Source organism: Corvus kubaryi, unplaced genomic scaffold (genome assembly GCF_017639235.1).
Source record: "Corvus kubaryi isolate FWS band 111438036 unplaced genomic scaffold, C.kubaryi_AGA036_p1.0 split3-73, whole genome shotgun sequence".
In the NCBI taxonomy this organism is placed as follows: domain Eukaryota; kingdom Metazoa; phylum Chordata; class Aves; order Passeriformes; family Corvidae; genus Corvus; species Corvus kubaryi.
The window spans coordinates 28,384,479-28,456,567 of NW_024582091.1; positions in this window are offsets into that span (position 1 = coordinate 28,384,479).

Consider the following 72,089-nt stretch of genomic DNA (forward strand, 5'->3'; position numbering starts at 1 on the left):
CTGCATATTTTCCATGCCCATTTTCTCTGAGGATTCTCTGGTTGTCAGAAAAGCACTAGAAAAACAGATTCTTCTTGGCAGGGTTCAATCCCTCATCTGTAGATTTCTAGTACATATTCTTAATATATCCCCTTATGCCCTTGTGTCCCGTAACTATGTCCAGTCTGGATGCTTTGGACGACGCAGGTGATCTAAAATTGCTCGGGCAAATGTGTGCTTAGACAATTGAATTCCACATTTGGTTGCCTGAAGAATGTAACGTCCTAAAATTAAAGAATATTCTGCTTTTGTTTAGCCATCTAATTTCTATTAGCATAGTCCAACATAGCATGGTATAAAAAGGAAATAAAGATTTTTATCCAGTATACCCAGCCTATATTCAGGAAGTTTCACATTCACTGAGGATGGAGAATTTGCACTAAATCATATGGTACATACATAATTTATTTGTGTTATTATGAACTTCCCCTTCTCTTGTCGGCACACCAGAAAAAAATGAGTAACAAGGAGTGTTTTAAAGGTTCAATGAGGATGTCATCTGCCCACACATGAAGGAGCAGTGCCAGATGGGGGCATGCAATGGCAGCAACCTTGCCACTGTCACAGTTTCACCAATGCCTAACAATATGAGTACCAATAACGTTTCTGCAAGAGAAGGGACAAGGGCAAAACAGATTGCAGAGGTTTGTCCTGATCACAGTAGCAGTGATGCATACCCTACAGCAAAAAATAGTACACCACCTAAAGTGATGTTAGTTAAAAGCAATTGTACATTCTTCACAGCTGAATAGAACTTATTACCTTATATCACGTTATTTTAGCTGAAATAGCTCTTGTGTTTTATATGCTTTCTTTCTAACCTGAAATTAGTCCCTTTCTTGTGTGGTTTCTTTACCTCTCCTATAATGATTCCTACACCTGTCTTAACCTGTCTAGAAGCTAGTTACTTACATTTAAGGTAATTGTCCTCAAGAACCACTTATCCTACTGCAGGTACTCATTCTGTACTAAAAAAAATTCTTTATCTCCATACCTGTCCCTCTTTATTTACTATATGTAAACTAAAAAGATTAGCGGACAGAGGGAAAACTTTTTGATGTGTAAAGATGGTGCATCACAGTGCAGTGTGGTTTGCTACTCAATGTAGAGTACATAAATCTTATACACTGGCCCTCCATCTTTCTTCTAGTGCTGGGAAATTCAGGTTCCCAAAATACATGTTCTTTAATACATGCATTTTAATAGACCAATTCTTTAAATGAACATAAAACACCGAAAGGCAAAATCAGAAAGGAGCTTGAGATCAAAAATGTCAAAACACAAAAAGTATAACCAACTTTTATTTTTGCTGAACTGCAAATCTCTGACATTGATGAAGTAAAAATATTTGCCAAAGAATTTCCATTAATGCTTTCTGTTTTTCCTTGTAAGCAGCTGATACTTAATCTTCAGTTGCCAAGGATATCTCATCTTGCCTTTGACGAGAATTATTTTTCTATATACTCAACAAGTAAGGAAGAAGTAAATTTCTGAAAGCATAATAAAAACTGCTATTCAGAAGAGGGCTGTTCAATATTTGTTAGATTTGACCTGCTTTGAAACATAAAGCTAAGCTTTAAGAATGTACTTTTCTAATACCTAAAAAAAGATGAAAAATTCATCCTTATTTCACACAGCAGTAAAAAGAGTACTTACAGCTAAGTATTTGCTTCAATTCACTGAAATAAACAAAAATTACTTTCCAACAATTCAGTAAATCCTCAAGCACTATGAAAGCTGATGGCTTTTCTTTGTTTGATTAATTTAATCAAGGAAAAGACACACGAAGCGTTGTGTTATTTTAATGGACTATAGTACATATGTCAATGTGTAATGAAAAACAAATGATACTACACAGCTTGCTAACGTGCCAGTGCAGTAGGATGCAGTGCAGTAGAGCTGCATTCCAGCAAAGCAGTGCTGGAGGCTATTCAGGCAGCCCTCGCTCAGACACACAGCTCTAGATCACAACCAGCGTCCAAGTGACCTTGTTTGGAGGAACTTTAGGCAGCTTGAAACAGAACCAATGCGAGCAGCAAAGAGTAGCTTTAAAAGGTGTGTTGCTCAGCAAAGGGTCCTCTGGTCTTTCTCTCATGTTTTAGAAAGAATTCCCAGCCACAGATGCTCTTTGGGAACAGCTCATTAAACTGATGAAAGAGTTGAACTACATTAACATGTCGTAATTCAGTAGCTTAATTTAAGGCACTCTAATCAACAAAGAGAAAATAACACATGATATGTACTTGAATATGACCTGTATTCAATCGTGTGTTTTTAACACAACCTTCAGAAAGCCTCAGAAACCTTCAGGAGAATCTTCCAGCTGTCAGCTCTGCCTCTGCACTTGTATGTCACAAGTTTCTGCAGATAGTTCTGCTTTTTTTTAGAGTCTAACCTCTTAGCACACCTATGGGATGAATCTCTGACAGATGGGTGTAATCCATTAATTAGATTATGGATCCTAGTTCTCCCAGGGGTAGTTTCAAATTCACATGGTACTCTTAATATTCTTCCATTTGGATGTGGATCTGTGATTTATTTGACTATTATACCAGCCAGGGAGGTTCATGTGCATTGTTTATTTCGCCAGCATACAGAAGAATGTACATTCCAAAAAATATGTTGCTCATTCACTCATTGGAGATCATGAGGTATGATTAATAGTTTAATTAATGATTAATTAATTCCATGTTTTGGAATATGTAATTATTCTTTACAAAAATTTTACCACAGGAGAAACAATCTGATCCCCAAGCAGAGACACAGATTTGCTTGGAAATGGCAGTCTCAGCAAGCATCTTCATTTTTGGACTCACAAGGTGAAGAGCACTTTAATCAACCAACTACCTATGACATGCTCAACTGTAAGGACACGAATAATAGCACTTGTGTCAGAGTAAGAGAGGAGATGAGGCCAACCCATTTGTGACCTAAAAACCTCAACATATCTGCAAAATCTGAGAAGACTAGGACATACGGATCTCAAAGGGAAAAAAAAAACCACAGTGTTTGAGAGGAAAATTTCTAAGAACTTGCTTCATATTGTGGTGTGCTTGGTTTTTCCACTGACCTGATCCATTATTGATTGAAAATCAATGAACAAGAAACAAAAGCTAATGTCCTCATTCTTTCCTAACCTTGTTAAAGGAAAAGTCAAAATTCTCAAAAAAGCAGGGTTAAGAAAAGTGTTAAGGTCTGCAACAGTGCATGTTTACATTCCTCACAAAAATGCTGAGGACTGCTAATTCTCAGATTGCACACAGCGCCAGAGATGCTGTCAGTAAAACTGCATTTAGCATTTGTGTTAGTCCAGAGGCAGAAGCAGAAATTAAAACGTCATCAAGGACAGTTAAATTTGCATGAACTAAACATTAAAGCAAGGAATGCATTCATAGGGATTTATTTTTATGTGCCTTTCTAGAAGGATGCCAGTGCACAGCAGTTTTTTTATTAAATTGCCAAAGCCATTCCAAGGATATTTTGCAACAGTTAAATCTAGAAATTAAGACTTTAGGACTTAGTTGGTTAAGTTGTGCTAGGAAAAAGAGTCAATAATTTTTATATTAGAGAAGTATTTTGGCTTCAGAAATTGGATTGCTTCAGAAATTGGATTGCATCAAAAATTCTGTAAGTATCTGTGTTTGTATGACCAAATTTGCTGGCATTTATGGAAACTGCAAATGTGTAATCAAAAAGGTAGTAAAGCCATTTTGTAAGAAAAGTAATCTCTAAATAAGTATTGAGGCTATCTTTCCAGTAAATACTTTTTGACAGGTTTTTGCGTGCTAGCTCAAGGAGAGGCCGGAGGTGTAGCCGCAACCCCACTGCACTAGGGCAGGCACAGCCACACACAGAAGCGCAGGCAGACGGGGCTGTGCTGCTCACCCGAGGGAGCCGTCCCTGAGCTGATGGGAAGGCACGCAGGCAGAGGCGAAGAAGGGAGAGAGGGGATGCTCCATAGAGGTCCCACACAGAAGGTTTATTGAGGCAAAACGATGGGGGAAGGAGATGGAAAGGCAAAGATCTGAGGGTGTCCAGGGATTTTATAGTGGGGATAGGAAACCCGGGGATAAGGGATACAGCCAATGGGATACTGGACAGGAGGTGGGGTTAAGGGCAAGGGGAAGGAACCAATGGGGTGTCGAGTACGACAGAACTTTCTAGAATTAATACATATTAACTTAGGGGAAATGAATATTAACAAACTTACACATAAAACAGGGAGGGGAAAACAGGAACCTATCACGTAAAAATATGTAAACTGCGGAACCAGGGGATTATGGTCTCTCACCCTAACCACAGAGTGAGGCGTGAAGCTTTGGTGCCTGACCACCACAGCTTGGTGTCTGTTGGATCTTCAGGGGTCAGGTGGCTGCAGCCAGTCGCACCACTACAACTTTTAGAACTTTTTAGCTATGCTATTACTGTTTGGTCTAATAGCACAGTCAACAGGAAACCATATGTGAAAATATGTGAAATGGGAGAATATGTAAAAGAGATAATTTTCTGTATTCACTTCTGGAAGAATTCCTAAGGTTTATTTAGCATTAGCTAAACATTAAGGTATCCATAATAAATTTTTTATTTTTAATATTTCTGATTAGAGAAACTGACCACAAAATGCATTACATACAATTTGAGATCTAGCTTTCAGGAATGAGCCTACAAAACATTTTATTTGAATGTTTATAGTTTAAGTTCCCAGAGAGCTCCTCACCCTAAGCCAATTTCAGGAAACCAAAACATATAGGTTAGATTTTTGTTTACTTAAGCATAACACAGAAGAGTGATTTATTTTGAAAACTGTTCCAGGATTCTCAAGGTCATTCACAAAAGGAACATAGTTTATTCTGTCTTTTGGTACTAAGAAGTATTTGAGCAAGGTAGGTTTTATTATTGTAAAAAGATAATTTGTCAGTGAGCTATTGGAGGTGTGTTTTGTTTTGAATTTACTCCATTAAAATACTGGTAAATACAATAAGAGTAGTTTGTATTACTTTCCTGATGTCCGAGGTACTTTCTGTCAGGTCTATTTTCCATCTGGTCTCCTCTTCCCCAGCAGATAAAGGTACGGCCAACCCTTCTGACAGCTGAGTGGGAGCAGGAGGGCTGTCATCTCCAACTTCACTTCAAGAGGCACTGAAAACTTCAGTGCCACAGGAGCGGTTATTTGAAAAACCCACCAGATGGGTATGAAACTTGCTTTACAGAAGGAAAAAGTAGGTAGACCTAACTCTTTAGCTTTGATGTAAGTTTCCCAACTTTGATTCTCTCCTGACTTTTCCTCCAGCTCAGAGAGTCTCAAGAGTTGGTTCTGTTAACCCAGCAAATGTAATTTGACTTGGGGCTAAGAAAGGCTTATAAAATGTGATGGTTTAGTGCAGTTTGCACAGTTTATGTACCTGGCCTGACTCTGGCGAAGCTTGGTAAGTTTATGTCTTCCCTGGTATTATCCTCTATCATTGAGGCTTTCAGGCATGCATAAAAACACAGGGGTTATTCATGGCAATTCCCTGCAGTTATTTCTTTCTGATTTTGCCAAAATCAAATATGTACCTGCAGACACACATAGAAAAATATCATTACCATTTCTCATGCTCTGCATTTATAGGGAACAGCCATCTTCACTGATAATTACAACACAGATCAAATGTATAACTGGTCAACAGTAGCATGCAAGCTCTCTTGGACAGTGTCCTGGCAACCACAGTATGAACTTCTGCTATGAGAGATGCAGTCAGCAGCATCTTTTAGCAATAGCACTACTTGACAATACTAATGGAATTTTTATTTATTAAATAAAATTTGTCAGTATTGGTGCTCAATACTATTATTTATTTATAATGGATTAATGTATTTCAAAGGTGAAGAAAATGTTTTTATATTTTAAGAAGTGTAATATTTAACTTTTACTTCTAAAATATTAAATTTCTTCAAATTAAAATATAAAATTGTATTATAAATTATTAGACAGGTTTTTTTAATAAGAATGGGTTTTCTTTTGCTACCAGTGGACTCTTTAAAGGAGTCCAATGTTATTCATCAGTGGCATGGTGAAAGTGTAACCAGGCATGTAATTTTACTAATGAGGAAAAGATGATGAAATGAGAGATAATCTGCACTTCATTTGTCTTTAACATGATGAAACATTGAATGCAGTTTTCATCACTTTTCAGGGACATTCTTAAAGAAGCTGCCAATGGTTTCACTACTGTTGATCAAATTAAGCTAACAACTTTTGACAGCACTTGAAAAATAATAACATTTAATTTACATATTGCTTGAAACTTACCTGTGAATTATGAGGCATTTTGAATTACATTCTGTTATTTCTTTATGTCTTCTCAAATTAATTTGGTAGAAATGCAAGGGAAAAAAAATAGAAGAATGACACTCCAAATGTTTACATGTGTGTACAACAAGATTTATGCACTCATGTCAATGTGTGGAAAATTGTTTCTGAAAAGAAAAAAGATGAGAGGATATATGGTGGACAGGTTTTGGTATTATTAATTATCTGAGCTATTGTTATTCACATAGATGTGAGTTACTTGCAAGGAAGAAAGTTTTTTTTTTTCCCCTGGCTGGTCAATTATTGGTCAAGGAAGGAACTGGGATGGAAGTTCAGACTGGTGTTAGCTGGAAACAGAAGTTTCCTGGAAAATCAAAGGATAGTGAGGAAAGAAAACAGTCAGGGAGACCAAGCAGTAAATATATAACAGATTAAAAGAGGTGTAAAAGGCCAGGTCTGAGAGACAAAAAGTGTGAGATTGTTGTTAGGATCACATAAGCCATGATCTGAGATTTATTGCATCACGGAATTGCTGGAATGAGAACAGTCCTGACAGACAAGAAACAGCAGTCAGTGAGAAGTGGAAGACAGTTGTTTCATTATTTCTCTTTCATTCATTCTCAATTTCCTCCAAATGATTGACTATCTAGCTCTCTTCAGGTAAAACTTGCTTGAGCCTTTGATATTGTAGTGGTTTGATGCTGGTTAGGCACCAAGCACATGAAATCTTATTTATTTCTGTTATAGCTGAGCAGAGAAGGGGAAATTTAAACTTCATTTTCATGAAGTGAAATAAGGATTATTGAGGAAAATGGAAAATTTCAAGGCAAAACAGGTCCACACTTAGACAGTTACATTATAAAGAAGATTTATTACTAACAGAATTAAAAGTAAAAAGAAATAATAAGAAATAAAGTAACTTTCAAACACCTTTCTCTCCCAGTACCTCCCTTTTTCTACCAACCTGTGCCAGGAAACAACATATGGGGTTTGGTCAGTGTTTCATTTTTTAAGAGTCTTTCTTTATGTTTAAGGAAAAGAGTTTCTTCTGCTGTGCCATGGGATTCTTCCCATAAGAGATAGGTCTCTATTAACTTCTTTAGCGTGCTTCAAACTTTCACAAAACAACAGTCTGCCCAGAAAATCTCCTGCAGTGAAAAAATATCCCTCCCATGAACTTTGCAGTCTTCCCACACTGCCAGTCATGGGCCATAACAGCCATGGGGTTTACTCTTTTAAGGATGAGCTACTCCAGCCTGAAAGCAAAGGCCCTCTTCTTCAATCTCGAAAAGCCTTTCACAACATCTATGATCTCTGGCATTGAGCACTTCTTCACGAGCTGCGTGTGGATTTCTGCATCCCCCCAGTGTACTTCAATGAATTACAGAGAAACAGTTCGTAATATTACAGTCCTCACCACGGCTTGCAAGGAGAATTTTCAGCTCTGGCGCTAAAAGCGCCTCCGCTCTATTTTCCCTTCCCTCACAACTGACCTTGGAGTCGCCATGCTAGCATTGTTTCACATGATCTCACTTTTCCTTTCTCTCTGACCTGGAAGAAAACTAGTATCCACAAGTTTTTGTCTGAAAAGTTGATCTTGTTCAGGGCTTACACTGGAGAAAGCCTCACCCTCCTTATGTTGCCGGCTGCATGGTGTTTTCCTTGGTTTGGCATGAGTTGTGCTGGCTGCAGGGAGGCCCTGCTGGCTCCTCGCGGGGCTGCAGCGGCTTTAGATGAAATCTTGGCCGCACGGTCCTGGCTCAGTGGGGATTTTCCGGCCACATGGTTACTCATGGCTCCTGGGGTGGCTTTCCTGGCGGCCTGGCTCACGCCACTGTGCCGGGACGGGGGCCGGGCTGACTCCGGGATGGGGCCCAGAGGCCTCCCCCCACCCATCCCTCGGCAGGAAGCAGGAACAAAAGGAAATTCCCATGCTTCCTCCTTTCTTTAAATATGTAGATCATGGAGGAGTTACCAGCTTATTTCATTGGTAGAGTAACCTGTCTATCAACTATTAGCTCTGTGCCAGTCACAGAAACTGAACAGCTGTTTCCCTTTCATCTCCCCTACAAACCAAGTTTTGCTAGACCACCACAGATATGCACTTTTTAGAAAAAGACACAGCTGAAAGCTCTGGCAGTCCTGTGGCCTCAGGAATACATGAGCAATGTTTACAACTTTTGTTGCTAGCAGAGCTGTGTATGTCTCTAAATATAAGCACACCCATAATCATGAAAGATGTAGCAATCAAATGGTATGGAAAATATATTTTTCTTTGAATGCAAAATATTTGTGGGGTTTTATTATGCTTTTTCCATATTTTTTTTCAAATTTGTGTTGTTTTGGGCTTTTTCATTATCTCTTTTGAAAAGAGATTTTTTAAAAATTAAGGGTGTGATCATAGCACAATTCAAAATAGATGTTTATAGATCCAAGAATAAATGGTCTGTGTTCAAGTTCTACCTCACTCAGACATGACTGAGAAGTCCTGTCCTGGACTGATCCACTAATCTTTGAACACGTTTTAGGACTCCCATGGTTTTACCACAGTCAGCACCATCACCACATAGCTGCTTGATTACTCCCTGTCCCAGCAGGACTGGGTGAAGAGAATTCACATGGTAAAAGTCATGAATTTAAGAATTTAAATACAATAAAATAATCATCATCAACAACAACAATAACAAATTGCAATGAAAAGAAAAATTAAAGCCTGAAAGAAATACAACCAGAGAAAGACAAGTGATGCAAATGTACAGTTTCTCAGCAACTGATTTATATCCAGATAGTCCCTGAGCAGTGGACTCACCCCCAACCTTGCCCCTAATTTTAGTGCTAAGCATGACCTCAAATTGCATGAAATATCCGTTTGTTCAGATAGGGGCAGCTGTCCTGGCTGTGCCTCTTCTCATTTCTTGTGGACCCAGACACTCACTGGTGGAGTGGTGTGAGGGGTGGAAAAGGCTCTGTGTAAGCACTGCTCAACAATGACGAAAATATTCCCTGAACTATCAAAGCTCTTTCCACCACAATCCCAAAACATAGCCCCATGCTACCTACTATAAAGAAAATTGACTCTACCTCAGCCAAAACTAGAACAATTTTTGTTGTGTTGTGCTATTTTTTTTCCTAAAACTGAGTGCAGACTCAGTTTACCTGGTCAGTGAGTGGCCCAGATTTGACTTCTTCAACTGCCTTTTTAAGAGCAGAAATCATCAAGAAGTAGGATAGAACTGCTTGACCATCCTGCTACTCAATTTACTCTATGACCAAAAAAACCTGAAAAACTTCCATTTTCCATTTTCTTTATTTTTAATTTTATTACAGCAGCAACATTTTGTGTTTTTAAAAATGAAGTTAGAATGTTCCCTAAGGAAACAAATCTCCAGCCATCATACTATTGCCTTGCACTGCTTTGTATACTCCACTGCCTGTGTGTATCTGGTTTTAAACCTGTTGGCAGATTTGACAGAGAAGTGTCAATTGAAACATTGCTGTCTACAGATTACTTGAGCACTGCTGTCAGGGTAGAGCAATGGATTTGCATCTTCTAGCCAGGGAAAGACTGCAGTGTGAGGGACCCAGCCACCTCGAATGTGAGATGGAGACCATGACGGTGACTAGGGGGCTCTGTCCATGGTGCTGCTCGAGCTGATCTTTGAACACCTTGCTCGGAAGCCAGAGTTGAAAGAAGCGGAAAATGAAACAATGATGCAATCTGCCACTTGGGCACAATAACATAAGCAGATTAAAAAAAATGTAATGGCAGACATTAGACAGAAAGATAGTCAATTAACCAGAAGTATTTACAGGAGACATATTTTCTTCTTTATTGACATATTTTTCCATTTCCATCTGTGTACATACAAAAGCAGAGCTATGAGAGATATTTTTTTTTCCTTTAACTATACTCATTCTGAATGCACCACATTCTTCTCAAGAAGACTGCAGATGAGCATAAATCACCTTTTAAAAGACAGTTTTAGCAGAATGAACTGGAATCATCTCAGAAATTGGCTGGCCCAAAAGCAGACAAGCCCGAACTTTATTTGATAATGAAAGACAGAAGAGGAGGGAAGCTGCAATCTCTAGGAGCAAAGAAAAAACCAACACAACAAAACCTCAGAACAATAAAGAAACAAAACCCCCAAGCAAACAAAAAAGCATCACTACCAACAGAAACTTTAAAGCATATTTTTTCAGACATGCTACTATTTTTCCACATACTACACCAATACCTTTTGATGAGATCTTTGGGCTGCTCAGGGAATCTCTGAAGGGTTTTGAATTTCCTTAGACATAAAGCACTTGTCATAAATTTCATTGAAATGCTGGGAAGTCTTGAAAACAAATACTCATAGTGAATTCATAAAAGCTCAGCCATTCTGATATTTCTCAGACTTAATTTAAATGCAAAATTTAGGAACTATACCAAAATATACAATCTTTATTTTTTACATGTTTTTTTTACTTCTTTCTTACTTTCTGTTTGATTTGGACTTAATTTCCTTTCCTTTTTTTTTTTTTTTTTTGCAAAAGAAAGGCTAAAAACTACTTCCAGACTTTCCATATGAGTAAACTGTGTGAAGTGTGTCATTAGAAAAAAAACTGTTTTGTTGAGGCATTTCTTAGTAGATTTAAAAATCTGGTCCAAAATTATATGGAAATTGGAAATATGCACCCTGATTTTTTCTGAATTTTAAGTAACTTAGAACCAACTCTACAAATGAAGACAAAATCAAAGCCATTTATTAATTTCTGAAGATGCCAAGCAATAAAATAAATAATCACATAATTTTGAGGCATAGAAATGAGTTCTTGAAGAAAGATCAGTCACTGAAGGAAAATGAATGATGGCTTTGTATCCGGTGAGGTTTTGGGTTGGGTCTTTCATTGGCTTGTTTGTTTTGTTTCTTTCTCCTGTATTGTTTTGTAGGTTAGTCCACTGGGAGGTCCACTGAGCAGTACAGACTTCCACATAGCCAAGCTCAGTAGTTCCAGGATTTTTCATTTTTAGATTTCTAAATATTTAGATGGTTCTCCATTAATGCAAACATGAGCTTGCTGGTATTGGACTCACTTCTCTGAGTTAGTTGCCTCTCATGTTGACTTTGTGGTACTAAAGAATGACACCTAGAGAAGGCTGCAGAGGTAAATAGGAAAAATGCATGTTTCTTTTCTCAGGAATTTCCATCCTTATGCAGTAGTTATCTGCTGCAGTGTCATTTCCTCTGACTCATTGCCACATCAATGATCACATTTTGACACGGGAAGGAAGGCTGCAGCTTGAAACACACAGACACATTTACTCTTTAATTTCAGCTTGCATAACCAAATTTTATAGTAAAAGTTAATCTTTTACATGTGGAAGCTGAGTTTGCAGGAACAAAGTGGGGTGAATGGCAAAAAGCAGAGTTATGTAATATATGTGTGAACCCAACAGATAAATAATGGCATTATTTAGGGGTGACATCCTTAACCAGGGGAGAAAAGGCAGAGTAATTTGTCTCTGTCTGTTTTCTCGTCGTTGCCATCCTTGAAGGGACTGTACCTGTCTTTTATACTTTTTGTTAACTCCTTTGTGTTTCCGTGACATAAAGGAAGATTTTTATATGCTGACTAAATTTTCTTTTTAGTCCTTCTTATGCATTAAAACCAGTTCTAGCCTGGACACCAGGTTGCATTCCTTCAGTAACCAATAACGAGCCTTTTCTGATTTGTGTTTATAACCCTGGTGCTAATATAGCCCTAATATGCTTGTATTTTCAAGGTGTATGTTGTCACAGTATAATATGAAGTACATAATAAACAACTGGGGTGGTCGGAAGGTGTGGGGTGTGGAGAGGTACCCAGACCAGAGCTTTCCAACCATGTTTTCATTTCTACTTTTGCTACCTTTAAACTCCATTGATTCTTACCTTCTTGGCTATACCATCGCCCCAAGAATCTCCATATCAGAGTAACAAGAGCAATCTTCTTGATCTGCAAGTCATGGATTCAAGCTTCTTCAGGCTCAGAAGAGGCTAGGAAATACCCTGTCTTCTCATGCGGATAAGTTAATTTCAGACATACGAAAGTTGGACATTGCTTCTTCTTGCAGAACTTTTGAGAAAAAGACATGCTATTGCTATACTTTATATGAGCTCAGTCCTCTTGGTTCTCCACATGGTCACATCCTGGAAAGTCTTAAAGAGAGGAATACTTGCACCAGTTCATTTTAATTCTCGAGTTCTCTAAAAAACGGTAGCAACTATAATATTTAGGTAATATATATCACTGAAGGTGTGTAAAGAAGATAACAAGTTGCATTTCCAAAATGAGTAATACAAGCCCATTATAAATGCCATAACTTTCAAAACACAGGAAAACATTCTTTCACTGATATTTTGAAAAATCTTCCCCTGAAATGTCAAACTTAGGAAGCATTACAAAGTTTTATAATGATTTATATGATTGGATGTGAAAATACCACCGTTTTATGTCACAGACTAAATTTTGAATGCTGAAATCATGTTTGTGGGTTCTCTTTTTTTTTTTCCCCCTAAATTACGATAGCTATAAAATGGAATAATACACTAAACTTACAAATTTAAAATAGGGAATTGAATAACAAGGATGAACATCTATGGACAGGGTTCATTAGGCTTGCTTCTAGCAGAAGATAATGATTCACCTGCATATTACACAATGATTCAGGTTCTGAAGCTAAAATTTAATCTTTTAAACATTGGTTAATATTATCAGCCACAAATCCTCTGGGACTTTTAATTGTCTTATTTAAATTAAATGCTTTTTTCCAGCTTTTGTTACCACACAATTAATTTTCAAAACCAATTAAGATAAAAATCACCTATAATAATATCATACTTATTATTAAACCTATATTTTTGCCAATCACATTTACCATTTTTGACCTACCCTTAATGGCTTCTGATTAGAAGGGGCATAGACTCCAGGAGCTGTGCCTGTGAGCTATTCATGCATTTGGAAAAGCATGCTTTCTTGCATTGGGTATTGGTTTTGCTAACTGAAGGAGTAAAAGAGTAGTTTAAAATGAATAATTCATTTGACACATGTAACTCATTTTTAGACTAACATGATATCTGCAAGTAGACCCCATTTTCCTAACAATACTAATTGAATGTGTGCAAAACACCTCCTTTTGTGTTGTAAGTTCTATTGGGAGGAATGGCCAGAGGTAAATGTAAAGATATTTACTGTTAGTTCCATTTTTTTTTTCTCTTTCTTGACTGAAAAATTGCACAAGAATATTTGCTGTTAATATTTGAAATCCAAAGGTTTCTTTGTGAGTATATGATGCTCTCATGCCAAGTCCTAGTGGAGACAGTGTAATTCATACCTACTTTCTGGAAATCTGCTTTTTGTAAGCTCTTGTAAGACTTCATAGAATTGTAGAATGGTATGGGTTGGAAGGGACATCAAAGATCATCTAGTTCCAACACCCCTGCCATGGGCAGCATATCACACACTAGATCAGGTTGCTCAGAACTCCACCCAACATGGCCTTGAACACTTCCAGGGACTGGGTATCCACAGCTTCTCTGTACAACCTGTTTCAATGTACACCATTCTCAATGTACAGAATTTGTTCCTAATATCTAATTTAGACCTACCCTCCTTCATTTTAAAGCCATTCCCCCTTGTTCTATCATGGCCCTGTAAAAAGTGCCTCTCCAGCTCTCTTGTAGGCCTCTTTTAAATACTGAAAGGCAGCTATAATGTCTCCCTGGAACCTTCTCTTCTCCAGGGTGAACAACCCTAACTCTCAGCCTGTCTTCATAGGAGAGGTGGTCCCACCATCTGATCATCTTTGTGACCGTCCTCTGGACTCACTCCAGTGAGTCCACATCCTTCTTATGTTAGGGATCCCAGAGCTGGACACAGCGCTCTGAGTGGGGTCTCATGAGAGCAGAGTAGATGGGCAGAATCCCCTCTCTCACCCTGCTGTCCACACTGCTTTTGATGCATCCCACAACACAGTTGGCCTTCTGGGCTGCATGTAGGTAGCCTGCACATTGCTGGGTCATGTCAGCATGTCATTCACCAACATCCCCAAGTCCTTCTACCCAGATCTGGTTCCAATCCATTCTCTGACCAGCTTGCACTTGTGCTTGGGATTGCCCTGACCCAGGTGCAGGATCTTGCACTCGGCCTTGTTGAACTTCACGAGGTTCGCACATTCCCACGTCTCAAGCCTGCCAAGGTCCCTCTGGATGACATCCCTTCTCTCCAGCATGTTGACTGTACCATGCAGCTTGGTGTTGTGGGCTAACTTGCTGAGGGTGGGCTCAAGCCCACTGTCCATGCCATTGACAAAGATGTTCAACAGTGCTGATCCCAATACCAAGCCCTAAGGAATGTCACTTGTCACTAGTCTACAGTTGGATATTGAGCCATCGAGCCACATTGAGCCACATTGAACCACAACTCTGTGAGATCATCCAGTCAATTCCTTATCTTTCAAGTGGTTCATCTATCAAACCAACATCTCTGCAGTTTATAGAGAAAGATGTCATGTGGGACAGTGTCAAATGCCTTGCACAAGGCCAGACAGGTGACACCAGTTACTCTTCCATCATCCACCACTGCTGTAACCCTGTCACAGAAGGTCACCAAATAATTTGGGCACTTTGCTCTTAGTGAAGCCATGTTGGCTGTCACCAAATCACTTCCTTGTTTTCCATGTATCTTAGCATAATTTCCAGGAGTATCTTCTTCATGATCTTGACAGGCACAAAGTGAGACTGACTGGCCTTTATTTACCCAGGTCTTTCTGGTTTTCCCATTTCAAAAATGAGTGTTATATTTCCCTTTTTCCAGTCAGTTGGAACTTCACTGGACTGCCATGACTTCTCAAATATAATGGATAGTGGCTTAGCCACTTCCTTCACCAGTTCCCTCATGACCCACAGATGCATTTCATCAGCCCCATGGACTTGTGCACCTTCAGGATCCTTAGACAGTCATATCTGATCTTCTCCCACGGTGGGTGGCAGTCCCTGCCTTTGCCTCCTATATCTTGGACAGTGTGGCTGAAGCACTTACTGGTGAAGACCAAGGCAAAAAAGTCATCAGATAGTTCTGCCTTCTCCACATCCCAGGTAAACAGGTTTCCCATTTTCTTCCAGAGAGGGCCCATATTTTCTCTAATCTACCTTTCATCATTAATGTACCTAGAGAAGGTTTTCTTGTTGTCCTTGAAATCCCTGGCCAGATTTAATTCTACCAGGCCTTTAGCCTTCTTAATATGATCCCTGGGTGCTCAGATAATCTCTCAGTATTTCTCCTTTTGAATGCTTGCAACCAGTGAACAGAAGTGAGGCTGCACGTAAGGATAAAATGGAACAATTGGAATATTGAACTAATACCCTGTGGAAATAATCCATATTCTTTCTCCAAGCCTAACTAGCTCCACTGTCTTAGTGTATTTCTGAGTTCTCTTGTGAGTACTCTATCATTGCTTTCCTTTATGATTAGACAGTCACATTTGTGTATGATACAACAACATTAGAAAACACAGAGTGAATTAGATCATCACTTTTTGTCAACACAGTTCATGTAAATACAGTTTAAAAGCTCTGCGTTTCAGAAAATGAAACCTTTTATTCTCAAAGGTCTGAAAGTCAGAATGCAGATAATTTGTCATGTTTTTCCATAATCCTTTTTTTCTCTGTTGGATCCTTTTTTTCCTCTCACTTATGTGTCCCCTTTTTCTGTAGTCACCAGCTAGTTGGAGGTATTTACCTATACCTGAAAATAGAACGTACCTGAATATATGTATTTAAGAAAATAATTTCTGTAAACCAGCAATCAGTCCTTAAGAGCAATCAGTAGCAAATCTGCATGTCAATTTTATTATACGTACCAATAATATAAATAAGCCCAAGAACCGAATGTATAATTTGTAAAACTAGTAGTTTTTCAATAGTGAATCTAGAAACTGTATCGAGAACCCTTGTTATTCTTACTGTAAAAATTTTATATGATAAATGCATGCATTTTTCAAAAATGTTTGTTGTTGACCAAACCACTGAGATTCAATAAGGATTTTTATTTGGATAAATGCAAAAATAAGCAAGTGGTAAAGCATGAATAAATATGAAACTTGAAGGATGTTGAATGAAGATAGGAAATATAGAAACAACTGAACCATTGCAAGAACCATTTGACTGTTTATTTCATATTGTTTTCTCCATGTAGAATATTTATTTTCTCCCTCTAAAATTGCCCTCACTGAATCACAGCATTTTCACCTTATGGAATCAGATGAAAAAAGTTAGCAACTTCCTAACTGGATCTATCTTGACTATGATCCATTTCTTCATTAAACTTAAAAATCTGCAGCCGGGCAGAATTAAGCCTTAAGAACTACAGAGGGGTCATCATTCAAGTAAATGAATGTTCTGCATGAATGTTGGAAGGAGTAAGAGTGAAAAGAGTGAGCCATCTGTTTTAGAACTGCCACAGGATTTAGAAGTCTATATCGCAGGTATAGATCATAAGTCAGACCTGGCACTTACATTTTTCTGTGAATATTACAGGGCCTTTCTGAAATGAAACTGAGCCAAAGGCCATACAATCCAAGCTGCCCAGAGATTAAATTAGACTAGTTGGGGAATGTGGTGAAATATCCTGGTTTATTTCCAGGAAAACTCTATTAATCTATTATTCAAGTAGAGTATAATATAAACTAATCATCAAAGCAAGTCCATATTCTCTATCGCACCAGCTGTTTATATGGGGGGAAAGAGAGTGAGAGAGAGCAAAACTGATAAAATTCTTCTAATCTAGAGAATGAGGAAGGAAATTTTTCGTATCATGATTTTGGAAAGGAGACCCAGGAATGTACATGGTAATAAGATTGTATGGGCCTATCCTGAGATAACTTCAGCCAAATTTTTGGAGCACTAAAAAAAAAGCCTCGATTTACTTGCTAGAGATGTTCAGTCCCCAGTGCTTTTAGATGTTTCATTCCAGATGGAAATAAACTACTGGTATACCTCAATGACAATAAGGAACATGAGATTTTAAACCCTGTTAGTTCATGTTTTGTCTATGTCTCATCTCATGAAGAATTTGTACAGCTAAGCTCATTTATAGAAAGAAGGGATTCAGTGAGAGATCGTACCCAAAGTGAAAGTTTGGTCCAGGAGTTTGTCCTAAGAAGCTCAATGACCTGACTAAGCTAATATCAATGGAACTTACTATTTATTTCATAGAGTTCTGGATTTTAGTTTAAATTATTAAACTTTAATGTCAATCTTCTCTACAGGGAAGCTAATACATCCTTCTGTGAGTTTACAGAAAGTATTTACTTGCAGTATAAACTGTAAGCACATCAGTCACCTTAACACAACAGTGCCAGCAGATCATACAATATTCCCTTCCCTTTAAATGGGCTCAACTGTAACTTTATCTTTTCCATAAATGGTCTGTACCACAAAGTACACCACTTGAAGTTAAGCTTATTAGGCATTACCCCAAGATGTAAGAGAACTGTACTGGCACCTCTAAGGCATTCTCAGGAGCTAAAATGCTTAGTGAAGATAGGTGAGGGTCACATCCACTTCATACCACTGACACTTCTAACAAATTAAAGATTATATGCAAAATATTATGCTGTGTATTGAAAAATCTGCTGCCTGACAGCAAAAAAATCTACGGTGTGACAGGAAATCTTTATGCCTCATTGCCTTCAACTTCAGAGCAGAAAGTTTTCTATTCCTCTTCTCTTTCCCATCACACCTACTTTCAGTGTATGTGGTGCATTTTCCACTATATTAAACTATCAAATTAGTCTCTCAGACTGTAGTCCTGGTGTATTTACTGTAATTAAGTAGTTTTTGTTCCACATCATAAGATAAATATAGCTTACCTTCTCAGTTAATATGACCATTTTGTGCAAGATATTTCATCAAGTGTCAGAACAATATTCTGCTATAACACTGAAAGTTCAGACTGATTCACAGTACTTCTTATTTCAGTCCCACTTCATATTACCTGGAGAATCAACTGATGTAAATTAGAACCTCTCTGGCCATTTTTCACTTCATACATTATCCTATTACTTTTCAGAAAGATAAGGTACACACTGGTGTGGGTGTCATCAGAATATGTAAGGACAATTCTTTGCATTTTTATCTAAAAATATGTTGCATTTTCATTTGTGTATATGCAAACACTCAGTAAATTATAAGAAACATAATCAAGTGAAAGCAAAATATTTGGTGAAAGAGCTGGTGTTTCATTTATAAGTTCTTATTAACCAAGTAATAATTACCCTATATTCCTTCATTTGTTGACTCCTTATTTTAAACATTACATTTTTTAAAAACATCCCTAAATATTTTGCTATAGCTCATATAAAATCACTAGCAATATTATTTACAAACTGTGTGTTTTTAAAACTAGCCATATTTTCCTGTAATAGAATGATGGGGCTTTTTTTGATTTTTTAACTTTTCGTTATAAAAGTGGACTTGCTCCTGGTAGCTCTTTACTGATCCCTTCTATTCATATTTAAGTCAGTGAGTCTACATGAATAAAAAGGAGAACACATGCATGAGATATGCAAAACTAGACCCTCTAATATTAAAGTAGTGAAATGAAATAGCAAATCCTTAACTGCTGGTGTTCCACAGAGGCTACTGAGTCTGCAGTGTGTAAGAGGTTTCAATCTTTTCCATTAAAATTTTTGTCCCTTTTTCCCTGTGTGAAAGACTGAAGCAAATTTTAAAGGATATTCAGCAGGGAAGACTGTATTCTTTTATTTTTAACAGTGAAATAGAGTGAAAGGAGTCAGTTTGCTAACATTGTAAGCTGTCCCCAAAAACTAAATCATAGCTTGATATTAAGAAATGTAAGACATTATGAGAAATTCAGGTATTATTTCTTTACATAAAGGTTATTGGAAATATAAAACTAATTGTCTAAATTACTGGACCAGAAAGGAGAAGCATAAGTCAATCAAATGAAAATAAGTTAAATCAGTCAATCAAATGAAAAGCAGAACAAGAATTTTATAACATGAGTAACCAAAATCTTGAATCACTGCCAATATTACTACGGACAGACTGGTATCAGGCTGCTTCATCTGATTTAGCTTTTGTACATAAACATCCCCCCAGCAGACAGGGCATGAAATCCCAAAGTCACAAGCTGCAGAACCAATTATGTGTTTTTCTGCTAGTTCATTGTATACTCTTATAGGATGAAAATTCAGTGTGAAACAGCTGAATTAATGTAATCAGACATCTTTTACCTGGTAAACAAGTATACTCTACATATGAATTTGAATTATGAGATGGGATCTTAGATTTATACTCATACTTAGAAAAGGTCTCTTGCTATGTATTTACCTGTTCATTATTTGTGTGAATGTTTTTCCATGTCTATATAATTATATGGAAGGACAGAAAAAAGTCAGTGTCACCAAAATCATTTTAGCTTTATTGCTTACTTCTATTCCTTTTTTCATTTCTACATCTTCTTTTCATAGCCCACAAATTCAGTACTTCTGAAAGCTTTTTTTCCATTCTTTTGGTCATTCATATAATAGAATTAAACATGAATTTCTGGGCTTAGCTTATTGTGGATGAGGCTTTGAGAAAAACTAATGAAGACTAACAGTAAGCAGTGGTTTACCTCACTAGTTTCAGATATTTTCACAGGAAATTGTCACAGAGTTCTTGCTCCTCCTACACCCTTGGGTGGCCAAAGCTGTCTTCCAAATACATTTTCTCACTGGTTGTGTGATGCACTCACACCCTTCTGTTTCAGTGTACCCTAATCACTACCAATCCCAAAACACCCTTTCAATAATATGCAGTGCTTGTGTTAGGACAAACAGTGAACAGGTTTTATGCCAGTTCCATGTCCTGAGCTCTGCTGTTTTTTAAAAAAGACTCAGAAGATGTAAGTCTTCTGTTCTGGAAGGGCTTAATATTTAAATTAGAAACAAAACTACATGAGTCGAAATTGCATATTAATGTGATCAGATATTGACAGTATTTTCTCCAGAACTACTAGAATGGAATTTTTTTAGAAATTAGGGCTGAAGATGTGACATTGTGAACTTTACTGTAAATGTAGAGCAATTACTTGGAGAAGTTATCAATAAAAGGCAAGTAATCCTTCTCAAGAACTTCCCCAAACAAAAAAAAATTCACCCAAACTCATCCCTGAACTCTGTTTCCTTGATGATAGAGCTCATCATACAATTTACACAGATACTAAATGGATTAACTTTAGTATTTATATTGATATATTTTTTACTATTTTATATATATCATATATCTGATATATATCAAATATTGACTATATGATTGATATATATCAAATATTTGATAATATTTGATACTGGATATTTAATGGATCACCTTTAGGAATCATAACAACACTTAATGTAAGAATCAACAAATGCAATGTTGCAATTGATAAACATCTTTTTATATACAGCAATATCCACCCATGATTATAGAATTATAAAAATCTTGTTAGTTTGTGTGAAATTGCCCTGTAAATTCTCTAGAGAAAGAAAGAAGAGTATGAAGAATATTAGGCAGAGTTCATGTAAACTGAACCAAAACTATTGTACAAAAGAAAAAACACAAAGGTGAAATAGATCCAGAATTATTTGGATCCTGGCAATATTTCTGGGAAGAGGGAAATTGATTTTCTTTAATGTAATAATGACCCCCTGTTTATACAGGGATCTCAATCCCTGTATATTTTACAAGCTGATAGTTTCAAGACGTTAAATCTTGAATTTGAATTCACTCACACCAACATTTTCCCATTACCTTTTTGTTTGGTGCATATGGTGCATTTTGAGATGAACTACAAAATACCACAATAAGAAAGAATACTGTGTGACTGTTTGTATGAGGAACACAAAAACAAACTAGCAAACCCCTCAGGTATTCTTATTAAAGGGGGGGAAGGAAGTTGATATAGACGGAATGGAGCTCCATGAACTGGAATTTGACCAAGCTAAAAGGATTAGCAGTCTTCCTTGACCAAAAAGGTACCAAGGGAACTTTAATGAGGAGACACATCTGGCAAACAGGCAGCTTGGAGGCCAAATAGTTCCATCCTTCATCAGCTCTTAAAATTCCACAGACCTGAAGAGTGTGGCTAGAAGAGTTTCTAGGTGTGATATTTCACTGTGCAGCAATAGAATGACTGGAGTTATGAGGCCAGGGATAAATCACATTGATGGTCTTATTGAAACAGCCGTGCCTGGAAGGGAGGTGCAGTCTCTTCCCCAGACACAAAGAAAGCAAGCTGATGCAAGAAGCAAAAACACTTGTGCTCTGGGGACACTTAAACCTGTCTGTGAATGATTATTCTTCTCATGAGGGGAACATGCTTTAATTACGAAAAAAGGGGGTTCAGGGCAGTTTATATGAAATAAATTTCCTTTAGTATTTGCATTTATCTGCATGGACAAGTGTCTCCAGTCAAGAAAATCTAAGTGTTAAATTTGCATTTATAAAAATGATCATAACTATAGCGAAACTCATTTTCATAAATTTTCTCAATTCCAAGAAAATCAAACAGTTTTCTGCTCTAAATGTCAGTTTCTGCTTCATTTCTCTGATTGAATTATGGTTTACTTTTACAAAATAAAATAAGAATCAAAAAAAGGAAAGGAAAAAAGGGTCAGGATTTAATAATCAAGAGAAAAGGATTTTAAGCCCCATGAAATTTTTATGTTTAAATTCACTACAGGCGCTTTTTTTTTTTTAATATGTCTTAGATTTCTGTGAAAGGTTGCCATGTGGAGACAAAAGAGCCGATGAAATAAAAATAAATGAGACAAAACAATAAAACTGTCATTGTTTTCTTGACCTTTCTCAAATGCATTCATCATAGAGTATATAGTAAATTTAGTTAGAGCTTTGAAACTACTTCTTGCTCTGAGTGGAATGATCTCCAGCATCCACTTACCACTGGCCCTTTCTGGCAAGGTCAGGTAATAAGAGATCTCTGAACTGAAACTCGTAAGTAACCAGTGACTCAAGACAGGGTTTGTTTACTCTTTATTTTTCACTCTCTGGCAGAGGTAACAGAGGCTAAGCTAATTTCTAGGCTATTGTTAGCTTTGTGTGAAGTTCACATGACAACATGTAAAAAGAAGCCATGTTGCATTTCTCAGCTGTGTGGCAGGAGTCAGAGGAAAGAGCAGAAAGCAAGAAAGAATCTTCCTTTCTGAAGAAAGCACCCTTTCACTAGCTTCATAAATATAGCAAAAGACTACAGTTCCTGTGTATTATGATATATATAATTAAGCTAAATATGTGCCCAAGTCTTTGTGATGCTCACTGCAGTTTCTAAACTGAAATATATCCCTCTCTCTCCTTTAGAAAGGAGCTACAACAAGAAGCATATGTTCTTTTCCTGGTTTTTTCCCAGAGCTGACTAATCCCAGTAATCATACTTTGATCAAATACTAATTTTATTCTCAGATATCTTCCAACATTTATTTTGTTAGTATTTCTGTTTCATTTAGCTTGTCTTTTAAACAGAAAACATATTTACTTGCTATTGTATTTATAAGCTGTATCTTTTAGTGTGTCAACTCTGATTCTAGGTGTGAATTCAGAATTAACTGCTTGCCATATACAGAGGAGCTTTTGAGGGCAATTAGGGGAAAGAGGTGTTATTTTACTGTATGTACAGACCTGAAAAACCATGTTTGAGACATTTGATAACAATATCCTTATTTGCAAATGAAATAGCACAAAACCCATGTAGCCAACATATTTTTATTATTTTTTGACAGACTCTAGCTACCTTCCAGCCTAGCTGGGCAGAAGCCTTTGTCTTTTAATATGTTTTGAATGGCTTCATTCCATGGTATTTCCTTTTTTTCCATAAGAAAATCACTCTAAAATGTGAAAACTTCAAGGAGGTACATTTCAATATGCAGCTCCTACCTTTGATCTATGCTGAATATTTTAAGGTTGGAAGTGTACGCTAGAAATTTGTCAGGGGTTGCAGAGAAGGGAAAGCTGTTGATAAGAGTATTTTTGCACTCTGGAATTCTTTACAAAGTTCTGTTCTTAGTTAAACTCATGTAATTCTTGTTGTATTTCATTCATTGAAACCTTATGAGGTCACTCAAGCAGTTCAGATTTATCACACATTGACAAGGACTGCTAAGAATATGCCCATTAATTCAAATTACACTCACATACTGCATGCCTGTTGCAATATTTAGTGAGGTAGAAATTCCAAATTTTTCACTCATAATCTCTTTTGGTGTTCGAGCAGATTTTTCTTATTAGCACTGTCTTGCCTACTTTCTAACTAACCATTCCAATACAACTAAGCACTTCAGGACCTGCCACCTGCAGGAGATTGTTGTCTGGCCTTCATTTATGATTAGCATAGATCATTACACTTAATAGAAGAGCATGGCTGTGTCTGCTGCTACTCGTATTTTTAAAGCAGTGAAAAGGAGGTAGAAATACCCAAGAGCCAGGGCACTGAACTTGGGATTTAACACACAATCTGAACAGCAGCAGCGCACTGGCTCACCTATCAGCAAGCTCTGTCAGATCATGTGTCTGTGTGCTGCCCATGGCAAAGGGGAGCTGAAGCTGGAGAGAACCAAGGTGGATCCTCACTGCATAGATAATTTATAGCAATAAAGTAATGGTGACTGACCTTTCTGATTTTGGGCTCAAAAGTGCCTCATGACTGGCAATCATTAGAAGAAACCTTCAGTGTGTTATATCCACCTCTCTCCGAACAAAAATTCATAGCCGACCCAAAAAATCAATGCAGGTTCTTTGACTGTAACATACTCCACATTTATTTTACCCTTTTATGGAGAGAAGAGAATCACCAGAGATAAATAGTTGTGAAATACCGTTTTTTTTTTTAGCTAGCTGTTACAAACGTAGTAAATGTAGTAAAGGTACCTCTCCCCCAAATTAAAATCTGAGCTAAAAATACAGAAAAAATAAAAGACAAGGAAACATGTAAAAGAGGGAAAGCTGCTGAGATATTAGTAATTATATATACACAGAACATAGAATAATATGTGTTGAAAGGGACATTAAACACACTGGAGTTCTCTGGTGGAAGCTGATGCTCAAAGCAGAGCCAGATTAGATGGGGTTTTTCAGTTTTGAAGTTTTGGAGTTTTGAATTCTTCCAAGGGTGGAGATTCTAGAATCTTTCTTGGTACATTTTCCCGTGTTCGACTTCCCATGTGTGATGAGTGTCGGTTTGGGGCTTTTTCCCCCTTACACTGGTGTATCTCTCATTGCAGTTTATGATTTTTACCTCCTTTTCAATTTCTCCATACTTCTGAGCATGTGCCTCCAACTTATTTATATCTTAGGTGTATGAGGTAGCTGAGGAGCAATAAGGCCTTTCCTTAGCACACATTTTTTCAGGCTGAACAATCCTGATTCTCAGCCTGCTATTACATGTCTCGTGCTCTGACCCCCAATCAGCTTTTTGGCCTTCCACAAGATGTATTTCAGTATAGTATTTCATGTGTATAAAACCAGGATTTTTTGCATAGCTTATGTAGAATTAAAGTAGAATTGAAACTTGATCACCTGAAGAAATATGTTCAAACTCATTCAGCTTATTTCCAAACACACACAAATGCAAACACACATATACACATGCACATATAGTTTTACACACAGTATAGGAAATATACTTTTTTGCTGAAGTGCCACTGAGTTGCAGCAGTGCAAGTGCCACTGAGGGGCAGCCACTACTACCAGTCCACCACACTGTGCTCTTGGCAATCAAGAATGCTTTCTGTAAAGTTCCATCCCAGGAGATATTTACGTCCCTTCTATCTACTTTTCTTTCTCATGCACAATACCAGAAAACTATTTTTACAGTAATTATTTTGAAAACTAGATTGGTTTGTTATGAGAATCTACAGATGTTTGGGAAGGGTGCAATTTGGAAACTGTAAAAATCAAATTAGCATGTGATTTCTGACACATTTCTTCTGCTAGGTGAAGTCTGTGAAGTTCTTTACTGATGAATTAATAACTAATTTCTGAAAAATTTGTTTTGTGCTCAGAAGACACTCTCCAAATGGCAGATTTGTGGGACAGACAAGCAAAAGATCACATACAATTGTGACAGTGCTGTTACATTTTCTAGTATGATGGTTTATATTTTCCTAATTTCCAATATACCCTTCTTTTCTTTAAGTCTTTACTAAAAATGTTTCTAATGTCAGCAAGGCTCCATTTCCCATGAAAGGTTGGACAAGATGATCTCTCATAGTCCCTTCCAATCTGACCTGTTCTTTGGTTCTATAATACGTTCTCAGATGTCTGCTTTATTAAAGAGACATGGCATTAGTTTTAACTTCAGCTTCTTTAAAGCTATCATTGTTAACTCAGTAAAGTTTTTTAAAGTAGATCTTTATTAAATTGGGGGAAAATTTGTCATTGTACAATTTAAATGTAGTCCACAGAGAGTCAGAAATTTGATGGAGTGTTGGTTTGTTTGGTTTGGGTTTTCTTTTTTTTTTTTTTAATGAAAGGCACAATATTTGCATAACTGAGTTATTGGATTAAATTTTGGTTCTTCTAGATATAAAAAAAAAGAATTTGTGCTTTCACTAGTTTGTTGTAAATCAAAATCCTTCCAGTTGCCAGACTGTTTTGTGTCAGTTGAAGAATAATCTTTGCTTCCAAAATATCTGTGCTTGGAGCTGGAACTCAAGCTTTTCATTCCAGTCCTTTTTTAAAAGTCAGGTTTCATTGTTTATATAAGTATTCTAGACTCAGTTTCATGGCAAGCAAAAGCAAAAACACGTTGTCTTAGATTTAGAAACTAAAATATTTGTATTCAGAAATGCCAACATATTTTAATTTTGGCAAATGTAAATAATACTCTCAACAGGATTAATTTTATTCTGTAGAAAGTAGATTCAACATTTGCCTAAAATAGATCAATGTAATATTAGTTATTCAATATTTTGAGCTTATTCAAATAATTTTTTTGAAAATAAATACTAAAGTATTAAAGCATAAGATTTAAATATTTATTTAAATATTCTAGAACGGGAATAGGAAAAAATAATCTGATGTTTTCTTGCAAGCATAGAAATGCTGTTTGGAAGGAATCTCCTAACATTGTTTAGTCCAGGCTCTCACTCAAACCAAGACTATCACCAACACTTGCCTGGCTCAGCTTTTGTTTAGTGTAGCCCAGGCCAACAAACCTTCAAGGAAAGAGAGGCAACTGGTGCCAGTGCTGCATCACCCTTCCAGGTATGGTTGAGGCCCTAAAGAGTGCCTTGATAGCCCGTGTTGGAAATCTCTTTAATTTCTCCTCATCCAATTCACGACCTGGGAAATTCAGCCCTGCACTGCTCTGCCTTATGCAGCTCAGCAGCCTAGTGTGGCCCAGTACACTCTACCAACAACAGGCTCCCAGGACTGAGCTGCAGGAGTGGCTCAGGTTCCCCATAGCACCAAGTCTTTTTCAGCATGTCTGGTAATTAAATTCTTAATCTCCCTGTCTCTAATAGAAAAAACAACTTCCTTGGAAATTAATGGTAAAGTTTAAGGATTTTAAAGTCTCTGTCCATCTATAAATTTCAGTAAGTCATTTTACAGAGGGTTTTTTTGGTTCATTTTTTTGCTGGTTTTCTTCCTTTTTTTTATGGTGTTGGGGGTGGGTTTTTTTATACCCTGAATATCTTATTGGTATAAGAAACTGCAAAGAGTTTTCTCCCTTTCTTTTTTTTACATTTCACTGAAAGTCGTATTTGAATAGCTTTTAACATGCTTAATCTAACCATGGTGACTGCCATGAGTGAAACATATTTCAATGGTCTGTGGCTGCCAGGAATTGACTTCTTACACTACCAGAAGTGATAAAAGTCATAACACCTAAACTGAGCAGAACAGCTGAACAGAACAGATTTTAGATATCAAAATCCTTTTCTCCGTTGCAGTCCTATGTAGTTGAGCCTTGATCTTTAGCATTATTAGTTTTGTGACAGATAAATTAGATGCTCACACCTGCCAGTCAAAAACAGACCATGAGTGCTTATGAATGAGACCTCCTGGTTTACAGATATGGATAAAGAGTTCTTAATTTATCGCACCTTGTTGAAGACCTTACTGGTGAGAAATAGAAAAGAGACATTCGAACTGTATTGGTTCCCAATTTTTGCTCATTGTGCATATAATGATCACATACGCTGGAGAAGCTGCCTATCAGATTTTTGTGAAGAATTAGTGCAGAGGGTATTTTACTGGGAATTTTCAACAGCAAATTCCAGTGAAGAGTCTCCTGAATTGGTCCACTGTCTTTATTTTTTCAACTTTTTTCAACTTGAGAATATATAAATTATGAACTATTATTTCTTCAAAATAAAAATAATTTAAGTTAAGAAGCTGTAAAAGTCTGTTTAGATCCTGAACGGTGGCTTAAAAACATGTCAAATGAAAGGAGAGAAGCAGTACAGTAAAACATTGATTTTTCTTTTCAGTTTGGGCAAGAAATGCATAATGGCATTGATCCCTGTTCAGGATTTTCACCTAAATTTAAGTCTCTAAATGGAAGTGTCTACATGAGCATTGTGTGTGTAAGGTCCCTGTACAACCTACAGACATCTAGTCAGAGCTGTCAGTGGAGCTTGTTCATCTTATAACAATAAAGATACCTGGGCCAGATTTCAGTTGCATAATGATTTCTATTACTGTGTAAGATGCTTAAAATTTCTCCTGCAACCATTCAGGGCTCTCAGTCACAGCACAGATCCTGTGGAAAACCTGCACATTTTCAGAGAGGAAGCTGGAAACTTAAGATGTCCCTATCGTGTCTAAGGCATAGAAAAGTTTAGATACTTGTTTTAACAATAGTATTGATCCTTACCTGTGTGTCCCTTCCAATTTGAGACTTTCTATGATGCAGTTTGTTAGTTAAATTCCACTGACTTCATCGACAATGGGTGCAAGTCAAGGCTCTCTGATGTTTAATGCTGTTCAAAATTATGAGTTCCCAGAAAGTTGTAGAAATCCCATAGTGTCTGCTTATATCTGCCACTTGCATCTCCAAATGTCTCAAACAAAAATGATCAACTCTGTAGAGGAAATGTCACTTTCAAGATCTCTCTTGTTCTGTAGAAACCTATAACTATATGCATGCATTTACATTTCTTAATAAAGAGTTGAATCTCATTCTTGGGGCTTTTGTTTTGTAGTTTATCTCTGCTTTAATCCGTCTTTCAACTTCAAGATGTGCATTAAATACACAAGTAGGGAGAGTGTAGCTATGTGGTCAGTACTTTGTCTAGGTGAAGTGACTTGCTGCATTAAGACATTAGTTAGCATGATAAATTAGTGAAGAAGTGCAATTTAAATCATACTAATACTTTTGTTTAATTACCTGGTTGCTCCTCCCAGTAGATACTACACTTAAAAAACCCCTAAATTAATTTGCTAATTAAAATCACATATTTTAAGCAAGTCCAATTCTTAAAAGTTTAATGACTTCATTTTTCTCACATTACTCTTCGAGAGAAACAGAGGGAGAGTTTAGGAGGGAGCCAACTTATGTGCAGCATTTCCAACAGAGCCATTGAGTTTTCTTCAGATACTACTTTTTATATTTTGCTAATTGCTTTGGAATGGCTTTGTGTTCAATGTAAACAACCAATGAGATCTTCTTTTAATCTAAAGTAGTTTTCTTCCTCCTGAAAATGAATTTAAACTGTGAAGTTTTAAAGGATGCAAGGTGGCAGTTTTTAATGCTGTTGAGTATGGTTTCTTCTTCACATAATAGGGTGCCTACCAATTCTGTGCTCCATTCTTTAGTAATAAATTGGAAAGAGGGGGGCTTAGCTGTTCTGTGGTTGCAGATGAAATCTAATAAAAGAGACAAAACTGAAATATGACAATTATGGAAACCTATTATAATTCTAAGGTGACAATGATCAAACAGAATTTCAGTTAGCTCTAACCAGCCATTTTTGGCTTACTAGAACACACTTGGAGACAAAATCTGAATATGTTTACACTTGGGTAAAATGAGCTAGAACTGAATGATTTGGGTTGTATTTCTGCAACAAGATGAATATGTCACGTGGAGGTTTTCTATCAAAAAGAAATACAGGTTGGTCATATAAGCATACAGTATTATTGGACAATAATTGCTAAATTAGCTGAACTTTGCAACCAGAGGTTCTAGGTTTATGTGACAATAGAACTGAAAAATTTGGATCTTGTATTTTAATATTGGTCCCAGCTCTACCACACAGACTCCAGCTTTGCAAGCTACAGCTAGCATAGACAGGTAAATAATGTATTATAATTCCAGCTTCCTAGCTTGATTTTTCATTAGAAGCAGGGACTAGTAACATTTTTGCAAGCTTTTTGTTTTCTAATGTATTATATAAAACTGGAAGGGAGTTTACTACATACAGCACATTTTAATACAATTTAAGATAAATAGAAAATAATGTAAAATACTGTTTTTCAAGAGCTTAATGCCCCAAAGACAATGCAAAGAGAAGCATAAATGAAGTTAAAGAGAATCATAGCATGTGGTATAGAATCTGCAATAACTTTTTCTGATTTTTTTGGGTGGGGGGCTGGAACTTGAACCCTTGAGCCTTTATTAAGGAGTTTTATATAGGACAAAAAAAAAGAGAGGCTTTGAAAGACTAAAAAATCCTCTCTCTTCTCTGGATGTAATAACCACTTCTAACCTGCCCAGTAACTCTAAGCCTGTCTATATATGCAGTAACAGTGATTTACACCTTTCTAAGTCACAAAGTTAAAGCTTCAGAACATAATGGTAAATAGGATAAAGTTAGGTTCTTGATCTAAATCCCTCAAAGGGATAGATGCCACAGCATATTGCACTGTGATGACTGGTGTGGCAAGCTATTGGTACAGAAGGGCTGCAGAGGTGGCTTCTGTGAGAAGAGGCTGAGTACTTTCCCATGGCCCCCACAGACAGTTCCACCCAACTCTAGAGATGAGAATGTCAGTGATCCTGGAGGCCTCTCTGATATATTTAGGAAAGGGTATAAAATGCTTTGCAGCAGCCATGAGAGAGAGGAGTGATAAAAAAGTGATAGAAACAGCCTTGTAGATACCAAGGTCAGCGGAGAAGGAGACTGAGGAGGCTCTGCAGGTGCCGGAGCAGAGATTCGCCTGCAGCCCCATGTTGAAGACCGTGGTGAAGTGGGTCACTGTGCTGCAGCCCATGGAGGATCATGGTACAGCAGATATCCACCCACAGTCCCTGGAGGCCTCCATGCCAGAGCAGGTAGACATTCCCTGAAAGAAGCTGCAGCCCATAGACAGCCCTTGCAGAAGCAGACAAACTTTTCATTTTATTTTTCTCCCTTGTTTTACACCTTATAATAATACCCAAGCTACCTCAAAAGTTATAAAAGCACCAGTAAAACACCTTTATCTTGTTTTTCAGGTTCAGGTGTACTTGTCACCATCTTACTCTATTTTATATTTTTAAACCAGCCTTTCAGGAATTAAAGATCCTTCTTTCAAATGCCTATAGTCTTCTTTCATCACCTTGGTGATGATGTTTTACACATATAATCTTTCATCTCTTGTCCTTTATATCACACTCTGGAGCCATATAGTTAATCTAAGAGCCTGGATTTTTTACTAACTTCAGTAGGAACTAAATATACTTCTCATTCTACACAGAAACTGACAATAAAGAATACAGAGAAAATAATAACGGTAAATTTTTGAAATGTGACCACCACAAAATAAAAACCGAATAGTCAGATACTACTTAAAGAGTTATATTTATGCATTGTTATCACACTATTCTTTATATCAGACAGAGAGCAAAATGTCATTTTATTTCTAACAGCAAACAAAAATTGAATACACAGGTAATGTCATTCACAGCCTACCTTGGCTTTTGCACATTCAAGAGAATTTTTCTAAGTCATAAAAAAAGTGATGAAAAAGTGTATCAATGCCCTTACATGTGTGTGTATTAACAGGTGTATGGTATAAAAATTTTTAATATTTTCATTAAAATAGGTAACAAGGGAGATGATATTTTATATGCATTACATTAGAAAAACAATAATTAAGGTCAGATATTTTCTCTGGACTCATTCTTAAAAGAATGGTCACTACGTATTGTTAAGTTGAATTTGAATTACCATGAGTTTTCTACAGCTCCATCTTTTTTACAGTCTTTTGCAATGCTTAATGTTAAGGTCAATATTAGTGATAGTTGAACCTGTACTTTTTTTTTGGTGTAAAAGCTGTACAAAGAACAGCTTTTACACCAAAATGTTTCCTATTCATAAACATCACTGAGTCCTTCTAATAATCTTTTCTACTTACATTTTTATAATATGCATTTTCTTTCTTCATTTGAATTGTAGTAGAAAAGTACCTTGTTCTTACTCCTTAGAAGCAAATTCAGATATATGTCTAATTGGTATCTGTTATGTGCTCTTACCTAAGTTAAGCAGGTTGTTATAAAATTACCTGTGTTCCCACTGCACTGTAATATCATTTACAGACTCGCTGATTTCTCAAGACATAGAGAGCTCATCCAGAAATGATGAAGGAGGCTTACGGTATAATTTACCATTAGTAATCAAAATTATTTATGTTTACTGTATTATAGCACAACACAGGTAATAAATATATTCGGTCCGAGATATCTTTTTGGCATGAAAATGTTACTTTATGTAAGAATCTTGTTTAAAATGCAAATGTTCAGATGCTGATCAGTATTTTTCTCCATAAACTAAGTTAAGCACCAATTTTTTTCATATAATGTAATTTTTAATATTACATGAATATTCATGTAATATATATATGAATATATATGAATAAATATAAATTTACATGAATGAACATTTGAGGGCATAAAAGCTCTGCTGTGTTTGAGTAATCCAACAGATGAAAAATGGGTTTGTTAATCACACTGGCTCTTGTTATCAGAGCAATGATTTACAGAATAAGAATAGCTCACGATATCCCTGAATACTTGATGGAGTTTCTGTAGAAGGAATAAAAATGCTTCATATCCTGTCATATACTTACTATTTTCAGCTTGAGTCACACAAACACTGTATTAAAATGATGTGGTTTACAAAGAAAATGTCTGATTAAAACACTGCAAGTATTTGAAACAGCAACACTGTAAGTTGTTTGCATCCATAAACACAGAATAATGTGATTTCCAATTGAACTCAGAAGACACTAAGAGACAGGAAAAATAGCAGTCTATAATAATAATCTTGCATAGAGTAATTTTAAAATGTAATGATGTACAGGTAGTCAGGATCTTGCTTTTCCTTTTCATTTAAAGAAACAACATTAGAAAAAACCTCTTAGTCAAGTATTTCAGTGATTAAAAATTAAATGGTAAATTAGTAAATGTAATTGCAAAATTTGTGTTTCACAGCAAAAAATGTTGGGGTTCCCATTGTAGTGCACAGCTGAAAGAGCTTCAGAGGTACTCAAAGTAATCTGTTCCTGATAAAATGAGCTCTTCTGCAGTAACAGGTGAGCCCCAGGTTGTTCCAGGAATGTTGTATTTCAACAGATACATCTTAAAATGATGGAAGTGTGATGGGATCACTCCCACATCAGCCACTAGGGAAGAACATAATCTGGTGACAAGCACCATATTTCACAAACTCTGTGTTTTCCTTGAATGACTTTACTTCAAATATTAATGAAATAACGCTCTTGGTCTGTAGTAGCATATGAGGTCAAGGTGGTTTTCAAGCAAGGACTACAAGCCCAAGCACGTAATGAATACATTAACTTTCACCTCTTCAGTTGTTTTGTTTGTTGATTCTGCACAGGCTGATCTGAGTCAACTTGAGTTGTTTTAATCTGCTGACACTACTGTCGGCTACAATTAGAACTGGTGGGCAAGTCCATTCTGAAATCACTCTAAAAAACAATCAAACAAGTCATCAGATAAATATCTATCCATACATCTCCACCTGTCTATGTCAGTGAACAGTAGTCTTTTAGAAAATTTTATAACATACACAGTTGTCACAGGAGGACATGATACACAAGATGACCAAAATTCCTCAGTTTTTCATTATATTTCTTAAGGACATAAGAATTTATGGTTGAGTTTGTTTTGGAGTTACATTTGCATTTGAAAACGTTTCAACGAACAGGAATTTATAGGGCATTAGAAATAGATATGCTTTATGATTTGTAAAGGGTCACTTATTTCAAGACAAATGGGTAATACTCAAATATTCGCCAAGGCTTCCATTGAAGTGTCTCTCTGTTTCTTTTGTGGTATATACATTAAGTGGTCTGTTTTCTAACCACTGGAGAGTTACTTTGCTAGAAATCCTTTGCTGAAAGTATCTGATGAAAAAGGACAGTAATACAATTTACATTTTTTAGCTCTTGTTCTTTCTCACCCCATTGAGTAACCCTTCCAGTGAAAAAAATAAAAAAATTGAAACCTGCAACACAGAAAATAAACAGTTTTTTATTCTCAGAAAAACTGTTCCTAAAAATGACAGACAATGGGAGAAATTATATGTATTAATTTGTAGAATGAGAACTCATCAAGTGACCTTAAAACCCTCAATCTGGCAAAGGCATTCATAATGTTTAGTAAATGTATATAACACCTTTTATGAAATGAGAAATTCATCTATTATACATACTAGAGATAATTGCAAAGCTCCAGAGACCTTAATGAGATAGGAATAAAGTCCCCAGTGAAACTTTTACACAGGTATGTACATCTTTGCAGATCTTCATCTTCTTCTTTAACATTTTCAACTAAATATTTAAGGAATTCTTTTTCTATAAATAGCTATCTCTAGCTGAATTTATGTTTCGGCAGATAGGAGAGCATACAGAATATGATAGTCTAACCTGGAGGAAGAGAAAATTTTTATAGTTTGCCTCAGTTGCAATACTAGCATTTATGTAAGAATTTGTGCTGCAATCATGCTGAAAATATCCCACTGGATATAATTTGAGAACTGACTGTATATCTATAATCACGATTTTCAGAATGTTTTCTATATAACATCTTAGAAAATTTCTCCCCCTCTAATCCTGCTGTGCTTTACCCCATGCATTTTTTACCATTCTTTTCTTCAGTAGTCCACAAAATTATGACAGTAGCTCTAATTTTTTGCAATTCAATTCTTGTTTGGATCCATTTAAGTTTAATATATTCTAACAATAGAAAATTAAGAAAACCACTAATTTTTTGTAAAAAGTGTCATAAAAGAGACTTGTTCTGGTAGGGATTCAGGAATGTATTTTTGATTTCTGCAAACTTAATTCTTATGGTGTGATAGAGGATACTTCCCAAGTTTACAAATAAAAGGCAAGTGATACCACAGTCTTGGAAATGGCAAATCATTTCTTATTTCTAAGAACTACAGAAGCCAGGTCTGTTTTCAGATATGCAGGCACTATGTGTGTCTTGTAAAATCAGTGACCGTACATGCATATGCAAGTATGACCCAGGTTTTTGAGTCAGGGTTTGGTTTCATTTTGTGCCTTTTTATATATTGAGTAGACAAAAGGCAATTTATAGAGCAAGAAATTAAATATCAGCAATGCAGGAAGTCATAGGTTAGAAAAAGCAGTGAATGAGAACATTCTCCCTGCAGTACCAACAGAGCTGTGTCCAGTAGTTATAAGACTGCAAATTGAAGTACAAAATGTAAAGGCATATAAAACACATAAGCTCATTTTAACTGAGGTGAGAAATGGGTTCTGAATGGAGTTACAGAGAAAATGCACTTTAATAAAATAATATCTGAAATAGAAATTAATTGTATTACAAAACCAAGAAAGGCAAACATATTTAGCCCTCCAGGCACAACAAGTCTCTTGACATATTCAGAATTGCAGGATGGTCTACTTGTTGGTGATGAAGATAAACAATCATTGCTCTCATGTCAGGACGACCCATCCAAGAAAATCCGTTTGTACAACTCTTACACTGCCAAGATGGAAATGATGAGTGAAAGTAAAATTTTGTTTGAAGTTCTCTAGTATTTTGCCTAAAGAAGTTTAGATGAATTCCAAAATTGCCCATATGTGATAAAATTAATGACCAGAAGGATATGGGTGAGGATTTTTTAATTTCTTCCAACACCCGTTTTTTAAATCAATGTGGAAAAAATTACAAAGACACACAGCACAAAAATACTAAGAAGTCCTAAAGAATCTGGACTAGATTCTCTTTCTCAGTAGTTGTTCGGCAGTCACAATTCTGTCTTACAGCTGCCAGGGCTTTGTAACTAAACTGAATACTTTACAGAGGTAGAGAGCGTTCATCTTAGGCTGCCCTCTACATCCAGTACAAGGCTTAGAAAGGGCTGGTGCAGCCTCCACAGCTCACAGTTCTTTACGGCCTTATAGTCTATCATGAAGCCCTTGTAGCACTTCTATCTGTCCAGCCACCTTACAGTAAGACACAGACGGTACACATGGCGACTGCTGCCACCTCTTGGATATTCAGACACTGGGAACACAAGATCTATAGGCTGACTCATAATATGCAGGGTATTGGGGTTTAGGTGGGTTTGGTTTTGATTGGGTTTTGGGTTTGTTTGGTTGGTTTTTGTATTGCTATACAGGCAGTAATTTTGTAGTTTCGTTGGTAGAGAAGATATATGATTTCAAGAGTTTGCAGTTTGACTCTTCTTCAGTTTGGTAGCTTTCAGGTAGCCATTTTCTATTATTCCTTCAATCAAAATTTTTATAGATTCAATTTATGAAATTGAGACTGTTCTTATAGGACATTGCTGAACACACTGTTGCATATCTTATCCTGTTCTAGATGCCTTCAAGCTTTTTCATCTTGTCTCCAATCTCATTTCAGACAGGTGACAGCCTGAAACAAAACTGTATGGGGAAGAAACACAGGGTACTTTGCAGCTCCTTTCTTCTCTTAAACACTCATCACACAGTGTCAAGGTGCAGGGTTGTCAGTGTACTTCTGGTTCTGCTGCTGATATTTCCTGGAAATTCTCCTAGTTCTATCACTGTAGATACAGCCTTTGTCTAACAGTAACTTTAATTGACAAGGCAAAGTTGAAGACGAAAATGTCAAAGAAAAGGGGTGAAAATTGAAAGTTATTTTTGCCATAGAATTTTTGTGTGTTTGCTGCATTCTGACTGTAATTGCAACTGTCAAAATTTTCTTTAACCTATTTCATGTACAGTCAGGACCTAATAAGCTGGGAGAATGGAGAAAAGTAAACAGTGTCTGATGGAAATTCTTCCATGAAGCATATGCACCAAGATGAACACTAATTATCAGCTCACACAAAACTGTTGTTTGCTGTCTTATGTAATTAATGAGAAAGTCTATTAAAAACGTGGAAGAGCAATTTATATAGTGCTCAAAATTTTCAAGACTCTGGAGCTCTATGTTTGAAAGCAAGCTCTGTAGAAGAGGCATACTGATTTCTTTAGGAATAGGTGAACAATGATATTTATAAATATTGAGAGGTTTGTTTTGTACATTACATGTTTTCTCATTGTGCCAATCGTTACAAGCAGAAGTTAATTCATTTTTTCTGAGTTATTTCTGTTCATACCCTTCCCAATGGTATCTAGGTTCAGTGTTCTGCTCAGCTGATCTATGCACCTTAATATTGCCAGGATTGATCTCATCTTTGTTCATAGCATATAGAAGGTTGTTAGCCATGTTCATGAGCTAAAACATACAAGAAATAAAGGCTAATCTCTGTTTCATAGGTTCCTTGAATTAGATGCAGTAACATTAGAAGAATGAATAACCCAGTTCATTAATGAAATCAGAGAGCAGACAAAGCCTCCCTGACTTCACTCACGGCAATGAGGAGGGATAAAGAGTAGTTAAAAGTTGTCACCCATGATAAGAGCTTCAGATGTAGCACTGGAAGTGTAACATCTGCCAATTCTGCTTTAGATTTGCAATGGGATTTTGTAATATTCGGGCATCTTTTGAAAGGATAAACAGCAGCCATGGACAGAAACGCACTTCTGTACTTTCATTTTCCTCTGAGTAGAATTTTATGGATTTTTTTCTGATCCCAAACATATTACCATCCTATATGCTGTTACTACTTTGGTTTTTTTATTTCTTCTCCGCACAGACTGTACACTGGTCCTATTCATAGGCTTAAGAAAACTATCCATCTGTTAAGAGATGAATGTTGAGGAAGACATGGGACACCACTATGGTTTGGGAATATGCGCAGGGGTACCAAGGAAACTGTTGCCATGAACTTTTGAAGAAGATAAACTACTAAAAGTTTTTGTGCACACTGTTCATGGCTAAGTAGATTCTAAACTTTTTTTTTTATTTTTCCAGGATAGCGGTACACACACTCCATATTAAAATGAAATCTAAATGCCCAGTATTTGTAATTTTTTAGTTTATATTTAATATCCCATGTGCAGTGTCTTCAGAGCAATCATAATTCCCAGTAACATGAGCTGGAGATTCTTCTTTTAGTATCATGGATGATTCAGGCACAGAAGGAACCATGCAAGCTCTAGGATTGAAAAGCTGGAGGTTTTACAGGTTTGAGCAAATAAGGGAGAATACTATAGAGGGAGATTTCATCCTTTATCTAAGTCTTTAATCCAGTGGCCACTCAGCAACCGAATGCTGACACACCTCAGAATGATAAAATTGGTTATGTTTTTACAGAAACTCATACCTCTGGATAATATCAGCATCAGGAATTTTGTAAGGAAGAAGCAGAGATTCCAGATGTGTGTGGATAGCCTACGTATTTATCATCAGGTGGTAAAGAATGTTCAAGGAACCAAAGTTACACTTAGTTATGCTTATGGAGGTCAGCTCTGCGGCTGTGGACAGAATAAAATCATTCTTTACAGATTTTTACTGTGCTTGAGCTCAATTCATGGGTGGGGCCCCATAGTCACTGGGCTCAGTGGCAAGAATTAGCATCCTATGACTTCAGCAGCTGGGTTTTAAGTTGGTGTATTTAATAAAATTGAATGGATTTAGATTCAACAAATCTCTCTTTCTACTCTTGTCTCTTGGGGCAGCACAGTCAGTCCTGCCTAAATTCAGGGAACCATTGATTAGATCAAATCACTGTTAAGTGGGGAAAGGAAGAAAGAAAAGGAGCTCAAGTATAATCTGGGGAGCTGAGAACTTGATACTATTTTTAAATCTTATTTAAAAAATCTAAGGCATATGTAAATTTGAGATAACACACCTCCCTGCTCTCAATGCCTCGAAGGAATTTACTTCAGTAATTCATATCTAATTCCATAATTATTAAGCTGGATAATGTATTTTCAATATTTAATACCACAAACGCTTAGGTGTTTTCAAAGTAATCTTTAATTTTGGCCATCAAAAGTAAAGCCTTGATAAAAATCTCTTTATGTGTTTCCTGTTCTGTTTAGTGATAACTGAATCAGGTTTCCTTTTTTCTTTTCAATGTTTTAGTACTTTTGGCCACCTGTCAGCCAACCAAAATTAAAAACAGGGGCTGATTAAATGGCTCTCTATGGTGCTGTTCAGGCAGCTTCATTAGTGTTTCAGCTTATGGCCACTGAGTGAGCCCCACTGCTGTAACTTCTGACAGTTTATGGAAGAGGATTTGAAGGCACAGGATGTGGGGTATGCAATTTTGCACAGTTGCAAAGTTTTGATTGCATGAATTATACATGAAGTCCATTACTGTCGATGCTCACTTGTGGTAACAGCACTCTGAAGGTGTAAAACAGCTTTTTCTTTGAAACAAGTAAAACCCAACTAACCAAATACAAGCCACATAAAAGAGGAAAATACAGAAGAAGAATAACAACAACAAAAAAAAAAATCCCAAACATTCTTTATTTGTCTATCCAATCACTAGATTTTATGAAAAATAGCTGAGAGCCTTCCAGCTCATTTTGCTGGTGTTCAGGTATGTTGAGAACTCAGGTGTCAGGAAGGTGAAAGGTGATGGAGAAATAAACCTTCAAGGCTATGGCTGTAGATTTTTGTACACATAAAGGATTTCTCCAGCATGAACACAGCAAGCACCTCTGAAAGCTCTCGATGTCATTTTGCCAAAGATGTCTCCTCTTTTCACTAGTTGTCTGTCTGCTCTGTCAAATGTAACGCTTTATTAAAGCTTTGGGGCTTCTTTTTTTTTTTTTCCCCTTTTCCTTCTCTCTGTGTGCCTTTTCAGGTGATAAGAAAGTAGTTTAAAAAAGCAAAAAGATGAGAGATAGAGCAAAACTCGCTCTAATTTCCAGTATTCCCATTTTCCTCAGATGACTTACTACCTCCTTGCCATTTTTTCATGTTATACTAAAAGGAAAATCTACATTTTAGTGAAGATTTGGTGTTAGTTGTTACAAAAACACATCTTGGTGCGGTTCTATACAAAAGCCTTTAACCCTTCCCCTTGTACCATCTGAACAAATTAATTTATCTGTGTCAGAGTGTTCAGTAATGTACCAAAGCACATGTACACAGATGCTCCCTGTGGAGATGCGCTCCCATTGACATCAGTGGGAAAATTGTATCCAGACAAACCAAGGAAGAGTAGAACCTGTAAGTACCGATGTAGAAAATAAGCCAAACTGATCAGGCAGTGCAAGCTCTATCAGTTTCACACAGAGAGGATGTGTTTCCTCTTCCTCTAGCACTAGCCTGAATAAGTAAAGCTGCACATGTCATACCATGGATCATACTTGTACTTTCTTCCACTGTAAATTAAAGCAGTTTCCTCTTTCAATGATTCTTAGTACTCATTCCACATGCCTAACATGCCCTTTCTGTCTGAGGCTGGGTGTAGAGCACACTGCTCATGACTATTCATTGCAATGTCTTGGCAAGACATTCACAGCCTTAATATGTCAAAAAACAAATGTTCATGGGGTAATACTTGTACCTTGAAGTACTTATGTTAAGAAAAAAGACATTGGCAAATTAGTGTAAGGCAAACTGCCTAACCTCTCAAAGCTTTTTTCTGGATTCCTAAGAACACAGGGTATTGGCTTTCTCCACATGTTCAAAATTTCTTTTAGTGTTCCATGTGAGACCAAGTTCCACACCTTTTCAACTAAAGGCTCTTCAATATTGTAATCCTTGTACACAATTTCAGTTATGAAACATCTGAATTAATTCAGCTGTGGATTTTCGTGGGGAAGCGTATTCATCTCTGTTGCAATTGCTTTCCTCAGGTGACTCTCAGGAGCCATGTACTTCTCATACATGATGCTGTGCTCTTCCACAGTCACCAATACCAGACTTTTGTACTGTCATTGTACTGTCCCATTACCAGGCAGTACTAACCTGATCTACATTAGGCATAGGCACACAATCACATTTTGTAGCCAGAATACATAATGTAGACTATCCCTCAAAGTGTTTTGACTCCCTGGTTTTATACCTAGTTTACATCATCTGTAACTTGTCAGAAAATCCACAAATAATTTTTGAAGAAATCTGAAAAAGAAATGCAAGCTTATCTCACTCTGCAACAGAATGTCTCTACAGCATTTCTGAATCCATGCTGAGACCTACATTAATATTTGCCATTTACTATATTACTGAACCATGGTCTGAGCAGATCCATAAGCAGCAACTTATATACTGAAATTTGCAAAAGTTGTGCCAAGAAAAAACTTTAAGAAAAAGCAACTTTTCTGTATTTTCTCACACTATGAATGGAATTCTATCATTCTTACCCCGATGTTTTCCCTATCTTTTGAACAGTAAACCTATCAGTATATTTTTATCTCATATTTTTGACTTGAGATTTTATGTCAAATATTTTATTTTTATATCAGAGTAAAGCTCTGTAGAAAATTAGATGCAACCTTAAGCAAACTGGCTGTGTCTGAAGCAACAGCTTCTCCTTAAATACAAGGTATAATTTTGAGCAAACAATGACAAAAATACCAAAGCAAAGCCCTGTTTCTACAATGAGTATGCATGTTTGGAAGCTAACAGCATCGTTTATGTGGTGACAAACCACCTCCCTACCCTTTCATAAAGTAATTCTGCAAATCTCATTCATAATAGTAGATTGGACTATCATGAGATCAGTCACAACTAACCTTATTCAATATGACTGCATTTTATAAGCAAGCATATTCCTCCTGGAAATCTGACCAGAATCAGCTGTTTACTTCCTGGAAACATTGGTGTTGATCTCTCTTTGCTTTCCTCTCTTTCCTTCCTCCCCTCTACTCTCTTATCCTTTATATGACCAAATTCTAGTTTAAACCCTTCAGGGCAAACAGTCCCTATCAAAACTTGTCTCTGCTGCAAACATACTTACAGGGAAGCAGAGTATGTGATATCCTCTGCCGTGGGTTTGCACAGCAAGCTTTTGTAGCAGGGAAGCTACAGGGCTGACTTCTGTGAGGAGCTGGAGAAGCTTCCCCCACATCCAAGAGAACTAATTCCAGCCAGCCCTAAGATGGACCCACTGCAGGGTGAGGCCAAGCCCATCAGTGACAGTGGTAGTGCCTCTGGAATAAAAGATTTAAGAAGTGTATAGGGGGTGAATCTGGGCTGTAGAATCTGCAGCCAGAGAGAAGGGTACTTAACTGCAAGTTTGGTTTCAAATATATTTGATACATGAGCATGAAATCTGCAATTCCTCCCCCTCTCTCATAGTAAGAATATGCCCTCCTCAGAAACCCAGGTTGACAAAAGACTTTGACACCTAATGACCTGGAGACCTAAATCTTCCTCTGTTTCTTAATGATGCAAGGCATCCGTACCTTTCCATGGATCATGCTGACTTGGACCATGCTGTGCCATCTAACAGGTTGCATTATGAATTTCTGGGTGTTTGGGTTATTTTGCAATGTGTAGAAACACTCATAAAAAATGAGATCACTGACCTAAGGTTGCAGGCAGTTAATATTTTCTGTAAAAATGGGTGTAGATATAAATGATGCTGTAAGGATAAGAGAAGGAGGCCAGTAAAAGGGGATGAATCAGAGAATCAAACCAATGTGTTCAGTCTAAAAACCTCACCAAACAGAAAATCTGTAATTATTGCAATGGTGACCTTAACTCAGGGAAATAGGAAGCAGAAGTATACCTGCACAATATGTGAATCAAATCACTTTGCACATCTCTAGTGAGCACAAAGGAAAGGCATGGAATTATGAACAGGCAGATAAATGTTTTTCTGCATATTTTGCTTTGAAGTAGGGATGAAAAACCTTTTTTTTTTTAATTTCTGGGGGGGCTTAATGTCCATTTCTAGACCACAACACTTCTTTTATCTGCTTTCTATAAGTACTTGTAATTGTATACATTATATACACGCAATATTTAAACAGTTTATCTTAGTTTAACTGTGAGGAAACTGATGCTAGTTTTCCACTGCCAGAAGTCATAGTCTCAGCACCTGCTATGACTTTCATGGGACTCTATTTAATCAGTGGCAGTTCACCAGGACTCCCAAGTCCTTTCCTCAGAGATACTTACGCAGTCAGTCAGTGAGTAATTTACCCACACTGTGCTCCTCTAGAGCTTGGTCCATCCCTAGTGGAGGACTGATGAATTTAATAAGGTTCCTGTTAGCCCTTGCCTTCAGCCTAAGTCTCTGAACAGCAGACCTGCCTTCAAAAATATAGATTGGTCTTTCAACATTGGTCTTCTGACTTGACAAAAGGGGGCATTTCTTTGCCTCCTCCAGGTCACTGGTAAAGATGTTAAACAAGACTAACAGGTCCTAGAAAAGGATTCTGAGGAATTACACTTGTAAATTCCTGCCAGCAGATTGCAAACTATTAACTACTACCCCCTGAGCCACACAATCCAGAATATTTTCCACTCATTTTGTAATAAATTCATCTATGTTACTATGTCCAAATCTGTTGACAAGGATGTTAGAGGAGACTATGTTGAAAACCTCACTAAAGTCAAAACACTTTTCCTATCTGTGACTAAGGGAGAGTCAACATTCCCCTTCCTCTCTAGATCCAGTAGTTTTATTCTGCAAAGTAACTATAAAACACAACCTGTTAAATGTCAGCTCAGGTTAGTTTTTCAAGTCAGTTTCTTCATGCAAGCCAAAATTGCTTCCAGGAAGAGTTGCTCTGTGATTTTCACAGTAACTGAAGTGAGACTGACATGCTCATAGTTATTTCAATTTTCCTCAGACTGCTTGAAGATGTTTGAAGTATTTGTCTCCTGCTGCTGCTCTCCCAGTCCACTTGTGTGCAACACACCTAATCTCATGAATTAGTGTGAAGCAAACTCTCAAAAAATCACTGACTCCAACTCTCACATGCTGCTGGTTGGTTCTCTCCTTCTGCAACCTTGCCTCCACAGAGAGAGGCCCAGGAGACCTTGTTGGTGAAAATCAATGAAGGCATTGTGTACCTCATCCTCATCTTGTATTCACTGTCACTACATCGGTCACCTCCTTCAGCAGTGGGTCAGCTTTTTCATTGCTAGTTTATTTACTGTCAGTGCAGTCACAAAAGCTCTTCTTGTTGCCCTGGACATCTCTCACTAATTTCAACTCTACTCGAGCTTTTACTTGTCTATCAGCATTCCTGCATGACCAGGTAATGTTTCTGTATTCCTCTGTTACACCCTATCCTTGCTTCTACTTCCTGTATATATATTTTGTTTGTTTGTTTGTTTTGGGGTTTTTTTGTTTGTTTGTTTGTTTTGGTTAATCATGCCTCTTTATTCATGGTAAGTTTCTTGTTTTCCGGAACATATCATTCCTGTGCTTGGAGGAGGTTGTTCTCAAAGGTCTGACAGTACTCTTAAGCTCTTCTGCCCTTCAGAGCTTCATCTCACAGGATCCTTTCTACCACTTCTGAATAAGTCAAAGTCTGTTCTAGTGAAGCTCAGGGTTTGTACTCTGCTTCTTGCCTTCCTCACTTCCCTCAGGATTTTGAACTTCCCTGTGTTATATACATTATGTTGCCACACACAAGGAGAGGATAAGGTCAGAGCAGAGCACTACATGCAGAACTGGCTACAAAACACTCCATTTTATATTTATTTTGCAAAAATGTTAGTCCAAGATAAGTAAAGTAGGTGAAGAATTGAAACCATTAACTTTGGTATAAGGACATTTTTTTCACTGGGATTCTTTTGCCCAGAGTAGCTGAAGCAAGTATTCAAGGATTGTTATATAAGCCTAAAGTGTTGAAAAGATGACACAATCGTGAAACCACAGCATGTTCCCTTCTTCATAATGTTCTTTTAATCATTGCTCACATCTTGTGCTTAAATGTCATCTTGTCTGTTAATCTAAAATTTATTAAGGATATTCAGGTCCTCTAATCATCTTTTCTTGTGAAGATTATTGAACTTAACCTTAGAGGATGTTCCTCCCTGGGAAGCATGGATCACAGATACATAATAGCATCAACAAATTATATATGAAAGGTGCATATGAGATCATTGGGAGTGTCAATATTGACTTTTCTCCAGACTGTAATGGATGAGTCATACCTGATCTAATGATTTTTATTGTAATTCTAACCACCACATTAGTAAGAGGTGGAAAAATTAAAATGCTAGACAGATGTAACCTTTACTGATAAAATACATGTATTATTAACTTTATTACATGCAGTTTTCTTCAAAGGTCCTTGAAAGCTGCTAATAATGTTGAAAGAAGTGATGGATAACAACTCATAACATTTTCTCACTGAATTTTCTCAAAGTGATAGAAAAAATTCCATAGGATTAATTCAAATTACTAATAAGTATTATTTTACTATTAGTTCTTTTCTGCCTCAGCTGTTTTTCCTTTTCTTCAGGAAACATCTGTATCTTCTCAGCTGCATAATTTTTAATTTGCTGGATGCCTTTTATTGATCAGTATCTACTAATTGGGCGGGGGGTGGGGGGGGAGGTGGTCTTGTCTGTATTTTTTCAGAATGATTTCACTCAATCACTGTTACTTCTCCCTCACCAGACAGTCATCACATCCCTTGAAATAACATATAATAGTCTTCTTTCTATCCATAAACCAGAAATTGATCATTTTCAGGTAGATTGTTTTAGCTACATGGAGCTCTATTAACTCTGATAGGGTTCTACAGAGACCCAGCAATCTAACCATACTCTATCAGTTCCTGGACTGAAGTTTCTTTCAGTTTCTTTCAGTTTCTTTCAGTTTCTAACTAACGTTTATTTAAGGTTTGTTTGTTTGTTTGTTTGTTTGTTTTTGTGAAAGCCAGGAAGGAAAAATTCTCTTTTTGTCTGCTTTGTTCCACAGTTCTTCTTGCAAAGTTAGACCCCCCACCTCAAAACATATATGTGCTGTGTGTTTATACATGTACTTTTTTTATCCCAACAGGCTTTTTTCTCCCTTTGTTAATTTACTTCAGTATTTTGTCTAATGAGTTGCACAAATTTATTGCTCTTTGACACAGTCCAAGTTCCTAAGGAGGACAAATCTACTAAAGTTAAAATTACTGTAAGAGATAAAACCACAAGTATATGAGTGATATAATACAGTCTTTCTGGAACATTAATAAATAACTTCAATTAAATTTTAAATTTTTATTCTCACAAACAAGTCAAAAATTTCCAATATCTAGGGTAGGTATCTGCTTGTCATCTCAGTTCCTAGACTTCTGTTAAAGGCAATGGAGCTCCAACATGCAAAGTCTGAAGGACTCTATAGAGCAATTCAGTTGTACCACTTTAAATTCTGCCAGATTTGGATATGCTCCTGCCAATGGACAGTAAATGTCTTTAACACTCAGAACATTTCCTGCCATTAATTTGACTTAACCTTGGACAATTCATGGGATGGTTTAGCTATTAAAATGGTACAGGTACCATTACAGTAGACAACTTGTAGTTTAAAACACAGGACACTTAACTGGCATGAGCACATGGCAGTCTCTTCCAGGTGACCTCAGTGCCTAGAATCTGTCTAGGCAGTTTTAATTAACTAGTATGAGTGGAGTATTAGGAGCTGCTTGTCAGAATACGAGCTTTGAATGTATTAGCAAATCCTCTCATGATTATAATCCAATCTTAGATGTCTACTCCATGCACAGTTACTTCCATGTATGCACTTCTTACACCTGAAGAGCTAAGTCCTCCTTTATGTTCAAGTCTGTACAACATTCTAACAATGTATGTGGACAAGGAATGCCAGCTGACCCAGGCTTTCTCTTTGATATCTTATGAAAAATGTAATGTGCAGGTACACTCCTTTCCATGGACAACCATGATCAGATAGTTGGCTGCTCTATCAGGTAATTATGTACATAAGAGTCCTACATGCTTAAAAAGTGAATTCTTAAATCAGCCACATTATGTTGATTTATTCTTGGAAACTTCAATGACAGACTGCTCTACTTCCAAATGACTATGAATTTTTTACTTCCCATACATTTACATCCCAGCTGTTAAATGACAGCATTCGAGATTCATTACTGACCTGTTGTCTTTCATTGGTGAATTATGGTACTCATAGCCTAGCAAACTAATCAGACAAAACTTGTTTATCTTCTGAATAAATGTCCAGCCTGTCTCTCTCTTCCCCCTTTGCTCTACTCAGAAAATACAAACAAGATACAGGTCCAGAAGAACAAGCTTTGCTTTCCAGCAAACGTTGCAATAGTATTTAGATGAGCTCTTCAAACCTTTTGAAACTTAGCAAACAAAGCTTAGTTACACCCATAAAGGTATTGGCTGTGTTCAAGACTCCCAGATTGTAAAAGCTGCACATTATTAATCACCCTAAAATTCAGCAACAAGGAGTAGTGAACCATTCTTATCATCAGTTATGAACAGTCTTTATGTGCTGTCTAATTATGAGACATAATAACATTACTATGTAAATCAAAAGTCCATAATACTAATTAAAAATCCCAACATTTATGAATAATAATTAGAAAATTAATTAATAATAGAACATACCTGTTAATTTTATTTACATTTGTATGTGTAATAATTTAAAAGCTTTAGAGCTTATATATATATGGTAGCTGTGGTGGATGACAAACATTAGGCTAACAAACACAGCCATTCAAAAAGCTATGTGATATCTAGGGAATTTTGCCATTTTATTTCTTTTCTTTATTATTTGTACTAAAATCAGTTACAAATTAATTTCAATTGCCTCAAGACCAAAAGTAAATTGGATGTTTAGAATTTATTTTAAAATTTAGTAGAAAAAACCCCCATGAAGTCTAACATGCAAAAGACATATGGATATCAGATTTTAGTTCTACACCACATCTACTTAAAGTAAAACTCTATAAATTAAAACACAGTCATCTTGAATTTAACATGGGAAAATCTTACTTTCAATTAAGCCTAAACACATTTATAATCAATTCTAATTAGTCCTGTTCTTCTAAATATCATCTGCAATTATAAAATAAACCTACCCATGGATATTCATTAAATCTTGGGATTTTTGAACCTGAGCTTCAATGATCTTCATTTAAGCAGTCCCCCACCATCTGACATAACTTTCTGCCCTGTTCCTTGAGATTACTTGGCACACAAAACTATGACGGGAATATTTCAACAATTTCTCCATCTTTTCTCAACTTCTGCTAGGAACACACATGAACTAGTTGCTCAATCTCTACATTGGAAAGAGATGGGGGCAAAAGGATCATACATCCCTTCCATCTACCGCTGTCCTTATGTAGAAAGACTGATTTTTGCAAGTGATTCTTTCATTTCCAGATAGTTGTGTATATGCATGTCCACCGACGTTTCTGGAGTAGCAGAGAAGCATCCAAATGAAGGTGGAGGTGCACCTTTAGAGGTGCCATGGTTCAAGCCCTTGTGCAAATACACATTCTGGGCAGCACTCATAATCTTTCCTGCTCTCCTACTACAAGTCTTTGCTAGACTTCTGTGTGTCAGAAGGCAGCTGGAGCAGGCCTTGTGTATGAGGGATGACAATCTGGAAGCCAAGGGTGACTCTAGTTCAGTCTGTACCCTCACCAGCTGGCATCATCTCACCAGGTCTAGACACAGTAGACAGATTGAGTTGCTGCTAACCGAGTTTACTATCAGCTTCCAACACAGTAATGAATCAGCTCCAGGGTACACCCAGGAGACATGGCCAAATACATTACTTGAAACCAAGCTGCTAATTAGGTCTGAGGTCATTCTGGGGAAATAAGGTCAGAAAAAGGGATGAAGACAGGTACACCTAAAGCAAAGAGTGCTGATCCCACTGCTCAAGCCCGAAGAACAGCATTAGTAACTAGAAAGCAGTTGTATTTTCTGCCCATTTGCAACATTTTTAGCCCACCAGTCCATCCCATTGTCCACCCACCTTACTGTTCTCTGTTCCATATCTCACCACATGGCTATCAAGAAATTACAGATACACTTTTAAAGGCCTTCCTAGGCTCAATATACAAAATCCACTGATCTTCCGTGTTCCACAGAGGGATTATTCTAATCACAAAAGGCAATTTAATAGGTAATGCAAAACCTGTCCTTGGTAAAGTTATGCCAGCTCTTTCCAGCTGTCTCCTTATCCTCACATTCAGAAAAAGGTCCCCTCAGTATCCATCAGTTTGTGGAATACAAAGTACAACATTTGCTCAAAAACCCCCCAAAAAATTCTGACTTCTCCTTACAAGAACATTTCAGGTTCTTTCTGAGATAAAATGTCAATACCTCACTTCACAAAATGTGACTTTTCCTAGTAGATCCTTCAGAGTTTCTTTCTGGTCACAGATTTGAAATGAGCTGAAGAACATAAAGAGCTGGTGGTGTTAATTAAAGATTTCTTAAAAAATAAATTAGAACTTACTCATCCGATCTAAAAACAATAAGCTTTCCTCTCTGGGGTAATGAGTGTGGATGATATTATCCAGTAACTATGAACATCTAAAACCTGTTAACCCTTCCCTCATATACTTTTAGATATTTTCCATATGCATTTTCAAGTATAGTTAGGGGAAGGAGGTGATAGCTGCTGGACTGGTCTACAGTGCTGTTGTCCTATACAGTCCCAGTACAGTTAAACACTGGATGCCCGGCTATGTAGTAGGATGAACAGATGAAGAGTCTGAGTTTGGTGAGCTACAGGAAAGGGGGAGAATAATTAAAAAAGAAAAAAAGGAAAAAGAAAAAAAAGAATAAAAGTGGTTCTCCTTCACAGAGTGACCTTGTTTTAATGTTCTCCACGCCATTCACCCTCCATAGCTGATCAGCCAATTCCATTTATCATTATAATTAGGCAGCATCTTGCCAGTTCAATCAGGCTCAATTACTTAGGCCTCATTAGTGACTGACATACTATAACAAGTGCATCTTTGAATGAGCAAGGTCAGATAAAGGAAGTACAGTATGCAGCCAGCAAACACATTTATAGACCATGACAATACAATGCTTTCGATGTTGAATAACTTTGCATTCCCCCTTTTTAAGGAGGCATGAAGATAATGAAGCTAAAAGTAACCTTGCTTAGCTTGCAAGTTCCTACAAGTTCCTATCAACTCTGCAGCTGAACAGTAGTGATAAGAGGGAAATCTTCCAAAGGCTCTGGAAAAACTTTGGGGCTGTTAACAAGTTTAAGTTTCAGGTTCTGGAGAATGGCAGCTTGTCTGATGCTTCAGAGCAGCATAAGGACTTCAAAAATGCACAGGAAGAAACTGGACATTGAGCCTCCAGTGCTACAAATCTTTCTGTATTAGTAACAGCAGCAAATGGTTCTGCTTGTAAAATATGGTGGAATGTAAAAGGAACTGACTGGCTTCTGCATAAATGAACATTCTAGATTTTGGAATAATGATTGAAGTGTGTTTGAAGATACTACCGCTATTTATAAATATATAGAAAAGTAACCTCCAGGGATTAAATGTATCTTAAGTTAAATATACATTTTTTAGACACACACACACACACGTATGTATAATATTAAAGGCATGACATTAAAGAGAGAAAGGCACATTCATTAACTAGAAATTAGAGTTTCTTCACACAACAAAGTGGTGGTCTTCAACTATTTGCCACTATGAATGGTGGAGAAATATATCCACATTACTTAAAGATGATGTCTGAAAAGTTTATAAAATTTTTCTCTCACTTTGATCTCATGGAGCAGGGAGCATAAATTATGAGTCTATTGGTGTGTCCCAGCTATATATCCTTTTAGGTATGACCAAAGCCCTTAGCTCTAATGGAGGTGATGGAATCACACCTGTTGCTATTCCATAATTAGGCACAAACGAAAGTGTAGTTTTACACAGCAAGACATTCCTTTTAATCTAACTTTCTTCATTGCAAAAGTCTATTGTTTCACCATTTGGTCATGCTCATTCTTTAGCAGACAGTGATAATCCTATTTTTTTTTTTTTTTCTTACTCCAGAGCACAGAAATAGAGCTTGCTTTAATGTTTTATCCACAGTCATGATACTTGAAGATACAATTCAACTTTCATTTTGCTGAGAAGATAGTACTCTGAAAGCAGATACAAATTATGATCGTTATGGTGCCTGTGTTTATTCTTATTCCGAATTATTTTTTTAGAATTTTGTGATGTACCTTACACTGGGTGATCACAAAAGTACCAATAAAGAATCCACCCATTTTCTGGGATATCCTCTTTTAAATTCTGGTAAACTTTGTTTCAAATGTGTCCTATATTTTATGTTACTTTTTTTGTATTTTGCATTAATGTATCCAGTTCTCCTCCAGTCATAATATTTAAAAGGTATATGAAAAATGCCCCAAGTCCACGCAGAAAATTCTGTAATATATTATGCATTATAAAAATAAAGTAATGTCTCCAGTGAAGTGATCAGTATGCATCCAAAAGTACAGGATTTGATTATTCTAACAGATATATTCTGAGTCATTATTATCTGGTTCCCTTTTATTCTTCTACACAATATTCAAGTACATTATACCCAGAGGTATTTCATTTCGTAAACTGGCAGTGTGCCATGTGAAGTGTTTCTTTCATATATTCTTATCTAATCTCTTAGTTATTTATTTATTTTCCTAGGCAACTATTAACTATAATAGCCAAATATTAAAAAATCAAAATAACAACTTTCCACTCTTACTTTCCTCCCTACTTGAAGACAAATCAACTGAATAATTTTTTATGTTTCTGAAAACTTCACTGAGTAAAAGTGAATCGAAGATGAGAATTTTGTGAGTGAAAAGTGGCTCAGATTGTGGTTATTTTTATCTTTTGCAGCAGTGAATTCTCCAGCCTTGGCTAGGATCTTAACCAATTTCTTTAGATATTTATGAGATAAAGAGACTAGAGGACGATCTCACACCTTCAGACTGTGTTATTGCATTTCTCCTTTAATGGGTTTTGGCCAAAGACAAAATATGACATATGCATACACGTGAATGTGACCTATACATATGTGCTATTCTGCACAATATTCTAGACCAATAGGTTGTTTCTGCAATGAATGCTGGAATAGGTATTACAAATCACAACAGTTTATATTCCCAACTCAAATTTTGCCACCTTCCTGAAAAGAAATGCAGCTATTTACATGAACAGTAGAAAAACCCAACCAAAATATTTAGAAAGAGAAGTTTTCCACTACATTTTCTACCACTGGAGAGAGAATAAGAAAGAAATTCGTGACAAGCATTAGGTGTGTCATTAAAGAAACTCCTGGGAAATGTTCGGTTCAATAGTTCAGACAGAGGTGAACTCAATGGGGATATAGCAAATTACCTTAGAGGAGTGGAATTATGAGGGCAAAGTTTTGGTGGGTATTTAAGCACAGTAACTCATAACAGCTCTCACAGATCCATGCAAACCATTTTTGGGGATCCTTGTGTAAAGCCAGTCACATCCTGAGTTGTACAAATAAAAAGTGAGACCAACAGGTCAAGGGAGGTGATTGTCTCCCTCTACTCCATTCTCACGAGACCCCCCCCTTGAGTGCTGTGTCCAGCTCTGGGGTACAGCACAAAACATACATGGACCTGTTGGAGAGAGTCCAGAGTAGGCCACAAAGATGATCAGAGGGCTGTAGCACCTCTCTTACAAAGACAGGCTAAGCAAGCTGAAGTTGTTTATCCTAGAGAAGGCTCCTGGGAGACTGTATTGTCTTTCAATACGTAAGAGGAGCTTATAAAAAAAGAGAGAAAAAGGCTTTACCAAGGCATGCAGTAACAGGACAAGAAACAATATTTTTAAACTGAAAGAGGGTAGATTTAGACATTGAAACAAGTTTTTTAGAGAAGCTGTGCATGTCCCATCTCAGGAAGTATTCAAGACCAGGTTGGATGGAGATTTGAGCAAGCTGATATAGTGAAAGATGCCCCAGCATATGACAGAGGCATTGGACTAGATGGTATCTAAAGCTCCCTTCCAACACACACCATTCTATGATTCCAAAATTTCTTACTCACTGCAACCTCTTCCAAACAAGATGCAGGAGTCTGGTGGTTACGTGCTGCTTCACTGTTTTACAAACGGCTCTCTGTACCGTGTTCTAGTCAACAACTCTCTAAAAAGCACTCAGGAATTTGACAAGGGATGTATCACAATTGTGACTTTTTCTATTTTTTTTCTCAAATATTCTTGAGTGTCTTGCATGAAAACAGGGAAAGCATCACCTGTGTCTAGTAATAAAATTGATAGAAGTTAAGGTTAGGTTCTTATAAACGAATACTGCAATTTTTTACCAATCTGTGAACATGTGAATGGAAAAATAAAACTGCAATAACCCTGGAGCAGAACACAGCAGCAGCCAGAAACAAATGAGCTCAGCATACATTTCAAATTGTGAAAAAATTGTTAGATTATATGTAGAAAGACCAACATTTAAAAGCGACAAACATGGCCCCCTCTTATCCATTGCATATTACCACTTTAGGGAGGGACCTAGCTTGCTTTTTTCAAATGTGGATTACTTTCAGGATTCACAGCTTTCTGAAACTGTGGCAGTGTGATTTACAGGGATTAACATGCTCATGTCTCCAAACCCTTACAGATCATTAAATTCTCCTTATCAAAGGAGGCATCAAGAATTTATGTTTGGAAAGTTTCTGCATGCCCTTTATTATCTCTAATTGCTCAGGTAAAACAGAGGTCAAATTCATGGGCTCTGAACTGTTGCCATCAATGATTATATTAGTCTGGTGTAAATGAGATAAGTACCTAGAAATGGGGTATTTAATACACCCTGAATTTCATGAAAAGAAAGGTAATAGGTGAATACTGGTGAATTGCTTTATGAAAATTATTCACAGTTTTTTAGAGAAGGGATGCTTTATTCTTGCCATGGCAGTCCTGGTTTGCAAGGCAATATATAGCTCAGGAAAATTGTGGGAGGGATGAAATTTATCTGCCATTATTTGCATTGGGCTTTTCTTCCCTATCAAAGCCCACTCACAGTTATATTTTTACTTCAGTTCTTAGCATACCTGCCTGGGTGTCTTTGTTTTATAATTGCTCCCCAATGCTATTGATTTACGTCTCCTATACACTGAATGCTATGCATGTACCAGATGAAATTTGAGATTTTAAATGAAGTGAATTTAGTAGTTTTAGCTCAATCCCCAGCCAACAGCAGATAAAAACATATGCAACACTGCTCAGTTGACACAATTTCTTTCATCTGTGCTGAGGAAATGCACTGGAACACATCCAACACTGACAGTAAATTGATTTGCACCCTTGAGATGCTGGCTACTCCTGTCAGAATTGAGTTTGTTGACAGATGGCAGACAGCGTGGAGAAACTTTCTGTGGAATTGCTTATACGTTACCCAGAAATGGGTAAAAAAATCAAATAGGGGTACAGTGATGGAAAAAAGCCTGAATAACTGGATTTATTACAACCTCAGATTTCTTCACTTTCTGATGAAGTTTCTGGTTATCCAAATGGAACAATGTTACAACACCTTTTTGAATTATTTATTATTTTTCTCTTACAGTGTGGCTCTGGAACTTTTCTTAAATGCAGAAATTAAAAAATATGTCTGACATACAGATATTAGAGCATGCATTAGTCAGAAAAAGAGTATTTTGTGCACTTAAACCATTTAATTTTTTTTAAATTGGAAAAATTTCTGTAGGAATATTTCTTGTACCTGTTATCTCTTGTACCTGAGATAACATCTAAACAATAGACATTGAATTTCTACTTCTGATTTTAAAATTAGGTTCCCAGATTTTGTGCAAAATCTTTCCTCTCAATATAACTAGAGATAATTTATTTTACCTACTTTCTATCAAAGCCCGAAGACTAATGTACCAAATTTCTTATATACCTATGACAGAGCTACCATGTTTCATGCTCACACACAGATTCCGTGATTCAAGAGTTAGTCTTAAAGGGGTCAAGGGCAAAATGATTACAAAACAATGTGTCCTACCTAATTTTTCCTGTTAAAAATATAAGAAAAGTTATCAGACCACTTCATTTCCACATAGTCCTACTGACATCAAATTAAATTCTGAAACCCCTTGTTAAGTTTATTTTAGATTTCAACTAGAGAAACAGCACAGTAAGAACGAGGTGTTAAATGACAAGCAAATGTGACAATTGTGAGGGGCTATGAAATATTCTGCCAACACTTGGGAGGAATAACATGAATTGTCAGTTGACTTTATTTTACTTACATTGATGGTGTAAGTAAATGGTGGTATGAAAAGAAATATCCATACCTCATCTACTTGCCTCCCAAATAAATTATGTGATTTCAAAAGGGTTGAACCAAGCTTGGACACTTCAAGAGGGGAACAGCCAGGTACCTAAGCAAAAGAAAATGTCTTGGTCAGAGACAAATAAGGGGCAAGGAAGATAAAAGAAAAGAAAGAAGGATAAGAATGAAGGAACAGAGGAATAATGAGATATGACAGCCGTGAGAGAGGCTTGTCCATCCTCTTAGCTGCAATAACGCTGATAAAAATTCATATATTCAAATAATGGCTTTCTTAAGCACTAGGTTCTAGGGACAGATGGAATGGAAGGGCAAGAGCAAAACCTTTGAATTAGAGATCATATAATGCATATATATATTTTTATATATATACACATATATACACACATACATATAAACAGATTCAGATGGCCTACTGTCAGCCCTCTAATTTTTTTGTGTTAATTTAGATGGAAATCATACAGGGAAATAGGTTGGCAAGACCAGCTACTCTGTCTCCTGGACAGTTCTCCTGACAGCTAGCTGCCTGAAGAGTAGACTGCCAATCTTTCCAGGACATCTGATTTCCCAGCTGTTCACCTGGTGAGCTGCTGGCCTCCCAGGCTCTCCAACTGGCTGCTCCACAAGCTCTCCAGCTGGGGTGGGGGTTACCTGATATGACAGAAATCAAGCTCTTTTGCTGGAGTCTGCACTGGCTGGGGTCTGGAAGAATAATTGTTTTGGAAACTGAAATGTTCCCAGTGTTTTGGCAGCCTGGACAATATCTACATTTCACTGCTCTCAAAACAGTATCTATCAAAATTTGCTGTGTCACAATGAGAATCCTAGTTTTGTTGTTTCTGCCATGCTTTTTTGCTTTAAAAAGTGCTAAAATTTTTTCAAATCAGGATGAAGGAAAAAAGAAAAGCAGCCTGGATTTCTGGTCAGAAAGTAATACCGTTTCTTTGCCATGTTGATGGTAAAAAGACATCCTAATTTCAGAGACCAGAGAAAATCAAAGCATACTGAGAAAATGCTTCATCAAGTCTGTTCAATTTTTATTCTGAATGGATTTAATTCCAGGGGACATTTTACAGTATTTAAAAAAAAAAAAAATTAAGGAATTTTTTTTAGCAAAAATTTAAAATTATAGTCTCATGAGAAATTAACACAAAGTAGCCCTAAAAAATCACATATCTATAAGAAAGAGGTATAAAACTGTCCTTGCAGTTTATCTTTTAGGCCTTTACTTGGGAATGTGACAAGGAAAGATGTCTTTTAAGATGTATCTCAGTTTTTGCGTCATTTGCTCTTTTAGATCAGCGTCTGACTCTGCCTGGGAGTCACACTGGGCACCTCTCCTGCTGCCAAAACAATTCAGTACATACTTGGAGGGGGTGAGATCACTAAATGCTGAATTAGGTCATACTTTCTCCAGAACTTTAAGCTTTGCACAGACATGCTCCTCAGAGTGATAGTTCGTATTGATTTCTGACTAGAAAGGGCAGCTGCATATGAAGAAAAACATTACTGAAATTTTCAAGTGTTACTCTTTCAACATAAACACAAATTAATGTGCTATTTTCTCACACTTATTAGCTTCTCTTTTCTCTTCTTACTGTTCCAACAGAAACTGAGAGGAAGAAATTTGCATTTCCAAGTGATTTCAATACCTGGTATTCCAAAACAACAAATGTGCGTTGGGATCTACTTGTGTATGTCAGGTTGCATATTTAAACATATTCATTGGGGCCACTTTTGTTTAATATCATTATCAACACTCTGGATGAAGGGATCAAGCATACATTAAGTCACTTTGGAGATGGCAGCAAGTTGGGTGGGACCATTGATCTGCTGAAGAGCAGGAAGGTTCTGAAGAGGGATCTGGACCAGATGGATGGGCTGAGGACATGAGGTTCAGCAAGGCCAAGCAACAGGTCCTGCACTTGGGTTGCAACAAACCCAAGCAGTCCAACAGGCTGGAGAAGAGTGGCTGGAAAACTGCCCAGAGGAAAAGGGCCTGGGGCTGCTGGTCAACAGCTGGCTGGGCTTGAGCCAAAGTGTGCCCAGGTGGCCAAGAAGGACAGTGGCATCCTGGCCTGTATCAAAATCCCTGATGACAGCAGCACCAGGGAAGTGTTTCTCCCTCTGTACTGGGCACCGCACCTCAAATCCTGTGTCCAGTTCTGGGGCCCTCACTACAGGAAGGACATTGAGGTGCTGCAGAAAGTCCAGAGAAGGGCAATGGAGCTGGTGCAGGGTTTGAAGCACAAGTCTTAGGCTTTCAGTCTCTACAACTGCCTGATCACTGTATGTATGTTCCCTCATCTTTTGGAAGGAACAGAAAGGCAGTCACGGCTCTCTTGCAAACAGTAATAGATGCCTATCTATGGCTAGGCAACAGAATTCTGCTAAAACACTATTTATCAAAATTCCTACATCATACATTTTCTTCTTTCCTCCTATTCTATCTGAATCCTTAGAACAGTATGTTTGGGCTGATCAGATCACAAACATATTCTTGCAAAATTGTGCTTCCTCTTGTAAGACCATGGTATGATATGTTATGGTCCTATGTTCCCAAAAATTTATCTACAGAAATTAAACTGAAAATTCCCATGTGATTTCACAAATCAGTAAGTGTAAAAGTGATAATTAATACAATATGAGAAAGGGATTAAATTTGTCATAATGGCTGCAATTGGATTTATTCTTCACTGTGGGAAGGACTTTTCCCAGTTATATTTTGACTTCTGTAGTTCTCTGCCCTCATAAAAGAGGGATGTTTCCCTAAAGGAAACGATGCACTCAGCTTAACTATTACTGATATGAATGTATTCTGTTTGGGTTTTTGCATTGATACAATTTATACAAACACTAAAGCCAACAAGCAAGGCATGAAATCCTTAGTGTTAAAGGAAGACTGTGGAGTCAAAAGTTCTGATATGTATTTACAGTCAGTGCATTTCAACAACATCAAGTAAGCATTGATCACAAACCAGGTGGTTCTTCTACTCAGATTTTGTAACTCATTGAATAAAGTTAGCCAAGCTTCAGCAGCTTTGGGATACGAAAGCTCAGCTTGAAGCAAAGCTTCAATCACCTCAGCACTATGTTTATTAATGGACTAATAAGGAGAGTATCAGTTTGCATAGTGCTGTGTGTTTCAGAATGTTAGAAAAGGCACTTGCTTTCATGGAAGGAGAAAGGCTGCCCTTATAAATAAAGCACAGTGTTTTCATCCATCACTGCAATGCAGCTCCCTACCAAAAGGTCTGTAGTGCCTTGTGTGAGTACAAGCAGATGTTCCATAGCTGCACAGTACAGGTGAGTGAATATTTGTGATGACAGCTTTCTGTGAAACGCAGTTCCCTTAAGGCTGTGTGTGTACACACACACATGCATATATATATATATTTATATGAAAATATTTTAAATGGTTGAGTTGATAACTTGAAAAATGCTGTATACAAGTCTTGACTGTGTCATTTGCCAAACTTAAATGTAGTTTGATATCTGCAAGGACAGAAAAGGGTTTTCACTCAGACAACATAGACACCAAGATATATAAATTGTGATTTCAGGAGGTGAGTTGTTGAGCTATCTGTGAATTGGTACTTTAGAAAGAGTTCTTTGCAGAAAATTGTCTTGGACTTTTTTTCTGATTAAGAATAGCTTTTCTCATTTTCTTCATGAATATACATGCATGCATCATTTTAATAACATGCCTCTGTGAGTACTTGGGAAACCATTTATTTTTAAATTTATTACAACTCCTGAGTATTCCAGTCCTGAGTTCAAAAAGTAACAGGCAGAGAAACAATTTACTCTGTAACAATTTACATTTAAATTCATTTACAACAAATGCCCTTTGTGTGACTGAGAGGTTTCTATAACTTGTGACATTCTATTGTACAAAACCACACAGCAAGTAGCTTCCTCATGATATCCAATCTGAATCGTAGGCGGTGGTTATGAATATTCATTAATTCCTCTGCCTACTTGAAATACCATTTTACAGGATACCAAGTAGCTGCAGCATCTACCCAAGTCCCAGGAAGCTGATAAGAGCAAGCACTTTGCTGAACTGGGACCCACACAATATCAGTATTAAAATCAAGGCAATGTGTGGTACAATATTATATCCCTTTAATTGCACAGGGAGGACAAAGAATTTTCATTAAAGCCAGTAAGTGTTTTGGATACTGAGAACACTGAACAACCTTCAGGTATTCCAGTTTAACTTTCCCTTTTTCTCACCGGTTGCATAGTGTGGAGACATGCAATGATTACTTTTACTATCATTTCCTTAGTGTTTTTAAAAGTATGGCAATTAAAATGTTTCTGTATAGTAAATATTTTGGCCAACAGGAGCACTTCCATTTCTTTTAGTTTTCCTATGAGTTCTCTTGTGACTGAATATGTGTGTGTGTGTTCATTTTTCCTCCTGCATAACAGTACATTGTTTTTAATCACAGAACACAGAGGGGAAGGGGGAGTTGTGGAATTGATTTTTCAGGTGGAAGAAGAAAACCTGAAGGAACAACCAAGAAACAAATGAAAATGTAATGAGACTACAGAAAACATGGCTGTGGCTGGAGGTGCTGGGGGAGAAAAAAGTGGGCTTGTGTAGATTGATTCTGTGCAATGGACTGTGGAGGGTTCTGAGGAAAGTAAGAATGTGAAGGAATGCCAGATGGAAGTCAGTAAAGAAGCATGGAACAGAAAAGGACAGAAAACTGAAAGAAAATGGGAAAAAGGGCTGGGAGAAAGCCAATATAACCTTGATGAATGAGAAGAACCTCATTGCATGGTTTTGACTGTGGGGAACATTGCTCAGAGGTCAAGAATGACTTTGGAAGTAAGAGCTATCTTAAAAAATTATCCAGCTAAAAAACAAAGGACTTTCACAAAAATTTAAAGCAAGAAAACATAGAGTGTTTTTTACTTTGCTCATCTGGCAGTCACTGAACTTTGTGAGAATTAACTAATTACAGCAAATCCCTGTTAATACAGAGAGCTGTCAATCCATATGGTTTTTCTCTTGGAGAGAGAAGGAAAATTCATCATCTTTCAAACTGGTTATATGACATTTTGAAGACACAGAGTACTGTATGAGCAGTGATAGGTTTACAGCAGCAGATTCATCATGGTGCTGAAAGATCTCCATACAGTTTCTTAAAGGGTACTCTGTAGCTGCCTCTGTTTTTCCATGGAGACCAAAAGCTCGCAAGCTGAGTCTCAGGGATAGAAGCAGGATATTTTCCACAGACAGCACTCTTCAGCTGCACACAAGCATGGTGCTAGCATGACAAGTGGGCAACTCTCCCCACTTTTAGGCAGATTGAGAAGAGCTTTCTCTTATGGGCTTCCCCTCCTTGAGGTCACTCAGCGTAAAGTCGAGACAGTCTGATCTGGGATCACGGTAGGACCCTACTTCCTGAGCGACCGCTCATCAGGACTCGAAGCCCAGATAAAACACATGAGTACTCATTCACTCAGAAAGTCACATGGCATCTCATGAACCAAAACCACGTCTTTAGTGTGTCTTTAATCTGAGCTTTGAGTCCTGATGAGTGGTCGCTCAGGAAATAGGGTCCTACCGTGATCCCAGAGGAGAGAGTCCCAGCTGTCTGGAAGGTTGTTCAGGCATGTGTCACACTGTACAGTCTGTCTAAGCTACCATGGCAGTGTAACCCAGTGGCACAGGTTTTTGAAAACAGTTTGATTGTTTTACATCTATCAAGTTTTTCTTCTCGCAAAAACCTGCACCACTGGGATGAGGTGCTAAGGTACTAAGAGGCTGTCTGACAGAAAGATGCACCTGTGAAAATACATCACCTTAAAATATACATTAAATTATTTTTCTGTATTCCTACATAAAATAATAATATACGTGGCTCTCAAATGCTATCTAAGGCTGACTTGGAGTTGAGTTGTCTCAACTCAGACAAATTGCAATTATTTACCTGTAAGTCAGCCATTAATGGCATATGCTAAGATCATAGTGTTCACTTTCCATTCATACTTGCCATTTGTACCTTTCTTCCTTTCCCTAAGTCACAATCATAATTCTTTTTATCATGGATTCTGTGTAGTTCATCAGATTCCATTCCCATCTCCTCCAGTCCCTCCCTCCCTCCTGTAAGGAAGTTCAGCAGAACTTGTTGCAAGGATTGATTATGAATGATTATGTTAATTATTATGTTTAAATGTAGATTATGAACTGATTGCTCAAGATACAGGTCATTCCAGGATTATTATCTTTATATTTTCATTTTCCTTCAAATTCACAGTGTTCGCAATCTTCCTCTCAACATCTTTTTCTTTTGGACTTGAAAGATATGTGATCCACAAGTGACTGTGTGTGGTGGTTTTGGCTTGGGTTGGTTAATTTTCTTCGCAGTAGCTAGTAGGGAGCTCTTTTAGGATTTGTGCTGAAAATAGTGTTGGTAATACAGGCATGGTTTTGCTATTGCTGGGCAGTGTTCACGCTGAGTCAAGTTTGTTTCTGCTTCTTATCCCACCCCACCAGCAAGGAGGCTGGTGGTGCACAAAAATCTGGGAAGGGACACAGCTGAGAGAGGACATTCCATACCATATGGTGTCATGCTCAGGATGTAAAGCTGGGGGAAGAAGAAGGAAGAGGTGGACCTTTGGAATGATGGCATTTGTCTTCCCGAGCAGCCATTAAGCTTGATGGAGCCCTGCTCTCCTGGGGACAGCCTAACACCTGCCTGCCCATACAAAGTGGTAAATGAATTTCTCTTTTTGTTCTGCTTGCATGTGTGGCTTTTGCTTTAAGGATTAAACTGTCTCAACCCATGAGTGTTGTCATTATTACTCTTCCAATTCTGTCCCTCATCCTACCCAGGGGCTGAGTGAACAGCTGTGCAGGGCTTTTGTCAGCTGGGGTTAAACCACAACACTGTCAGATATAGAGAGAAATAAAAATTTTTGGGTGTTAGGCCAACATAATTATTACTTGTATTGCAGCATTATCAGAGGTTACACTTATACCAAGAAAGGGACGAGGTTACACACCTTTTTCTAACTTAGAGACTGCTTAACTTCAGCCTCTCCTCCTTTAGAGCAGCATGGCCCTGCCCAAACTACTGGCTAGAAATGGTCATTAATATGTCGACATGCTAACACAGTCTGGGTGACTGTGGGACTAGTTATTGCTGCTCTAGACGTTGCTGCTCTAGACATTGCTAGACAGAGCCATTCAGGGGCCCAACTGGACCAGGCTCTTATCATGTATGGAAAAGTATTGAGCAAACAAGTCCAGTACCTTAAAAAAAAACCCAAAAACCACATTTTTCATCTGTTACTCTATGAAGAATATGTAGGATAGTCTAAAATCTGATCTCCTGCATGTCAAGTATTCTTCAGGAAACTAAATAAAGCTGTATGAGAAGAATGTACACTTGCTGAAAAATCTGTAATTCACAGTCTATCCCACCTTAACCTGGTTGTGTTCTCATAAAACAGGAAATTAACATTTAGACAAAACAAATAGATTAAGAGGCCTGTAGATGTAAACAGAGATGATACAGCTCTGGTCACCATAATAAGCTATGGTCTCAGTGATGCACCTGACCATTGTGTTTCCATTGTTTAGAAAAAAGAAAGCCGGGAAACGGGACAGTAATGGGAAAGTTTTTCTCAATATAAGGAAGGAATCTTCCAAATCTGAGAGAGGGAGCCTTTGGAGCAGCACAAAGATGTTCACCTGAAAACGTAGCGTGAAGGCAAAGAGTGTCATTGACCAATCGAAGAGAGAAATGTCTAAACAATTTTGGAATTGATAAATAGGCCTACTTATAGGTTTAGGATTAAATTTTAGTAAATGATAGTATGATTATATGATGTGTTAAGTAGTCCACAAAGGGCATGAATATATCAAAAGTAGACAACTTCATGGATACAGAGAATTAACAAGAGAAAGACAGGATATAGGATACAATTACATATTACAAATTATACAATTACATATACATACAATTACCAAGAATAGATACAATTACATTCACTGCAGAATTTGCAGCACATTTTCATTTTCACTTTGATGCATTTTACATATGTACACAGATTGAATAGAAAGATATACCTATAAGTATAAAAATATAAACACATAAAATATTATATGTAAGGCACAGCCAGAAGCATGTAGAGACATAAAATTTTTAGAAATGAATGCCCGTCTTGTACTTGGTGACCTATAAACAGTTATCCTAGAGAAGCCATGGATCTGAGGATAGAACTCAGCACAATTTCCATAGTATCTCACAAGCCCATATTTTCTAGAAATGGAATTCTTCTAAACATCACCACACATCCTAAAAAGATTTTTTCCTTACCTGGTGCATAAAATTTTCAAAAGGTAGTTAGTACCTGAAGTGCTTACATTTAATTGGGAATGTTTTTAATGGTACAGTTTTCACAAGGTCCTGATTATATATTCTCACTGCATTTCTATGCTGTTGGGCTTTTCTAATTCCTTACGTGTAGACTTTATACTGCACTGAACACTAAACAGAATTACACCAGAAAAATCATAGCTTTAGGTTCATCGATGTGGCTTGTTGGGATTCTTTCCTTGACAGTTTGATTCTTGTGCATTATTTGTTCATGAAAAAAAAGTTTTACATGTGACAGCTGGAGATGACTCTGTAAAATTTTTGTTAGAGATGGAAAGCAAAAAGAGTCTGGAGAAATTGCATGGAGGAACAAAACCCTAATTGCTGAAGTTTTAGCTACAAAGAATAACATTGCCTGCTGTATAGCAAATATAATTTTCTAAGATCATATACCCAGCCATTTCCATTTGGTGACTTTTCTTTTATTGTAATTTTTCACTCTATATTAAACTGATGCCTTTTCCTGGTCTTAAAATCAAGAGCCAAACACGGTTAGAAGGGAAAAAGGGATTTTACCTTGGTATTTATTTTAAGGATCTTTAGGTGCACTATGTCTAAGTTGAATGCACCGAAATGCACACCGCAGTGCCCCCAAAAGATCTCGTATAACATTTTAGATCTTACTAATTAGCATATCTACCGAAAATTCTCCAATGAGAGGCTTGAGTGAGCCCCCCTCCCCAACGAGCCTTCCCCTCGACAGTTATACCTCAGTTTAAAGAATGTGTTCTGGAGAGGACCTTGGGGTCTGGGGCACACTGATCCCTAGCTATGAAGCTTCTAAAATGTTTAGTCTCCTAGCTGAACAAACAAGTCCTAGAATGTAGGCAAAATCACTAAGAATACAGAAGCTGTAAAAAGGTATAACAAGGATATAAAAGAAAAGGCAAAAAATCTTCATGGCATCAAAACAACATTAGCTTAAAAGTCTTTCGGTGATGTACCCCAAGGAACAAATATTCCAAAGTGAGTATTAAAATATACAATCTCTATATGAAACTGTAGCAAGGCATTTTTTGTCCTATTTTTACATGACAGCAAGCTACAGATTTTAACGTGAAAATCAGAAGTGAAGCAGGATTTCATGTAGGCATTGGGCCAAAACAGAACTGTGAAAATTTAAACCCTTGTGTAGGCTGCAAGATTACTTTCTTGCCTTGATGGTGTGATTTTCGGACTTGATGTTTCTGATCACTGTTACCACAATCTTTATTTCAAGAGAGAATAAATTTATTAAGATAGTGCTTTCTCTAACATTCTTATCATTGTAAAGGTTTATTGTGTTAATAGAATACCACACAGAGATATTGATTTGCTGAAAGTTCAGGTTTACCTTTGCCCTTTCATGTTTTTGTCATGTTTTATTTTAACATTCTCTTCCCTTCTGTTCTGGGAAATACTTTTTCAGGTCAACTGTCAGTCATATGTAGGTCATCACCAGAAAATAGAAACAAAACTTCAAACACAATGAACACAATGATTTTGCTAGAAACCTGAAAAGCTATAAAATATTCATAATATTACCTGGCAGTAATTATATCTTGCATTGTGAGATCTTTGCATAAAAATTAGTGTTCTGGTGACTATTTATTTACTTAATATCTAGAATTCCATTGAAGTTAACTATTAAGAAAGAGCAGTGATTAAGGGATGTGAGTAAAAGCACAGTCTTACAATCCTTATTTATCCTTTCTATTACAATGATGAACTCTGCATCTGTTAGTCCTATGTATAATCTTACTCCTTTAATTGAATATGTAGATAAGACTCTAAGTCAAAATCTATGCCACAAACCTGAATGTTAGTGTCACTTTTGGGGATACTGCTTAAACAAATAAAATTAGCACAAAACCATTATTTAAGTGTAGCACATATTTACAAGCTCAGTAATTGCTAAAACATTAATTAGGAAAAAAAGAAATCACATTCAGTATGATATTGTATAAACCAGTTGTATGATTTAGTGTGTGTGAAATAGAAGCAGAAATTCTCACTAGTAAAGATAACGTGCAGAATTCATTACAGTCTCACATCGATTACCAGCAGGTAATGCCTATGGCCATGTAGATTTACTTTTTTGTCTGACAGCAAGAGAACATGATCTGGCTTTGAGGTGATCTTTTGACTGTCTCTTACATGTCCAGATCTGAAGCTTGACCTGTGCCCCATGTCACATCGTCACCTTTTATGAGAGCCAGAACCCCGGGGTTTGCAGAAAAACTGCTTTTAGAAAAAAAAAAATTTTTTTTGTCTTTTGGTGTTCTTGGACATTGCCACATTAGGCATCAAACTGTTTCTTTTCTTTATTTTCTTGCTGATAAGCTTAACTGATGCACAGTGGGGCAGGACTCTGTGCAAAGACAACATTGTTTTTGCACCTCAGTGGTGTGTACAAAGGGTTTCAAGGCAAATAGCAGAAACCCATATTCATTCATTCCTACACAACAGAGTGTGAGTATTCATGGCAGGTGCAGACATTTTTCAATATATGATTGAAGAGAAATCCCACAGGCAAAGAATATATTCCTAGCTAGCTGAGTACAGAGACCTGTGAGTGATAGGTGCTACAAAAGGTGTTACGAGTGATAAACAGAACAAGCCAGGACTCTTAGAGAGAAAATAATTACAAAATATTCATGAGTAGTTATTTCCTACTACAGTACCCCCTTGTAGAGTAGTCACTCAAGGCTATTTATTCTTTACTGAACAGCTTCAGAATGCAGGAACCTTCACTGACTGGCAGGCTTTTTCCTGTTGCCTAGGAGGGCTTACCCTTTCAGTTCTTGCAATCAATCTCCTTAACTTAGGCACTGTGCAATGATATGCCCATGCTTCCAAAAGCATATATTTATTCAGTAGCTATCAAGAAAAACCTGTGGGACAGTTTTCAGCTGTCCTTCTCCTTGAGGTGTTTAGATTGATAAACTGTCTAACACAGATAAACAGATCAAGCAGAACAATGCCTGAGTGATAATAGAGGGGCTAATTAAGAACAAGAGCAAAACACAAAGAGACAGAGACAATATATTTGAATAAAGTCTTCAGCAAATAAACAAATGAGAAAACCTTTTCCTGCAAGAGGAACCAGCTATATCAGAGTTACACCTGTTTCATGACACAGAGTACCCAGTACCTACCTGTGAAGTCATGAAGGGAAGGCATCAACTAGCTAAACAAAGAAAAATAGAATCAGTGCAGACTGCTATGATGATGAATACCTTCAGAAAACTTTACTGTGAAGTGCAATTCAACAAAGATGTCCTGCTGAGAACCTCTGTATTGACAAGATTTGTTGTGGTGTAAGAGTGAATAAAAATATGTTCAGACATTTTAAAATTTTGGTTTTAAAACTTTCCACTTCTCCTACAGGACAATGTCAGTTTCCTGCAAGTGCAATACCCTGAGGATGTCAGTTTAGCTGTCATTACACTGATGAACTTGGTTGAGCAGACCCAGGCCTATCCACTTCAGTACCCACTCCTGTGAGCTAACACCCCATACGGTCAATGAAGATATAAACAGGAGGGAAGAGAGTGGTGTCTGCCTCCACCTTAATCTATAGATGTGGCAGGAGGAGGAGAGAGCAATGCGCAGACGACTCATTGGGATCATGATTGCTCTCCAGGTCCTGTGGCATGATCTACAATTTGCTACGGGATGGATTGTTGTCAAAGATGGAATTTTTCAGTGATACCTGATCTGATGTGACTTGTTAGTTATACCATGGCTCTAGTCCTTCTATGTCTGCCAGCAGGCTCCTCATGGTGCAACTCAGGAGACTTCCTGCTGCAGTACTACAAAATCAGCAGCTGACAGAGGTTTTATCTCAGACACAAAGGCGTGGTGCTGCTCGGGAATGGAAGCAATTCACATGAAGTAATACATGAGAAAATAGTTCTTCCTGTAACTGGGAGTGTGGAAGCATCAAGAAACAAATTCAGGTCAATTCCAGAAGCAGTTTAATCTGCTTTGTAAGAAACTTTATATTACCTAAGGTATTTCAGTACTTATTAGCTCAGAGAAAAGAGAATCGACTTCAATAAATATTGTGCCAATAAAACACTATTAGTCGTGTTGCTCTACAGATGTGTTTGAGTGACACTCCTGACCCCATTAAGATAAGCTCTAGCACACCCACAAAATAGCGCTTGACTGGTCTACAAAATATATCATTTTGCACCTAATCATGTCTACTATTTCATGCTTACTCTGGTATGAAGCAGCTGGAAGGCTTACACCTCAAAAATAAGGGAAAGGATATAAGGATATTCCAATATGAAACAAAACAAGATTATCAAGCTCTTTTTTTACCTATGATCACTTGATTCACTGGAGTTTTCATACTGTCGTCCATGATGGATACAGTTAATTTTTGCTGTTTTGTATTTATATTGCAGGTTGTCATTTCTGTCATTAATCATAAACATAATTGTAATAGAGACAGAAATGTCTTTTCCCAGACATTTAATTCTGAAATACAATTATCCAGACTTCCTGCTGTTAATGGCATAGAATTCTAATTACTTCAAAATGAAGCCATTATTCATAAACTTCAGGCTTGTAACACACATGTTTACAGTAGATGGAAAACACTGTAGAATTCATCATTGTGGAGCTCTTATTTGCCACAGGCTTATTTAACTACTCCATTTCTTAGTACTGCCTTTGTCCTATCCCATTAAGGAATGATAAAGTACTCAACTCCCTGTTTACATAGAAAGCTATGAGCAGAAGTCCTCCTTCACAGACAATGGGCATTCAAATTTTCTGCCTATAAATAAACTACAGCTGTGCTTTTCCATTGTAGGAAGTCACTTGAAGTTGGAAATGGCACTGATTTAATTAGCAGTCACTATTTCACAATCAGATAATTCTAACAGCGGTTAATGTATAATGAAAATGGAAAATATGTAGGGCAATGCGCACCCAGACTCATGAGGTTAAAAGAGAAAAATGTTGAACTGAGTAATTTTCCCAAATTTTCAGAGATTGTAAATGCTCAAATTTGGAGAGCAAATACCACTATTAGCATGTAAAGAGGTAATGGAGATGTAGAAGGTACAAGAATATACCAAAAGCAAGGAAGTTATTTCAAATATAAATGAGTTTGGACTATGAAGTTATGCAGTAAATGGTTTTTCAAATGGAATGGAAATTTAAAAAAAAAAAAGACACCCATCCCCAGACATGTTCTATAACACAATAGAGAACAGAGAAAATACTGAAGACTTCAGCTTTTATGTCGCTGGGATAGACAGGTCACCAATGCCCTTGCAGAGGTTCAACAAGACCTGATATGAAGAGGGAAACAAGGTAAGACAGGCAGGTACTTCCAGGGCATGGCTGAACCCATTTTAACAAAGTTAACTAAGGCAGGAGGGAAAAATCACCTTCTAAAGGTGTCAATATAAGTAACTGTTGAGAAAGTCCAGTTGAGTTGACCAGACACTTAGTTTCAAATGCCAAGGTGAACCTTATATTCTCTGTCAATGTGGAATACAAACCACCCGTAGCTACCAGTGTACCAGAACATCTCAATTAATGCAGGCATGTGAGCTGGCTCTCAAGACTTTAACAGCTGTGAATTATTTCTTCCACTGTATCGCCACAGTAGAAGGAGGAAGTGATATCAGAAGCCATATTCAATTGTCAAAATCTGAAAATAAAAGGTTGATTTTTGTTAAGCATACCATGCTTGCAAAATGTCTAATTGTACACATTGGAATATGAGTTCATCCATTGTGTTTAATCTTTACCCTTGCTATGTCCTAATCATACCTGACACACCATGAATGATAGGCACATATTAGTGCTGATTTTACCTTATTTCTCCTAGCTTCACATTCTTATTTTATCATTGTGAAAGATCACTATTCCAACTGAATAGTAACATAAATGACTAAAAGATGTTGACTACTCACACACTGACATAAATGAGGAACAATGGCTAAATAACAAGTAAAAGGCAGTGAAGGTAGGTATGGGATCTTCATTTTGTGCCTTATTTTAGTGCCTCCCTTTTATATTCTGCAAAACTTGAAAAGCTCTTAATCGATAAATTGTGGGGGATTTATTTTTCCCCAACATTTGTGTTTGTTTTTCATTTTCACATCTAAACAGGAGTTTCAGTGCTACACATAGTGACAGGTATTCACACAATATTGCAAAGGAAGCTGAGAACTATGATTAGGTCACCCTCCACCTTCCCTGAAATTCATGTGCAGTTTGATTTGTGAAAAATTATTTCAATATATAATGTTAATGTCAATCTTCATTTGATGCCCATTACTGACAGCATGATAAATCATGGATTAAAATGGAGGAAAAATGTGTTAGTATAGTATACAACTGTTGAACCTCACCAAAATATGTAATCCCACAGCTATACCCTAGTATAACAAGAAAGCACCATGTCTTTCCCAAAATCACTGTTATGGAAAAACCTAGCATATTTAAAAGTACAGGTTCAAAGCAATTCATAGAATTTGGAAAGTAAAGCCTCGTTTTGAATGAGCTATATCTACAACATTTTTCTGACATACTCTTGCAGTAGATTACATGTCCTTTTTAAGTTTTGATCGTAAAATAGGAGACTTCTAAAAACACAGCAACATTTAGAGAGATGACACGTCACTGAGATGTTTGCACGAAGTAGTTTTATATTAAAGGTTTGTGTAGCTGTGCACAATGCATCAGCTTTAAGAAAGCTTAGATAAATGGTACAGATGAAAAAATACAAAATGGAACAGAGAAAAAGTCACTTTAAAAGTTTATGTTTGGAGTAAGCACATACAGCTTGGCATACAACTTGGGCTATGTTTGAACTTCAGTTTAGTTTATCTTATTTGTGTATTGGGTCTGGCTGGGATGGAGTTAACTTTCCCATAGCAGCCCTAATAGCGGTGCGCCTTTTATTTGTAGCTAGAATGGTATTGATAACACATCTGGCTGCCACCCAAGGTCAACCCACCACAATGTAAAAAGCTATTTGGAAAGGTACTTAACTTTTTATTTCCTTACCTACATTTTTCAATAATTCTTTTGTTCACAGCTCAGACGTTAAAGCCAAGTTAGTAGCAGACAGGGGCATCTATGGATTTTGGGTTTTGTTTTTTTTTCCTAAAGACATATATATTCAGAGTTCAGAAATGTATTGTAGCTTTCATTGAAAATATGAAACAATCAGAAGTTTATAATAAATGTAGCTTTTTAGTTGAATATCTAAATATGTTTATAAGGTAAGCCTGGAGAAAAGGAAGCTCAGAGGGGAGACCTTCTCACTCGCTACAACTACCTGAAAGGAGTAGCCAGGTGGGGATTGGTCACTTTTCCTAAGCAACAAGATTGAGTGAAAATGGCCTCAAGCTGTGCTAGAGAAGGTTTAGATTGAGTATTTGGAAAATTTGTTCATGCAAAGACGTGTCAAGAATTGGAACAGGCTGCCCAGGGAAGTGGTGGAGTCACCATTCCTGAAAATATTTAAAAGATGTTTCAGTGTGGTGGTAGACTTCACAATGCTGGGTTAAGGGTTGGACTTGTGGATCATAAAGGTCTTTTGAGCTCTGAATGTTTCCATAATGATTCTATCATTTACAGTACCTGAATTGGTAGTAGATCTCCACTGCCCATACATTGTAGGCAGTGTATGTCCACTCATGAGATTTAATAGGTTGGAGATATTTAAAAGACTCCAGTAGATGTGGTATTTAGGTACATGGTTTAGTGGTGGACTTTGCAGTGCCAAGTTTATGTTTGGATTTAATGATCTTAAAGATTTTTTTCCAGCCTAAGTGATTTTATGATTCTTCTCTAGTGCCAAGTTCAAAAATCTCTGCTTTTCCTTCAAAAGAAATTAATTTAAAAAGCGCTGTGTTGCGTACTCTCTCCAGCAGCGCACAAAGTAGGCTATTCTTAATCTTTACCTACAGTTTTAGTTAGAAAACAGACTCAGTCCTTCAGAGCTACTGTGTAAAAGCTAAATAAAATTTCATCCTTTGTAACTGATTTATAGCTTCCATTTAAATCTTTAAGATATATTTTTGGGTTTATGACAACATTCTGAACCTGATTTGTCATCTATCTCTATACGAATTTCAGTAAATCCTAGTAGGATTCCTTCAGTATTTTATCTCTGACATTTTTCTTTAATCCATTTTACAGCACTCCCCACCTCTAACATCTAGAAGTTCTTGCTGTGACAGTCAAACCCCCAAAACAGGTTGCCACAAGTTGACATTCTGAATGATATTTATTACTGTTATCACCAAAATGATGATCTTGAAATGCGATTGGTAAATCGCAATTTGAACTAATGATTGAGATGAAACATTTCATACCACCTCAAGTGGAATTATTTGATTTTAAGTTCTTGAAATAATTTGCAAGTTAATGAATATCTGGACTAAGTAAAGGAGTAGTAATAAATAATAATAATAACAACAATAATAATAATAATAATAGTCAATCTATTGCACATCATCACCTAGTGTGGACATAGCCAGGGTGTCCAAAAGCCATGCTTACTGTATTTCAAACCCTGTTGGAGCTTACAGACACAGCACCTATTGTTTTATAAAGACATACATAGTCACAGGCGTGGGACTGGAACATCTCACTGACAGTGTAAATGACATAACAGCCATGGTACAAATTCATTTCTCAGAGTCTGGCTCTCTATTTTATTGAATCTTTCAGTAGCCTGTGCTGAGGGAACTGGAAAATCAGTGGAGATTGATAGCCCTCTCCCTCCCCTCAGAACA